The sequence below is a fragment of the Scyliorhinus canicula genome, chromosome 2, assembly GCF_902713615.1.
Source record: "Scyliorhinus canicula chromosome 2, sScyCan1.1, whole genome shotgun sequence".
Classification (NCBI taxonomy): domain Eukaryota; kingdom Metazoa; phylum Chordata; class Chondrichthyes; order Carcharhiniformes; family Scyliorhinidae; genus Scyliorhinus; species Scyliorhinus canicula.
Window position 1 is genome coordinate 42956694 of NC_052147.1, and position 72089 is coordinate 43028782.

Consider the following 72089-nt stretch of genomic DNA (forward strand, 5'->3'; position numbering starts at 1 on the left):
TTTAAGGTTTAGGTGTTGATTAGGGAGGAGGCAGACAGACCTAGTAAGGAATTAGTATCTAGTTCTCTACTTCACCACCTGGCTTCAGAATCAGAATTAATTGGCAACTGGAAGCCAATGTACGTCAGCAAGTTCGGCCACGGGCAGAGTTTTTAATGATTTCAAATTTAAATGGTAGGACATAGAGGGCAGCACGGTAGCACAAGTGGCTAGCACTGTTGCTTCACAGCACCAGGGTCCCAGGTTCGATTCCTTGCTGGGTCACTGTGCGGAGTTTGCATGTTCTCTCCGTGTCTGCGTGCAGTTCCTCCGGGTGCTCCGGTTTCCTCCCACAGTCCAAAGATGTGCAGGTTAGGTGGATTGGCCATGCTAAATTGCCCTTAGTGTCCAAAACGGTTCGGAGGGCTTATTGGGTTACGGGGATAGGGTGGATGTGAGGGCTTAAGTGGGTCGGTGCAGACTCGATGGGCTGGGTGGCCTCCTTCTGCACTGTATGTTCTATGTAACATGGAAGGTTGAACAAAATAAAGATACTGTGGAGGGCTTGAGGGTGGAAATAGGTGGACTTAGTAATATCATAGATATATGGCTGCAAGGTCAGCTTGGGATCAAATAGACACCCAAGGTCGTGCAATTTTAATCATCATTCTGTCTGCGCTACATTGGCAAGGTTACACACCTTGAGAACACCCTCTGCTTAGTCTGCAAGCATAATCTTGAGCTTCCTCATTCCTATTCTGACCTGTCCTCAGCCTATTGTAGCATTCCAATGAGGCTACAGTTGCCAGCTGTGACTAAATATATACCTGGAGGTTATTACATGACTCGTCCCCATGCTCCAGCCATTAGTCAGCCTGTTCTTAGCCTCTAGAACATAGAATTCTTACAGTGCAGGAGGTGGCCATTCGGCTCATTGAGTCTGCACCGATCCTCTGAAACAGCATCCTGACCTAGGCCCAATCTCCCCATCCTATCCCTGTAATCTTACCGAACGACGATTTAGGATATCCAATTCACATAACTTGCACATCTTTGGACTGTGGGAGGAAACCAGAGCACCCCGAGGAAACCCACGTAGACACGAGAAGAAAGTGCAAACTCCATACAGGTAGTTGCCAGAGGTCGGAATTGAACCCGGTCCTTGGTGCTGAGAGGCAGCAGTGCTCCAGCCATTGCTCAGCCAACACATCCATCCTTGTGACGCACTGCCTTCTTACACCAATTGGAAAGCAAAAAGACTCAATTTCCAATTAGATGACGTTCGACTGTCAGGCGAATAGCCTTACTCAATATGTTTATAGCTGGGAAAGAAAATGACAAAAAAAATGTTAATGGCCCAATGATATTTCTTGGGGATTGCACACATTATCCTGGAGATTGATCTTAAATTCTTGGAGACTCCAGGCCAATTCTGGAGAGTTAGTGGTGATGATCAGCATCTCATCTTTCAAATGGGCACTTTACAGCCTTCTGGACGAAACATGGAGTTCAACAATTACAGATTGCAACCTCTGCCTCCATTTCCTTTATTCTTTGTTGGTTTTGATGTTCTCTCGTCTTTCTCTTTTGCACGGCAGCTGTTCATCATTCAGACTGTTGTGTTATGTAATTTGGAATAACACAAGCTGCCACTTGATGCAGTGTTGAGTCAAAGATGCTCCAGACTTTGAAGTGAATTCAATGTGTTTTATTGAACTATTAGCACAGTTCTCAATGAGTTTGACTCTCTGCTAATCTAATTGTAGTAACTCAGTCTAACTAAACCAGTCTTGCTCTAAGCCACGTGCTGGGGTGTGATGCTGAGGATACACCCTGTCTCACTCTGTAGATATTAGTCTGTGGAAAGAGGTGGAGTGTGAGTGCCTCAGCCCTTTTATAGTGAGATAGCACCCCTGAGTGCCCTGACTGCTCATTGGACGTATCCTATTCTATGTGTTCATTAGCTGCATGTTTGCATATCATGACATCTCCCTTTTTTTAATGTTTTGTTGGCGTATGTGAATGTAGTTACATATGAATGAGTCTGTCAAATGTGACTGACGGAGGACAACAGAACAGAGCAAATGAAACAAACGTTCACAAGTCCAGTCTCTGAGGCTTGCGTCTGATCCTGGTCGACCGCCGGAGAGGTGGCGGAGGGGACGACGTCGACTTGACAGGCAGGATGGAAGCCTGACTGGTGGCCTCGTGGTGCGAGGCATTGGGAGGTGGCAATTTAACATATGGAAATGGAAGAGAAAGTGGTTGCGGGTAGGCAACCTTGCGCAGTGCCCGTCGATTCCTTCGCACGATGGAGCCATCAGCCATATGTACAACATAAGAGCGGGGTGCGGCCTGTCAAGCAACGACAACGACAACCGGGGAAGACCACCCACCATCCAGTATCTGGATCCTGACAGTGTCTGCCGGGTATAGCACGGCCAGATCGGTGGCATGGGCATCATAGCCTTGCTTTTGACGGTTTCCGAGCTGCTGCATCTTCTGCAGCACCGGGAGGTGATCCAGGTTGGGCAAGTGTATGGCTGGAAGTGTCGTCCGCAGGTCCCTGTTCATCAGGAGTTGAGCCGGCGACATGCCAGTGGACAATGGAGTCGCCCTGTACCTGAGCAGTGCAAGGTGTATGTCGGAAGCAGAGTCCGCGGCCTTGCAGATGAACTGTTTCACAATGTGCACCCCTATCTCGACTTTTCCATTGAACTGCGGATAGTGAGGACTGGAGGTGACATGTTGGAAATTGTATGACCTGGCAAACGTGGACCATTCTCAACTGTTAAAGCACAGGCCATTGTCGCTGATGACGGTGATTGGGATGCCATGCCTTGAGAACGTCTCCTTACAGGCTTTGATGACGGTCTGAGAGGAGAGGTCCGGGAGCTCAGCACCTCAGGGTAATTCGAGAAATAGTTGATGATCAATAAGTAGTCGCGACTATTCGCATGAAAGAGGTCGATGCTAACCTTGGACCACGGAGAGGTCACAATGTCATGCTGTTGGAGCGTCTCCTTGCTCTGCGCTGGCTGCAACCGCTGACAGGTAGCACAGTTGAGGACCATGTTCGTGATGTCCTGGCTGATGCCGGGCCAGTAGACAGCTTGCCGGGCTCTGTGTTTGCACTTCTCGATGCCCAGGTGTCTCTCATGAATCTAGGGCAGCACCAAGCTCTGGAGACTGAGCGGAATGACAATCCTGTCCAGCTTGAGGAGAATACCATCAATCACCGTCAGGTCGTCCTTCACATTGTAAAATTGTGGGCACTGCCCTTTCTGCCAGCCATTGGTGAGGTTGTGGATGACGCGCTGCAAGAGGGGGTCCTTGGCTGTCTCATCACGAATGAGAACTACCTTCTCATCTGTTGCCCGGAGAGTACTAGCACACAGCTGCACCTGCGATTCGATGTGTTGGATGATCTCCAGCGGCTCACTGGGAGAGGTGACAGAGTGGGACAATGCATCAGCGATGATGAGCTCCTTGCCAGGTGTGTACACAAAGCTGAACTCATTACTCCTAAGTCTAAGCAGGATTCTCTGCAACCGAGGCATCATGTCGTTCAGGTCCTTGTGGATGATGTGGAATATGGGCCTATAATCCGCCTCAACAGTGAATGTCAGCAGACCGTACATAATCATGAAATTTGAGGATGCCGGTGAGAAGACCCAAGCACTCCTTCTCAATCTGTGCGTATCTGGTTTCAGTGGGTGTCATCACCCTTGATGCATAGGCTACTGGTGCCCAGGATGATGTGTCATCGTGTTGAAGCAACATTGCACCAATGCCATCCTGACTCACATCTGTGGATATCTTTGTCTCCCGGTCTGGGTCGAAGAATGCCAGGACTGGCACAGTGGTGAGCAGTGGTCATTGTTTGGAATTAATTTGCCCAGAAAATTGACCATACCCAAGAAGCGCAGCACTGCCTTTTTGTCCTCAGGGACCTTCACCGCCTCGATAGCTTTGATTTTGTCTGTGTCCGGGCGCACACCATGCTGTGAGATTTGGTCACCTAGAAACTGGAGCGTTGATGTGCCAAAACAACATTTGGACCCGTTTAACTTTAGGCTGTTGACATGTACACGGTGGAATACCTTCTGGAGACGGGACACATGTTCTTCAGGGGTCGTGCACCAGATGGTGATGTTGTCCACGTACACACTAACCCCTTCAATGCCTATCATCTGCTCCATGATGAGATGGAATATCTCTGATGCCGAGATGATGCCAAATGGCATGTGTTTGTAGCAGTATCTGCCAAAAGGTGTGTTGAAGGAGCAGAGCCTTCTACTGGACTCTTCCAGTGGATTTGCCAAAATCCCTGTGATACATCCAATTTAGTGAAGAAGCGCACGTGTGCCATCTCACTGGTGAGTTCCTCCCACTTCAGGATGGGGTAGTGTTCCCGCATGATATTCTTATTGAGATCCTTGGGATCAATGCAAATGCGCAGGTCCCCCGAACACACACCATTGAGCTGACCCAGTCAGTCGGTTTGGTGACCTTGGACATGATGCCTTTTTGCTGAAGATCCTTGAGCTGTGCCTTCAGGCATTCTCTCAGTGGAGCAGGGACTCATTGTGGTGCGTGGACCAATGGCCGTAGCAGAATTTTGTATCGATATGGCAGCGTGCCCATCCCGTCGAACACATCTGGATACTGGGCGAGGATGTCGTTGATACCGGCCTGAAGATCCACATGGGAGGAAGTCATGGTGTAAACCCTTTGAATGAGGTTCAGCTGCTTGCAGGTGTGGGCACCTAGTAGGGATGTCCTGTCCGGCTTAACAATTTCAAAGCATAACCGTGCTTGTGTGTGTCGATTGGATACGTGCAGATGGCAGGATCCCAATGCTGTGATGGCATTTCCGTTGTAATCCAGGAGGTTGAGTCTGAAGCCCGCCTGTGAGAGGAGGTTGGCAGAGGCACCCGTGTCCAGCTTGAACTGGATGGGGCAGTGGTTGACCTTCATCACTGCTCGCCATTTTGTTTAGCATACTGGGCTAAATCGCTGGCTTTGAAAGCAGGCCAGCAGCACGGTTCGATTCCCGTAACAGCCTCCCCGGACAGGCGCCGGAATGTGGCGACTAGGGGCTTTTCACAGTAACTTCATTGAAGTCTACTCGTGACAATAAGCAATTTTCATTTCATTTCATTCGTCCTCGGAATCCACAGCTAGGATCAATTGGACTTGCGATGTGTCTGATGTGGCATATTCACACTTTGCAATAATGCCCACACGGTAGGCGTTGTCCAGACATTCAGCATCTGGATCCGTTGCACTGCCGGGATCAGAATCCTGTTGCCATTGTTGCACACTCCGGATGCGCTATCGTCGGAATTGGGAGCGCTGGCTCCTGACTGGTGGTGCAGATCTGCACAGGGTTGCATAGTGGCCTGGCTTCCCGCAGTTTAAACAGCGTCTGCCTGTGGCAGGGCAGTGGTTTCTTTAAATGGGCGGTACCACAGTTCGAACACGTCAGAACATCGGCGTCCTGACCCTCCGTGCGTCGTTGCACATGTGGTGCGGTTCTCCAGACATCTGCACCTGCACAGTGCGGGTTTTGGCCGCTTCGTTATCCCGTTCACATTGCGCATGGGTGGGGCCCTGGGAAGAGCGCGCAAAATGGCCGCTTTCGTCAATTGTGAGGTGCTGCATCCGGGAGATGACCTGTACACTCTGCCTTGTGGGAGGCTAGTTTATCATTTTCTGCCGTTTTGAACTGAGACTAGCGATTTTTAAAGTGCTCATGCACTGTGCATGTTTCAATCGCGACTGGCAAGGTCATATGCTTGATCTTCTGTAACTGCTCTCTCAGAGGATCAGAGTGAACTCCAAAAACAATTTGGTCTCTAATCATGGAGCCAGTGACATCACTGAAGTTGCAGGATTGCGCTAGCAGTCTAAGGTTAGTTAATACGAGTTGAAGGATTCGTCTTTACCTTGCAATCACTGCTTGAATATGAAGCGCTCGAAGATTTTGTTGGTGCCCACCTCACAGTGGCTGTCAAACTTGTCCAAGATGGTCTGAAACTTTGTCTTGGCCTGGTCTTCGGCGAAGTGAAAGGAGTTGAGCATTTCCAAGGCGTGATCACCCACTGTGGTGAGGAGAAGAGCTATCTTCCGTGCATCAGACGCACCATTGAGGTTTGATGCTGCGACGTAAATCTGAAATGTCTGCTTGAATGTCCGCGAGTTGGCACTGAGATTTCCAGAGGTCCTGAGCTGTTGAGGAGCCTGAAGCTTTTCCATTGTGCCTGTATACATGCGCTGGTCACGAATCTGGCTGAGCTGAACTAACTAGATTGAACAGACTCCTAGTATCATGTTGTGTTATGTAATTTGGAATAACACAAGCTACCACTTGATGCAGTTTTGAGTAAAAGATGCTCCAGACTTTGAAGTGAGTTCAATGTGTTTTATTGAACTATTAACAGAGTTCTCAATGAGTTTGACTCTCTGCTAATCTAAATGTAGTAACTCAGTCTAACTTAACCGGCCTGACTCTAAGCCACGTGGGGTAAGATGCTGAGGATACACCCTGCATCACTCTGTAGGATGTGGAAAGAGCCAGGGTCTGAGTGCCTCATCCCTGAGTGTCCTGACTGCTCATTGGTTGTGTCCTATTCTATGCGTTCATTAGCTGCATGTTTGCCTATCATGACACAGACCTCCTCTAAACCAGTCATTTTCAAAGTTGGGATCCATCAGTGTTCCCGATTGCGGGAATTAAAGCTCAACGGCCGCAGCAGCCAGCTTTTAAAATGGCCGGCTTTGACCGGCTTTCAGAATGCGGATGTGCTGTGCATGGATGCCCGCTCATCAGTGCGCATGCCCTTCTCCCAGTGTTTGCGTGGCTTTCGCCCCCACAACCCAAAAGATGTGCCGGATAGGTGGATTGATCACACTAAATTGCCCCTTATTTGGAAAAAATGAATTGGGTACTCTAAACTTTAAAATAAATAAATAAAATAAATCAGTGCGCATGCCTGGAGTCCAGCAACAAACACCGCCTCCTCCTGACGACAGCACGTTGACCCAGGAGAAGATTTTTTTAAAATTCAATGCAGTCTTCCTGCCTGAAGCGCTGGCAGAGAACCGGTCACACTGACATCACGTGTTCTGGGCGTGATTGCGATTCTTCCATTTTGTCAGCAGCAAACAAGCAACAGGACTGTAAAATTTAAAATGGATCATTTTGTAATAAGAAAGAGAGTCAGAGACATAAACAGGCCAGGATCTCTCAACTAAACTTGCTGGAGAGAGTGGCTCAGGAGAATCCACAGCAGGACAAAGCAGTGGTGATGTGAGCTGTTCGGGAGAGTCCACAACAGGGCAAAGCAGTGGTAGGTGTGGGCTGTTCAGGACAGTCCACAGCAGGACAAAGCAGTGGTGGTGTGAGATGTTTGGGAGAGTCCACAACAGGACAAAGCAGCGGTGGTGTGGGCTGTTCAGGACAGTCCACAGCAGGACAAAGCAGTGGTGGTGTGAGATGTTCGGGAGAGTCCACAACAGGACAAAGCAGTGGTGGTGTGGGCTGTTCAGGAGAGTCCACAACAGGACAAAGCAGCGGTGGTGTGGGCTGATCAGGAGAATCCACAGCAGGACAAACAGTGCTGGTGTGAGCTCCAGGGCCTCTGATGAACAACCCATACAGAAATGTAACATTAAATGACAAAGGAAGTGAGATCGTGAGGACCAAGCAGCCTCACCTGTCGCATTAAAGGTAAGCGATAATGGTGGGTCGCGACAGTCGGCCGGCGTGGGCCATGGCAGTTGGCTGGTTGATAAAAATGGGTCCCCTGAAAAAATGTTTGAAAAATCACTGCTCTAAACACATTTTGTTCTTTACTTGTCCCATTACCACTCTCGTTAGCCTTGTGCCACCACCCTTTGTCATTTAATCTCTCCTGCTTCCACCCGATAACAGATCTTCCCTTTTTCTCTCCCCCCCCCGCCTAAAAAAAAGTCACATCTCTATTTTTCTGAGGAAAATTCTGTTGGAACTTTTAACCCTAATTCTTTCTACAGTTGCTGCCAGACCTGAGTATTTCCAACATGTTTTGCTTTTATTCAGAAAATTGTTCCATTGTGCTCTATTAGTTAAAAGATCCAGGCAATGGGCAGCACGGTGGCGCAATGGTTAGCATTGCTGCCTCACAGCACCGAGGTCTCAGGTTCGATCCTGGCTCTGGGTCACTGTCCGTGTGGAGTTTGCACATTCTCCCCGTGTTTGCGTGGGTTTCGCCCCCACAACCCAAAGATGTGCAGGATAGGTGGATTGGCCACGCTAAATTGCCCCTTAATTGGAAAAAATGAATTTGGTACTCTTAAAAAAAAAGATCCAGGCAGTGAACATTTGCAGAACACATTCCCAATAGGATTGTGCATGCTGGTACAGTGCTGACCAGACCAGACATGTTAGGCTCTGTAGGACAGCATCTCTCAAACATGGAATTGGCAGGTGCTAACATAATTGTAGATTCATTTATGACATCTCACTATCATACTCAACCAAAATGTCCACTGTCTTCCTACTTTTAATGTGGAGATGCCGGCGTTGGACTGGGGTGAGCACAGTAAGAAGTCTTACAACACCAGGTTAAAGTCCAACAGGTTTGTTTCAAACACGAGCTTTCGGAGCACGGCTCCTTCTTCAGGTGAATGGAAAGGCTTGTTCCAGAAATGTTTATATAGACACAGTCAGAGATGCCCCGGAATGCGAGCACCTGCAGGCAATCAAATCATCAAAGATGCAGAGAGAGAGGTAACTCCAGGTTAAAGAGGTGTGAATTGTCCCAAGCCAGTTCAGTCGGTAGGCCTCTGCAAGTCCAGGCTTGTTGGTGGGGGCCGAATGTAATGCGACATGAATCCCAGATCCCGGTTGAGTCCGCATTCATGCGTGCGGAACTTAGCTATAAGTTTTTGCTCAGCAATTTTGCGTTGTCGCGTCTCCTGAAGGCCTCCTTGTAGAATGCTGACCCGGAGATCAGAGGCTGAATGTCCTTGACTGCTGAAGTGTTCCCCAACTGGAAGGGAACAGTCCTGCCTGTTGATAGTCGCACGATGCCCGTTTATTCGTTGTCGCAGTGTCTGCATGGTCTCGCCAATGTACCACGCTTCGGGACATCCTTTCCTGCAGCGTATGAGGTAGACTACATTGGTCGAGTCGCACGAGTATGCGCCGCGTACCTGGTGGGTGGTGTTTCCACGTGTAATGGTGGTGTCCATGTCGATGATCTGGCATGTCTTGCAGAGATTACCCTGGCAGGGTTTTGTGGTGTTGTGGTTGCTGTTCTGAAGGCTGGGTAATTTGCTGCAAACAATGGTTTGTATGAGGTTGCGCGGTTGTTTGAAGGCCAGTAGTGGGGGTGTGGGGATGACCTTGGCAAGATGTCCATCCTCGCTGATGATGTGTTGGAGGCTGCGAAGAAGATGTCGTAGTTTCTCCGCCCCAGGAAAGTACTGGACGACGAAGGGTACTCTGTCAGTGGTGTCCCGTGTTTGTCTTCTGAGGAGGTCGGTGCGGTTTTTTGCTGTGGCGCGGTGGAACTGTCGATCAATGAGTCGAGCGCCATATCCCGTTCGTACGAGGGCATCTTTCAGCATCTGTAGGTGTCTGTTGCGCTCCTCCTTGTCTGAGCAGATCCTGTGTATACGGAGGGCTTGTCCATAGGGGATGGCTTCTTTAATGTGTTTCGGGTGAAAGCTGGAGAAGTGGAGCATCGTGAGATTATCTGTGGGCTTGCGGTAAAGCGAGGTGCTGAGGTGACCGTCCTTGATGGAGACGAGTGTGTCCAAGAATGGAACTGAATTTGGAGAATAGTCCATGGTGAGTTTGATGGTGGGATGGAACTTATTGATGTCATCGTGTAGTCGTTTCAGTGATGTCTCGCCGTGGGTCCAAAGGAAAAAAATGTCATCGATGTATCTGGTGTATAGCATCGGTTGAAAGTCCTGTGTGGTGAGGAAGTCTTGTTCAAACTTGTCCATGAAGATGTTGGCATATTGAGGTGCAAATTTGGTCCCCATGGCTGTTCCGTGCGTCTGGATGAAGAATTTGTTGTCGAAGGTGAAGACGTTGTGGTCTAGAATGAAACGGATGAGTTGCAGAATTGCGTCTGGAGATTGGCAGTTGTCGGTGTTGAGGACTGAGGCTGTTGCAGCAATGCCGTCGTCATGGGGGATGCTGGTGTAGAGTGCCGAGACATCCATTGTGGCTTGGGACAATTCACACCTCTTTAACCTGGAGTTACCTCTCTCTCTGCATCTTTGATGATTTGATTGCCTGCAGGTGCTCGCATTCCGGGGCATCTCTGACTGTGTCTATATAAACATTTCTGGAACAAGCCTTTCCATTCACCTGAAGAAGGAGCCGTGCTCCGAAAGCTCGTGTTTGAAACAAACCTGTTGGACTTTAACCTGGTGTTGTAAGAGTTCCTACTTTTAGGGGAGGGTTGCCGGGTCATCCCATCCTCAAGCTAACCCAATTGTGCTCCAACCCAGGCACTTCTCTGGACAAGGCAAAAACTACTGAACATCACTTTGATGAAGATAGTTCTTATGTAGCTACTTTCTTGGGCTCAGCAGCATTAGTCACTTTGAGAATCTTATTTCTGTGTGGGAAAATTGTTTTTTGCTGCACTGTATGATCTTACATGACAGCATAATCCAGGGATGTGACAAAAGCAATTTGGTGATCTGAATTGATTAGGTATACCTTTCACAAGTATTTGTTCAATCTTTCAAAAAGATGAATCAAAGCTGGATATGAATTATTGAAGTGGTTTAGTTTATATGATAATATTCATTTATTTTAATCACAACTGGCCTCTGTAATTATGCAAAATAATGAATACATTACGATTCCCTACAGAATTTTACAGTCTTTCTGAACCTAAGCTTTGCTGCATCCTATTACCAAAAGTCCATCTGTCACTCTTTTCATCTCACTTCACAGTCAAAAATCAAAGGGTTTTCCTGCACAAGGAGTAGGAGATTTTTTTTTTTTTTTAATAGCTGACAAATTTTTGATCATTTAGTCTTTAGGAGAAAGCAGCTTCAAGTTAACATACCAATATTATTCAGTGTTAACATATTCAAATTTCTTGTTTGAAAAAAAAGGTTGAAACATCTGAAATGGGATGACCATAGTTTGAAATAGTATTTGGAAAGCCAACATCGGCTACCAGAAGTGCATCAGCTGATCGACTAAATAAAAATCAAGCGCAGGGTTAAATCATCATCTCCAAGCATCGAGAAACCAGATTTATCAGTTTCAACTGTCTCCACTAACAAACAGAAAATGTTGTGCCCATCTGCTGACTGTATTGACTACAATTAACTACAGTAAACTATTAATATTGTCAATTATGGGTGGCACGATGGCACAGTGGTTAACACTGTTGCCTCAGGGTGCCAAGGACCCAGGTTCGATCCTGGCCCCCTGTCCATGTGGAGTTAACACATTCTCCCCATGTCTGCATGGGTCTCACCCCCACAACCCAAAAGATGTGCAAAGTAGGTGGATTGGCTCCTCTAAATTGCCCGTTAATTGGGAAAAAAAAGAATTGGGTACTTTAAATTTTTTAAAAAACGTCAATTATATCACTTGGAAATTATAGTGAATATTTTCCATGTTATTTGCCAGACTATTAACCATAACAGAAATAAATGTTATCCCTGACCAACGTAATTAGAGCCTTTATATGAAATGCTGAAAATAACTAGGATTTGATCTTGTGACTAATTGAATAAGCAGTTATAAAGTATATACAGTATTATTTCATCATGCAGAACACTGGCCTTTCATAACTTTTGAGACCAGTCAAGAGGAATTTAGACTGCTAGTCACAAAGTGTTTAATTACCAATCTGAAAAAGGGAAATGAACCCATTATTTATTTGTTTTATTATTGCACCCAGCCACAAAACAGAATTAGTTACAATTATCATCAGCTCATAAGAGCCAAAGCTAATTTCTTGAACAAAGCTTCTCAGGATATAGGCTATTTCTCCACTGTGGGGGAACATTGTGGCTTTGCTAGTCAGGTTGTGGATAAACTAATTTCTCAGTTTCGCGATGGCCCAAAGTTGGGCAGATCTGGTTGGCACATGGCATACCATATGCAAAACACTTCATGTATAGCTAATCTCTTCTTCCACCAATAATTTATGAAATGCATCTCAGAAATCTCCCATGCCATGGCATGAACCAGAGTTAATACAGCCTCAGCAAAACATTCTCTTTCAGCACAGGATCTTAGCAATATATCTCATTGTTGCCCTTTCAATCCTCATCATAGTACCATTGCATTCTTGGCCTTTTCAAGAATCTTGTGGTCCCTTCTCTAAAATTCTTGACACCACTTCCATTGCATACCTTTCACGATCATAACCAATGGCTTTGCATTCAGTAACATCTATAGATGTAACAGCTTTAGAAGATGTATTTTGTGTCTGTGGAATATCATGCATACAAGAATTGTATTGTCCAGAGACCATAAATTCCAATCCACTCAAATGTAAGCTAGGTAAAACCACCATAGTCCCAGATGACCATGGGCTGCTTTCCTGGTGGAGAGCTGACTGATGGTTGGTTTAACCTGAAGATCGCCACACCTCAAAAAAGGGGAAAGGTTGAGAAAGCGGGCCTTCTGAATTGAACCTCAGCTGGCACGGGAATTGAACCTGCACTACTGGCCTTGCTCTGTACCACAAACCAGCTGTCTAGCCAAGTGACCTAAGCCAGCCCCCATTGTATCCTGTCCTTGACAAGTTTTGTTTGCACATCATTCATTGTGGACCGTTTTGGCTTCTTGTTCCCACTACACAAAGCTTAACAATACCTGCTGTTATCTCAGAACTCATAAGACACAAAGACAGAACTCACAGGCCACTCCGGCCGAGGCTCAAAACGGGGGAGCAGACCCGGGCCATCGTTGCGAAGCTGCACCGGTACCAAGTTAGAGAGAAGATCTTGAACTGGGCAAGGAACACACGGTCCTGCAAGTGGGAAGGACACTCGATCAGTGTGTATCAGGACATCAGGGCAGACCTGGCCAAGTGCCGGGCTGAATTCAGAAGAGCAAGGTGCGTTTGGGATGTTGTACCTTGCCAAGCTCTGGGTAACCTTCCAAGAAAGGAGCATTACTTCACTGCGCCAGCTATGCGCAGACAGGGGCCAGGAAACAGAGGCACTGAATGCAAACTTTTTCTTAAAAGACAATTGCGCGGGATAAAACTGCCCTGTTTTCATTCTGAGAGTCCCAGGAAGGAGGGGGAAAAAACGCTGAGGTACAGAAATGGGTGGGGTGGTGGGGGGGGGGGGGGGGGGGGGGGGAGATGTAATGCAGCGGGTAGGGGAAGGTAAAGATAGCTGGGGGGGGGGGGACCACACTAGCTAGCGCAGGGAAGTACGGGAGAAAGGGGGGGCCGCGGCACAGCTCCTGAGGTGGAGAGGGAGTGCCTAGCAGAAGTGGGGGGGGGGGGGGGGGGGGGGGGCGTGGAGCTGTTGGCTGTAACAGAGCACACATGACAACAACATAAACAAGTACATCAAGAATGGCCATCATGGATGGCCTCACAAAAAGGGAAACCCCAGAGTGCAGGGCTCATCCACATGATGAACATGGTGACAACAGCCATCTAGGATGGCCCCTGGACAAAGGGAAACCTCAGAGTGCAGGAGCGCATCCACAAGGTAATTATAGTTGAGCCTGCGGGGGTGGGGGAAGAGACAGAAACTCCTCCATCAGGATAGTCACCTGGAATGTCAGGGAACTTAAAGGCCCAGTGAAAAGATCCAGAGTCTTCGCTCATCTGAAATATCTGAGGGCGATGTCTTCTTCCTCCAAGAGATGTACCAGAGGGAGAAGGACCGATTGCGGGTAAGAAACAGCTGGGTAGGCCAGACTTAACCATCGTGCTCCGGGATGAGTTAGGGGGGTGGCCATACTGCTCAACAAGAGGGCAGCTTTCACGGTGACAAAGATGCTCATGGACCCAGGGGGATGATATTTCATTGTTAGTGGTGTCCTGGAAGGGGTAACAGTGGTCTTTGATAATAATGATGATAATGATAATAATCTTTATTGTCACAACCAGACTTACATTAACACTGCAATGAAGTTACTGTGAAAATCCCCTCGTCGCCACACCCCGGCGCCTGTTCGGGTACACGGATGAAGAATTCAGAATATCCAATTCACCTAACAAGCACGTCTTTCAGGAATTGTGGGAGGAAACCAGAGCACCCGGAGGAAACCCATGCAGACACAGGGAGAACGTGCAGACTCTGCGCAGAGAGTGACCCAAGCCAGGAATTGAACCTTGGACTCTGGAGCTGTGAAGCAACTGCGCTAACCACTGTGCTACCGTGCTGCCAACATGTATGCTCCCAACTGGGACAACGCAGAGTGCATAAAGAAAACCATGACAGAAGTTTCCGACAGACTAACACCAGGTACTTCCGACTGCACAGAAGCACAAGGCAGCGATGACCATTATCCCCACAACTGTTTGTCCTGGAGATCGGGCCACTTGATCGAGCCCCTTAGAGCTGCGAAGGGGTGGAGAGATATCCAAAGGGGAAACAGAGAGCATTGAATCTAACTCTATGCAGGTGACCTGCTCCTCTTCATCTCAAATCTCCTGGCTAGGATGGAAGGAATAATGAAACTCCTGAAAGTGTTTGGAGCCTTCTCCTAACCTGCGTAAGAGCGAAATGGTCCCTGTGAACCTGCAAATGTGGTGGTGGTGGTGTGGGAGGGTGTGGGACTGCTGTTCAAACTGGCCCAGACCAAATTCCACTACCTGGGGATCCAAATAGACCATGACTGGACATGGATCCACAAGTGACTAGGCTGGTGGAAGAAGTTAAAAAGGACCTGCAGGGGTGGGCCTTATTCCCACTCTCCCTTGCAGGGAGAGTGCAGCTGATCACAATGAACATACTGCCCAGGTTTCTCTTTCTGTTCAGATCCCTCCTGATCTACATTCCCAAGGCCTTTTTCAACACAGTTGATAAGTTAATCATGGCATTTGTGTGGGGAGAGGTGGAGAACTGAGGATTAGGAAGAAGGTCCTGCAAAGGAGGAGGAATGTAGGAGGTCCGGCCCTCCCGATCCTACAGTTCTATCACTGGGTGGCCACCGCAGAAAGAGTACGGGGATGGGTCAAGGAACCGGGCTTGGAGTGGGGAAGGATGGAGGAAAGTTCCTGTGTAGGAACATCCTCCGAGCACTAGCCACAATCGCGCTCCTGTCTCATCTGGCCAGATATTCGAAAAGCCCAGTGGTAGCAACCACGCTCCGAACGTGGAATCAAATGAGGCAGCATTTTGGAAATGCCCACCATGGCGCCCATCTGCAATAATCACAGGTTGACTCCCGCAACAATGGATGCATCCTTCAAGAGGTGGATACAGGACGAGGGGATACTGATGCTTTGGGACATGTACACAAATGGTAGAGTAGCAACCCTGTGGGAACTCACGGAGACGTTTCAGCTCCAGATAGGGAACAATCTGAGATATATACCGGTTAAAAGCTTCCTCCACAAGGAAACAATAAAGTAACCCCAGATACCAGGACATTCACCATCAGAAAAGAGTACTGAACGTGGGAGACCTAGGGGAGAGGATCTGTGCGGACATATATGGATAACCTTTAGAAGAGGTACGCTCACCCCTGGATGAGACAAAGAAAAAGTGTGAGGAAGAACTAGGCAGGAAAATAGGACGACTCTGGATCAAAGTACCACCCAGGGCAAACTTCACTTTCACATGCGCAGGGCTGAGCCTAAAACAACTAAAGGTGGTGCACAGGGCACAATTAGCAAGAACATGGATGAGTAGGTTCTTTCCAGAAGTAGACGACAAATGTGAATCGTGCCATGGAAGCCCAGCCAGCCATCCCCACATATTCTGGGCATGCCCCAGACTTTGGTTTTTCTTTTTAAAAATAAATTTAGAGTACCCAATTCACTTTTTTCCCAATTTAGCATGGCCAATCCAACTTCCCTGGACACCTTTGTGTTGTGGGGGCGAAACCCACGCAGACACGGGGAGAATGTGTAAACTCCACGTGGACAGTGATCCACAGCCGGGATCGAACCTGGGACCTCGGCGCCGTGAGGCAGCAGTGCTCACCACTGCACCACCGTGCTTCCCCCGGCGTGCCCCAGACTTGTCGGGTACTGGATTACCTTCTTTGAGGCCGTGTCCAGGATTGTGAGAATGAGGATGGAGCCATCTCTACTGATGGAGGTCTTTGGGGTTTCAAAACAGCCAAGGTTCGCCTAGCCTTTGTCTCCCTGATCGGTGACTCCTGCTCGGCTAGCGATCTGCAGTATCACCCAAGTCTGCAGATTGGCTGTCCGACCTGGCTAATTTCTCAGACTGGAGAAGGTAAAGTTTTCCATCCGTGTGTCAGAAGGTGGCTTTCACAGGACATGGAAGCCGTTCACCAACTTGTTTCAAGAACTGTTTGTGGCCAGCAACCAATAAAGTAGGGGGGTGTCACAGAGCAAGGAAGAGAAAGAAGGGAGGCGCGGGAAGAGAAAGAGGGACGAATGCACCCAAAAGAAACACGGGAATCTCTTGGAGGGAATCTCCAAGAGATCGGTTAGTTGGCAAATTAATGGCTGAACAACAATGTACATAAATTACTGTAAATGTGTGTTTTGGCCATCTCTAGCAATGTAAAGTCTGCAAGAGAAATATTTTCATTTGCTGATACAATTGCCAGTTGGAACTACTTCTTTTGCAGATATCAGTGTTAGTATTGTTTGGTCCTGTGAATTTGTAATATAAAATGTTAAAAGTTCAATAAGAATATTGTCAAAAAAATTATTACTGTAGGTGGTCATATTGTGTGATGCCAACGATAAAGCTAGGATGGTTGACAAACTTTCCTAGAAGCGCTGAACCTCAATGTAATGAGGTTTCAAAACGTGTCCATCTTCGTTCCTGGTATGTATTGTAGTTTGACACAAGCTGCGTTCAGTCTAAGGTAAGGAAACAGGTCATTTGTTCCAACCTGTGTGCTTGCATTTATGCACTGCATGAGCCCCCTTTCACCCCTCTTCATCTTTTTCTTTCCCATGTGCTTACCTAGCTTCCCCCCAGTGCATCCATGGCATTTGTCTCATTTTTTTACAATAATGCTTTTATTCAAGTACATGGCAAACCATGGAGTTGAAAATTAAAGCAAGTGCAATAAATTTCAATGCAGCTAAAAGCAAATTACTGCAGATGCTGCAATCTGAAACCAAAAGAAAAAATGCTGGAAAATCTCAGCAGGTCTGGCAGCATCTGGAGGGAGAGAAAAGAACTAACGTTTCGAGTCCAGATGACCCTTTGTCAAAGCATTTTCTCTTTAAATTTCCATGCAGGATGTCCCACTCTGATGTGCCTCAATACAATTATAATATTCTTGATGTTCACAATGTATATCCCATGTCAGGCATACAACCCGAAGAGTTCAATACAGTTTCCAGCCCCTCTTGTGCAATGCAGCTGAAAGGCCTTAGCTAATGACCTTTCCCCATTGCGCCTCTATTGTGACTGCCCCAAACTTTGGTATGTCCCTTAGCACATAGTCCTGGATATTGCACTGTGCCAGTTTGAAAAATTCAGGTCAAGAACATTTTGCACTGAAACATCAGCAGTTTCAGGCAGACCCATAAAAAGTGTCTTTCACCAAGTTGATGACCCTCCAACCACAGAGTTTCGGCGTCTGTCCCTGAAAACAGCGTGTAGAGCATAGTCCTGTCCATGGGATGAACCTAGACAAAGGCTACTGCATCTCCAGATGTTCTTTGCAAAGGCACATTCCTGAAGGTTGCCAACAGTCTCTTCCTCACCACAGCCACCTGGTGTGCAACGTGTGGAGGTGGTAAGACTCTGTAGGAAAGATCGGACAGGAGGGCCTCTCTCTTCACCAGCCAAGCTATGTTTTGGTGCTTGTTTGAAAGTTCTGGTGATGAGCACTCTGGCAAATGAGCCTGTTCAGCGAACCATCTGTCAGGTTGACCACCTTTTTCTGCATTGCCACTAGGATATTATGTGTTGATCACTGTCTGATAGACGTGATCACAAGTTTTTTTTTGCATAAATCTTCGATGAGTGATAGGTGGTATGGCATGGTCCAAATACTTGGACCATTCTGTGGCAACGTTGTCAGACCCATTCCTTAGCAACACCTCAGCATGTACTGAAGCATGTTTGTACGCAGGATGTCAATGCACAGCATGATGCAAACACGCTCAAAGGTGGCCATCAGGGCCAGGGTGATGATTATCTCGGTGTTCATAGCATCTGGAGAACATGGGCCATTTTTAACTTCCAGATGAAAGCAGAAGATGGCTCAGGTGATCGCAGAAAAGGCAGAGTCACGCCATCTAGCAACAATGAGAATTCTTTGCACAAGATGACCAGGTTCTTGCCTGCAATGGAGAGGGAACATCACTCCCACGTGTCAGTTTCGGTTTTAACATAACTGCTCATCAAATACATCCATGTGGGAGTGCATCCCACATAATTAACTACTTATTGAATGGTAAGTAAATTGACTTAGGATCAGAGAGGGCCACAATTTCATTACTGCAGCTATCCAATTAAATGAAAATGCCAGAGAAAAGCTAGAACTATATTAACTGATTGAAACAGTTCTAGTTGTGGTTATATATGCTATACAGAGACCTTGAAATTCAAAATTTCAAAAGAAACGAATAAGGAAAAGTATTACATTTGCAATTTTGTAGATGTAGGTATAAAGACCATGGGATGGATTCTCCATTTGGGAGACTAAGTGTTGATGCCAGCGGAGCATGTGTGGACTGTCACGACCGAAAAATTGGTGCGAAACCCTCACCGATTCCAGCACCGGCGAGGGGCTAGCACTGGCGCTGAGTGAATCTCCCAGGAACCATACTGAACACGGCCAGAGAATGGCCAGGTCCAGACTGCACATGTGCATGTCTGACGACCTGCACCGGTCGTGCCATACAACAGGATGCTGGCCGTGTGCGAACCCAACTCACCAAATGCGACCCCAAAGCCCACCCCCCACCAATTCCCCCAGCCCTAGCACATGCCCCCCCCCCCACCCCGGTCAGCGGCATGGATCCCGGCCGAGTGTGGTGACGTTGGACACTGTCCGCAGCCTACACGCCGGGTTCCCGCACGCTCGGGACCACATGTGGCCTGCGCTGTCGGGAACGTGGCCATCGGGGGTGGAGCATTGTGGATGGGCTGGTCGATGACACGCCAATGGCGTTAAAACGGTGTATGTGTGTGTCACGATGATGCCGGTTTGGAGGCGGCGAAGCATGGAGGACCGGCGTCAAACCAGAGCCGGCCCAGATTCCGGTGTCCGAATCCATTCTCTTCCTGATCACCTATCACGATTTTGGCATCGGGCTACGTAGAATCCAGCCCCATAGTTTTATAGAATCGTCTATTTCATATTTGATGTATTAATTAATAGCTTGATAGCCGTTTCCAACTGAAAAATGACAGAAAGCAGAGGAAGTTAATGGTTAAATCTAGCTAAGCTATGAATGAAGGTATTTGGCTCGCAGAGTTCATTAGACTGTTTCAACTCAGGTTGATGGGACTGAAGCCTTATTTGTATTGAAAGTGTTCTTTCTGTTGGCAGGAACAACTTCATTCTTAGTAAATACAAGTTGACAGCAGAAAATTTCTCAATTTGGTTCAAATGACAATGAATTAACTTCTATGGCGGAGAAAAATGTATTCAGTGCAAATGGTGGAGGGGTGAGCAGGTGAACATGTCAACCTGAAGACCTTTCTAGTCCAAGACAAAATAATGCAAACGCTAGAAATCTGAAAAAACAGAAAAAGCTTAAATATTCAGCAGGTCAGACAGCATCTGCAGAGAGAGAAACAAAGTATACCATAGAGTTCACCTGACCCACAACTTTTAATCGGTTTTGGTTATGGGGAGCACAAGAGCCCACTTTACAGGTGTGATGCAACAGAGATCCAAGGTTTTTTTTTAAAGCAAAACAATGTTTATTCTATGAATCCAGTTAACGTTTTATAAACACACAGTAAACAGTTTATCAACTATCAACCCTGACCACCCCCAAAAAGATACAGTACACTATCGATAACCCTTAATAACTTCCCAAACAACATCCATAAGTTAAACCCTTTTTAAATAAAGACAGCAGGTTTAAATTCTCTACAGAAACAGGTATTACTTTGAAATCATCAAGTGATTTGGAGACATCTAGATTGCAGAGAGAGATCATAACAGCTTCTTGCTGTGAATGCAGCTCTCCAAATCTGAAAACAAAACTAAACACACTGCAGCTTCCAGCTCAAAATGAAAGTAAAGGCAGAGATAGAGCTCAGCTCCACCCACACAATGACATCACTGCAACTATTTGATAAACACCCATTTCAGGTACATCCACCTGACAATACATAATGTTATCCACAACCTCTGACGACTAGATGGCAGTGTAAACCCATCACGTGACCATGTGGTCTGGGAGTTGGGAATAGGTCATGCTGGAGGATAGATGTATTTGCAGTAGTTACACAACAGTTAATTGTTTATTATTTTATTTATTCCAGTTATCTTATCACGCAGTTGTTCTACAATAAATTATTTCAACTACATGTTCTGTCGTTTATCATTCACTTCGGCCAGTCTACAGAACATGACATGGTACCAGGGTTGATGATTTAACAAGAACTCAAAGATTCTGTGCGAAAAAAATCCGAAACACTAAAGATTACTTTGCAGGATAAGGAAGGAAATGTATCTTTGCTACTAACCTTGCAAGCTACTGGTATCTGATGCCTAATGCGTGGTAAAACTTCGAAGCCTGGAATGGAAGGCATCAAGGCATCTCAACAGCTTTGGCTTACCGGTAATGTAGATGAGAGTTGGAGGGTGTTTTAGCAAAGTTTAAACTTTATGCTGCAGCCCTTGATCTGCATGCACAGCCCTGAGAGGCATATCATGTTGCTTCTCATTGCAGCAAGTCCCCAAGCAATTAAGATCTTCAACACTTTTGCATTTGAAAATGAGATTGACGGCAAAAGCTTCGAAGAAGTGCTTGAACAATTCTATCAGTAATGCTCCCCTAGAAAAAAAGGAAACTTTTGAGCGCTATATATTTTGTACGCACACCCAAAACGCAGGAGAAGCATTCAATAGCTTCCTCACTGACTTGCGATTGAAAGCGTAATCGCGCATCGTCCGCACACTCCAGTCGTCAATGATACGAGACCAGATAGCTTTTAGAATGTCCAATAATAAAGTGTGCGAGCGGCTTCTGCGGGAACAGACTTGCAACTTGAAAGTGCAATCCAAATATGTCACGCCGGTGAGTTTGCTGTAAAGCAGCTCAACATGTTGAATCACTGTAATTTTGGCGTGAAGGCAGAAGAGGTAGCAGATGCCATTAGTGTGGTGACGGAGCTGAATAAGAAATGAGCTCCCAGTGCAGGTGGCCATTTTGAGCGGCCGACCCAATCCTCCATTTTGTGTCAGTGATGTGGCAAACGGCATATGCCATGGCAATGCCCTGCTTATGGAAAGACGTGTGCCATCTGTAATGGCAGGAATCATTTTGCAACCCAATATTATATAAGGAAAAGGCCTGAACAAATAAAAGAGTATTAGCGCTATTGATGAGGTGTGCCAAGAGGACACATTCTTTGTAAATGTGATCTCCAGCAAAGACAACTCGAGTCAGACCAAATACTACTGTATTTGTTAGATTCTGCAGCAGTAGTAAATTGAAGGCAGATAATCATAAAAGATAAACGGACAGTGCCATTAAAGATAAATGGCACAGTGATAACAGTCAAGCTTGACATTGGTGCGAGGGCCAACCTCATCAGCCTGTCTGATGTAAAAGAGCTGCAAATTCAACCAAAAATAGTTACTAGAATGGTATTGTTAAGAGATCATAATGGTAACAAAATCTTGTCATTTAGAGTATGTGAGCTTGATGTCGATGTCAAAAACAAAATATACAAGTTGAAATTTTCTGTGGTGGCGGCGGACCGTGAGTCTTTAATTGGAGTGGAGGAGCGTGAGGAGCTACAGGTCCGAAGGGTCTATAGTCATCCCTCAGGAGACTCCATATTGAATGATCTCCCTGAAATTTTCCACGGTTTTGATACGTTACCATATATGTACAAGGTTCAATTGAAGGAAGATGCAAAGCCTGTGATTCATACGTGAGACATGTGCCGCTGCCATTAAGGGGTAAACTAAAGGCAGAGCTATAGAGAGAATGACTGCATTGGGTGCCATTAAGCGTATTGAAGCCCTTACAGACTGGGCTAATTTCATGGTCTGTTTAAAGAAGCGTAATGGGGACCCAAGAATCTGCATGGATCTGAAAGAATTGAATCTTAATATATTTTTAAAAAATAACCATTTAATAGAGGTATTTTTTTGGTTTTACAACAACAAAATAAACAATGTACATGAAACTATAAACATAGTGCAAACGCCGTCATCCTCCCTTACAGGTCCCACCTTTATTAACCCCCTACTCAAAGCTAAACTAAACCGCACCCCCCTCCCTTCCGCTGACGATTAATTTTCCGCAAAGAAGTCGACGAACGTTTGCCACCTCCAGGCGAACCCTAACACTGACCCTCTCAAAGCGAACTTGATTTTCTCCAAACAAAGAAAGCTGGCTATGTCAGATAGCCAGGTCTCCGTCTTCGGGGGCTTTGAGTCCCTCCAAACTAATAATATCCGTCTCCGGGCTACCAGGGAAGCAAAGGCCAGAACGTCTGCCTCTTTCTCCTCCTGGATTCCCGGATCTTCCGACACCCCGAAAATCGCCACCTTTGGACTCGGTGCCACCCTTGTTTTTAACACCATGGACATGGGGCGAGATTCTCCGCACTCCCGACGGTGCGGAGAATAGCGTGGCTCGTAAAATTTTACGGCCACGCTGTTCCGACGCCCTCCCGCTATTCTCCCCCCCCCCCCCACGCCCGACTCCCGATACGAATCGCTGCCGCCGTTTTTTTATGGCCGGCAGCGATTCTCAGCTGATCAATGGGCCGAGTTCCCAGCCCTTTACGGCTGTTTTTACGAATGGCAAACACACCTGGTCTGGCCGTTCGTAAAAACGGCCGTAAACTCTCGATTTTTAAAACCATGGCACCGATTGGCACGGCAGTACCACGGCCGTGCCAAGGGTGCCATGGGCCCGCGATCGGTGGGCACCAATCGTGGGCAGCGGGCCCGATGCCCGCGCACTCTTTGTCCCTCCGCCGCCCTGCTGTATCACTTCGCGGGGCAGCTGAGGGGCATCCCGGCCCGCGCATGCGCGGGTTTCGCGCAAATGCGCGATGATGTCATCCGCGTATGCACGGGTTGGAGTCTTCCAATCCGCGCATGCGTGGCTGACGTCATATGACGCGTCAGCCGGCGCTAACTCTGGCAAGCGGGCTTAACGAAATTCGTTAAGCCCGCGATGTCGGAGTTTACGGCGTCGGCATGCTAGCCCCGACCGGGGACCAGAATCGGTTCCCGGTCGGGAAGGGGGGGGGGGCTGGCGTCAAATCCGGGCGGGTTTGACGCCAGCCTTACGATTTCTCCCCATATGGGAGAATCACACCCATGATGTCTGCAAACCCCTGCCAAGAATCCGCTAAACTTTGGACATGTCCAGAACATGTGGACATGGTTTGCTGGCCCTCCCGCACACTTTTCACACCTATCTTCTACCCCAAAGAATCTGCTCATCCGGCCACTGTCATGACAGCCCGGTGAACGACCTTGAATTGTATCAGGCTGAGCCTGGCACATGTTGAGGATGCGTTGACTCTACTCAACGCCTCCGCCCAAGACCATCCTCTATCTCTCCTCCCAACTCCTCTTCCCACTTGCGCTTCAGCTCCTCAGTCTGCGTCTCCTCTGACCCCATAAGTTCCTTGTAAATGTCAGAGACCCTCCCACCCTCTGGAAACTACCCTGTCCTGTATCCCCCTTGGTGGCAGGAGCGGGAAGGTTGAAACCAGCCTGCGTAGGAAGTCTCGCACCTGCGGGTACCTGAATTTGTTTCCCCTTGTTTCTCCTCCAGCTCCCTCAAGCTAGGAAAGCTCTCCTCTATAAACATATACCCCATCCTCTCAATCCCTGTTTTCTGCCATCTCCGAAACCCCCCATCCATCCTTCCCAGGGCAAACCGGTGGTTATTGCAGATTGGAGACCAAATCGATGCTCTCTCTGCTCCCACGTGCCTCCTCCATTGCCCCCAGACTCTCAGGACCGCCACCACCACGGGGCTGCTGGAGTGCCATGCCGGCAGGAACGCCGTTATCAATGCCCCTAAGCTGGTGCCCTGACATGAAGCGTCTCCATACGCTCCCATACCGACCCTCCCCCACCACCCACTTCCTGATCATGGCTATGTTCGCAGCCCAATAGTTGTTACTGAAGTTTGGCAGCGCCATCCCGCCCTCTCCCCGGCTCCGCTGAAGCATCCCAGGGTCTTGCCCGCCCATACAAAGTCAGTGATCACTTTGTTGACCTGTTTAAAAAATGACCGTGGAATAAAGATGGGGAGACACTGAAACACAAACAGGAATCTCGGGAGGACCGTCATTTTCACCGTCTGCACCCTCCCAGGTAGTGACAATGGGAGCACGTCCCACCTCCGAAAATCATCCTTCATTTGGTCTACTAGTCGGGCCAGATTTAGTTTGTGCAGCCGTTCCCATTCCCGTGTCACTTGGATGCCTAGATACCTAAAACTTCCCCCTACCACTCGGCAGCTCCCCCAATCGCCTCTCCTGTCCCCTCGCCTGGACCGCAAACATCTCACTTTTCCCCAGATTTAGTTTATACCCCGAGAACCGGCCAAATTTCCCCAGAATCCTCATGATTTCTTCCATTCCCTCTGCTGGGTCCGTTGCATACAGGATCAGGTCCTCTGCATAAAGCAAGACTCTTCCACGCCCCCGGACCAGCCCCTTGAGACTCTCAACGCAATTGCCAGTGGCTCTATGGCTAACGCGAACAACAGTGGGGTGAGGGGGCATCCCTGTCTCGTCCCCCGATGCAGCCTGAAGTAGTCCGATGTTGTCCTTTTCGTTCGTACGCTCGCCACAGGTGCCTGATACAGCAACCTGACCCAGTCAATAAAGCCCCGCCCAAATCCGAACCGTCCCAGCACCTCCCACAGATATTCCCATTCTACTCAATCAAAGACCTACTTTGCGTCCATTGCAACCACTCCCTCCACCTCCCTACCTTCCGGGGGCATCATGATCACGTTTAATAGCTTTCTTACATTGGCCAGCAACTGCCTTCCCTGGACAAACCCAGTCTGGTCCTCCCCAATAACATCCGGAACACAATCCTCAATCCTAGAGGACAAGATTTTGGCCAGCAGTTTGGCATCCACACTCAACAGGGATATCAGCCTGTAGGACCCACACAGCTCCAGGTTCTTGTCCCGCTTTAGGATCAGGGAAATCATGGCTTGTGACATCGTCGGGGTAAACACCCTCTCTCCCTTGCCTCATTGAATTTCCTCATCAACAACGGTCCCAGTATCCCAAATAACTTTTTAATAGAACTCCACTGGGTACCTGTCCGGCCCTGGGGCTTTATCCGACTCCATGGCCTTCAGACCCTCCGCTATCTGTTCCAACCCGATCGGGGCCCCCGGCCCTTCTACCAGCTCCCTGTCCACCTTCGGGAAATTCAGCCCCCGAGGAAGTGCCTCAACCCTTCCGGCCCCGTTGGGGGTTCCGACCCATACACCCGACTATAAAACTCCTTAAATGCCTTATTTACCCCTGCTGAGTCTCCAACCAGGTTCCTATCTGCATCCTTTACTTTCCGTATCTCCCTGGCTGCCTCCCTCTTTCTGAGCTGCTGTGCAAGCATTCTGCTGACCTTCTCTCCATGCTCATAAATCGCCCTCCTCACCTTTCTCAGCTGCTCCATCACCCTGCGGTTAACAAGCCGAACTCCGTCTGTAGCCTCCGCCGTTCCCTTAAAAGCCCTGCCTCTGGGGTCTCCGCATGCCTCCTGTTGACCTGTAGTATCTCCTTTACCAGCCGGTCCATCTCTGCCCTGTCTACATTAGCCCTTTTGAGCCCGGATCGAGATCAACTCCCCTCTAACCACCACCTTCAATGCTTCTCAGACCACCGCTGCCGAAATTTCCCCCACATCGTTGACTTCTGGATACATTTCCTCAGCCACTCGCACACCTCTTCGTCAGCTAAAAGACCCATGTCTAACCTCCAGTGCGGGCACTGGTTACTGTCTTTACTAACATATAGGTCAACCCAGTGCGGGCATGGTCTGAGATTGTGATCACCGAGTACCCAGTGTCCACCATTCCCGTCAGTAAAGCCCTGCTCAGAATAAAGAAATCAATCCGGGAGTACACTTTACGCACGTGTGAGTAGAAGGAGAACTCCTTCACCCTCGGCTGCCCAAATCGCCATGGATCCAACCCCCCCCCCCCCCCCCCCCCCCATCTGCTCCATGAACCCTTTTAGTTCCTTTGCCATTGCTGGCACCCTGCCCGTTTTTGAGCTTGACCAGTCTAAAGCAGGGTCAATAACTGTTGAAGTCCCCTCCCATGACCAACTTATGTGAATCCAGGTCCTGTATCTTCCCCAGCATCCTCTTTATAAACTCCACATCGTCCCAATTTGGCTCATACAATTTACTAGTACCACCTGCACCCGCTCCAATTTCCCACTGACCATAATGTACCGGCCTCCCCCATCCAAAACTATTCTTCCCGCCTCAAACACCACCCACTTGTTGATCAGGATCGCGACCACTGTAGTCTTCGAGTCCAGTCTTGAGTCCAGTCCCGAGTGAAAAACCTGTCCGAGCCAACCTTTCCTTTGTCTAATCTGGTCAGCTACTCTAAGGTGCATCTCCTGCAGCATTACCACGTTCGCCTTCAGTCCTCTCAAATGCGCGAACACGCGTGCCCTCTTGACTAGCCCATTTAGCCCTTGTACATTGTGATCAGCCTCATTGGGGGGCTCCTCACCCCCGCCCCTCGCCAATCAGCCATCCCCTTTCTTGGGCCAGTCTCCAGCCCGCGCCCCACGCCTCCTCTGGCCCGCCCCCAGGCAGCCTCCGCTCCCGATCTCCTTTCCTTCCCTCAGCAACAGTCCCTCCCTCATCAGCAGAACATTTCACCCCTCTTTCCCCCCCCCCAAGTAACAGCACAATGTAAATCGAACCCTTTGATAAGCCTAACATCTGCTCACCCCCACTATGCTTCCGTGACCTAGCCCGCCCAGCTAGCTTGGTGGCCCCCACCCCTGGTGCCAGACATTCTCCCACCTATTGTTCCATCCTCCTCCATACACACATATTCAAATGACAAACAATCCCAACACAAAAAGAAACGCAAAACAAGGAAAAGATCAAGCTAGAGATCCAGTGTCTAAACAAACACACCTCCATCCCCCAACAGTGCAACTCTAAACATTAACTCATTCAGCTCTGCAACTGGCCCCAAATCAATACTGAAGGCATTACAAATAGCATCCACAAAACGAAAAACGAGAAACTTTTTAAAAACATGAACGTTGCAGCAAAGTTCAAAAGTTCTCAGTCCGCCTCCAGTCCTTTCCTTTACGTGAAGTCCAGCGCTTCCTCAGGCGACTTGAAATAAAAATGTTGCTCCGCGTACGTGACCCAGAGACGGGCTGGGTACAGCAGCCCGAACTTCATCTTTTTCTTAAAAAGGGTCGGCCTGATCTGGTTAATCCCCGCTCTTCTCCTGGCCACCTTCTCACTCAGGTCCTGTTAGATCCGCAGGATACTGTTCTCCCAATTTCAGCTCCATGTCTGTTTGGCCCACTGTAAAATACGCTCCTTGTACAAATATCTGTGGAATCTCATCATCATTGCTCTCGGGAGGGGGAGTCTCACATTCGTGGCTTCCTCGTGAGCGCTCCGTGAGCCCTGTCCACCTCTAAGGGCCGGAAGAATGCACCAACCCCCAGCAGCTTCTCGAACATGTCCGCTATGTATGCCCCAGCGTCCGTTCCTTCGGACCCCTCCGGGAGCCTAAGAATTCTCAAGTTCTGCCGGTGGGACCTATTCTCTAGGTCCTGCACCTTCTCCAGGAGCATTTTCTGCCGGTCTCTCAGCATCCCCACCTCCAACTCCACCACAGTTTGATGTTCTTCCTGATCAGCCAGTGCCTTCTCTACTTCCTGGATCGCCTGATCTTAGGCATCCAATCTCAGCTCCAGCCGCACAATTGACTCCTTAAATCGGGTCCAAGCAATCCCGCTTCTGCTTGGCAAAGCCCTGTTGGATAATTTGCATCAACTGCTCCATTGATCGCTGGGTCGACAAGCCAGAGGTCCGGTCATCCGCCATGCTTTCTCCCACTGCAGCTTCAGCCCAAGCCTTCTCTGTCTGTCTATTTCTGCCTTTGCGAGCACTTCTCGTCCTCCTCTCCATGCACCAATGTGGGAATCCAATACACAATTGTCTCCATCATCAATTTTTCAAATCAAGTCCAAGAAAAGGTCCAAAAGTCCGACCCGAGCGGGAGCCACCAAATGTGCGACTTACTCCTTCATAGCGTCACTGCAAGTCCTGAATTTTAATATTAAAGGGAACACTGCCCTCTACAAAAAAGGGAGGAGATAACATGGGAGATGGCAGGAGCAACCTGTTTCAGAAAATTGAACGCGTCACAAGGCTTGTGGCAATTGAAACTAGGCAAAGAAAGCACAAAAATGTGCAAAATCAACATTCAGGAGGTATTGTTTTTTACGAATGCCATTTGGCATCATTTTGACTTCAGAGATATTTCATCATGCCATGGAGCATATAGTTGAAGGAATTCCGGGGGTCCATGTGTATGTGGATGATATTATTATTTGGGGGTTGACTTAGGAAGAGCATGATAGGCAATTGCTAAGGGTCCTGAAGAGTATCAACAAAAACGGTCTGAAATTGAACACGGCGAAATGTCAAGTCGGGGTGCATAGCATCATCTTCCTGGGAGACAAGCTGTCCGCACAACGGGTTCAGCCCGATCAAGTCAAGAGAAGGCCGATTCTTTGCCCGGGAGTGGGGAATGGGCTCCGCGGGTACAACATTTCTAGTTTGGTGGGGAGAATGAAAGTGGATCTGGCAAGGTGGATGGTCTCCCTCGGTCACTGGTGGGGCGTGTACAGGCGGGTAAAATGAACGTGTTGCCACGATTTCTCTTTATTTTTCAATGCCTGCCAATTTTCCTGCCAAAGGCTTTTTTCAGAGAGATTGAGGGAAGGATTACGTCGTTCATATGGGGAGGGAAGGTGGCCAGAGTTAGAAAGGTGCTACTACAGAGGGGAAGGCAGGCAGAGGGTTTGGGTCTTCCGAACCTGATGTATTACTATTGGGCAGCGAATGTGGAGAAGGTGCGGAGCTGGGTAAGAGGGGTTGATTCCCAGTGTGTCAGAATGGAGGAGAGTTTGTGCAGGGCGTCAGGATTGAAAGCACTAGCAACAGCGCTGCTCCCGATAGCCCCAGGAAAGTACTCGGAGTCCGGCAATAATAGCTTCATTGAAAATTTGGAGGCAGTTCCGCCAACACCGGGTTGGGGGCAGGGTCAAGGGAAATGCTGATTCGGGGGTACCACAGATTTGAGCCAGGGAGGTGGGAAGGAAATTTTCGGAAATGGGAGGAGAAGGGGATTAATACACTAAAGGATTTGTTTCTTAGGGGTCGGTTTGCACCATTGAAGGAGCTGGAAGTGAAGTATAGGCTGGTGCAGGGGGAAATGTTTAGATATATGCAGGTTCGAGATTTTGCTAGAAAGGAGATACAGAACATCCCGGAGGAGCCGGCCTCCACATTGCTGGAGGAGGTGCTGACGACAGGGGGTCTGGAGAAGGGGTTGTGTCAGCGATCTACGGAGCTATTTTGGAGGAGGAGAGGGCACCGCTGGATGGGATCTAAAGCAAAGTGGGAGGAAGAGTTGGGAGAGGATATGGAGGAGAGGTTCCGGTGTGAGGTGCTCCGGAGAGTGAATGTCTCCACCTCGTGCGCGAGGTTGGGGCTGATACAGCTGAAGGTGGTTTACAGAGCACACCTCACGAGGGTGAGGATAAGCCGATTCTTTGAAGGAGTAGAAGATGTGTGAACATTGCGGGGGTGGGGGAGGGGGCCCTAACCACGTTCATATGTTTTGGTACTGTCCCAAGCTAGAGGACTACTGGAAGGAGGTTTTTTGGATAATTTCTAAAGTGGTGTATGTGAAACTGGACCCAGGCCCCCGGGAGGCCATATTCGGGGTGTCGGACCAGCCAGGGTTGGAAACGGGTGCGGAGGCAGATGTTGTAGCCTTCGCCTCATTGATCGCCCGAAAGCGGATCCTCATGGGTTGGAGAGCAGCCTCTGCACCCTGTGCCCTGGCGTGGCGGGGGGACCCGTTGGAATTCTTGATTCTTGAGAAGGTTAAGTTTGAACTGAGGGGAAGGACGGAGGAGTTCTACAAGTCATGGGCATTATTCATTATGCACTTTCAAGAACTGGATAACATCGAACATTAGTTGGGGGGGGGGGGGGATGGGTGGGAGGGGGGGCGATGGGGGATTCCTGATTCCTTTTTGTCAGTTGTTTATGTGAACATGTGGGTGAATGTTTTGGGTTTGGTGGGAGGATGGGTTCGTTGTTATTGATATGGGGATTGGCATATTTGTTACTGATTGGGCAGCACGGTGGTGCAGTGGGTTAGCACTGTGGCCTCACGGTGCTGAGGTCCCAGGTTCGATCCCGGCTCTGGGTCACTGTGGAGTTTGCATATTCTCCCCGTGTTTGCGTGGGTTTCGCCCCCACAACCCAAAAATGTGCAAGCTAGGTGGATTGGCCATGCTAAATTGCCCATTAATTGGAAAAAAATAATTGGGTACTCTAAAATTTAAAAAATATATATTTGTTACTGATTATTGTTTATTGTTGGTGGGTGTAAATTGGGCAGAGCTAGAGAACAAGAAAGGAATGTTGGGAACTTCTAAGGTGAGGTGAACAACATGGGTGTGGCAAAATGTTCCTGGATATGGTGTCAAGATAGGTCTAGTAGCACTGTAGTATATCCTAATAGCACTGTAGTATATCCTAATAGCACTGTAGTATATCCTAATACAGGGGTGGGCAAACTACGGCCCGCGGGCCGCATGCGGCACGCCAAATGTCTTCATGTGGCCAACCAAGATCAGGTTACTTACTGGTATAGGGTGGATACGTTGACTTGAGTAGGGTGATCATTGCTCGGCACAACATCGAGGGCCGAAGGGCCTGTTCTGTGCTGTACTGTTCTATGTTCTATGTTCTATATGAGGCGCCCAGAATCATAACCGGGTGAAGTAATTATTTTTCTTAATATACTATGCGGCCCTTTAAAATTGTGAATTTCTGAATGTGGCCCTTGCACGGAAAAGTTTGCCCACCCCTGTCCTAATAGCACTGTAGTGCATCCTAATAGCACTGTAGTATATCCTAATAGCACTGTAGTGTATCCTAATAGCACTGTAGTGTATCCTAATAGCACTGTAGTATATCCTAATAGCACTGTAGTGTATCCTAATATTGCATCTGATCCCACTTTGCCTTCCCAAACGTTAAGAAATTATTTATTTTTGAAGAATTCTTTTTGAATTACCAGACACAGTAGTTTCTCTTCTCCCACTGGAAAAACGTCCCTAGAAACATCACTGTCTCCTGGTTCAAGCTTCCGTGCTCACATTCAGGATTTTGTCTTGTACCCTCTTATCTGTACAAGTGTCCAGTAAAGGCTAATAAATGGTTCCCAGTGCAAGCTAAACCAACCCCTAGAAATAAAGTCGGACACTCAGAATATGGCCCCCAGGGGGCCAAGCTCCATTTCTACATGCAAGACCACTTACATGGTGCTAAAAATGACTGCCAAAACCTTTCCAGCTTCGGGCAACACAAGCACATATGTACATGGTTAGCAGGGCCCCTCCCACACCGCTCACAGACATCCTCAATCCCCTCAAATATCTGGCTCAACGTTGATTTTATCAGATGCGCTCAGCCCAGCTTCACACACGAGCTTGAGGCATTCACCCATCGCAGCACCTTACGCTGCACTTCCCCCTCTAAAACCGTCCCAATGCCATCCCACTTGCCCCTCCATGGACATTTTATCTTCCTCCAGAAAACCCCCTGCCAGACCCCCCATTGACAGGAGATCCTCCAACGAGGCGGCAGGCACTATCGGAAAGGTCGGAAAGACCTTCTTCGCAAAGTCCCGTACCTGCATGTACCAAAAGCTCGCCTCCCATGCTAGTCCAAATGTCTCATCCAACTCCTCCCAAGCTCGCAAACCACCCCTCCAGAAACAGATCCTTCATCTCCCTTTATGTTAACATGCAGGATGTTAAGGGTAAAGTAGTAGCATGGGTAGAGGATTGGTTAATTAATAGAAAGCAAAGAGTGGGGATTAATGGGTGTTTCTCTAGTTGGCAATCAGTAGCTAGTGGTGTCCCTCAGGGATCAGTGTTGGGCCCACAATTGTTCATAATTTACATAGATGATTTGGAGTTGGGGACCAAGTGCGGTGTGTCCAAGTTTGCAGACGACACTAAGATGAGTGGTAAAGCAAAAAGTGCAGAGGATACTGGAAGTCTGCAGAGGATTTGGATATGTTAAGTGAATGGACTAGGGTGTGGCAGATGGAATACAATGTTGACAAATGTAAGGTTATCCATTTTGGTAGGAATAACATCAAAAGGGATTATTATCTAAATGATAAAATATTAAAACATGCTGCTGTGCAGAGGGACCTGGTGTCCTAGTGCAAGAGTCGCAAAAAGCTGGTTTACAGGTGACTAAGAAGGTGAATGGAGTTTTGTCCTTGATTGTTAGAGGTATGGAGTTTAAGACTAGGGAGGTTATGCTGCAACTGTATAAGACGTTAGTGAGGCCACACCTGGAGTGTTGTGTTCAGTTTTGGTCTCCTTAGCCGAGAAAGGATGTACTGGCACTGGAGGGTGTGCAGAGGAGATTCACTAGGTTAATCCCAGAGTTGAGGGGGTTGGGTTAAGAGGAGAGGTTAAGTAGACTGGGACTGTACTCGTTGGAATTTAGAAGGATCTCATAGAAACATATAAAATTATGAAGGGAATAGATAGGATAGATGCGGGGAGGTTGTTTCCACTGGCGGGTGAAAGCAGAACTAGGGGGCAAAACCTCAAAATAAGGGGAAGCAGATTTAGGGCTGAGCTCAGGAGGAACGTCTTCACCCAAAGGGTTGTGAATCTATGGAATTCTCTGGCCAGTGAAGCAGTTGAGGCTGCTTCATTGAATGTTTTCAAGATAAACAGAGATAGTTTGGGTTATGGTGTTCGGGCGGGAAAATGGAGCTGAGTCCACAAAAGGTCAGCCATGATCTCATTAAATGGCGGAGCAGGCTTGAAGGGCCAGATGGCCTACTCATGCTCCTAGTTTTTATGTTATTATTCTGTTTGGGAGTTTGGTGGGAGGATGGGATTGTTGTTATTGATATGGTGATTGACATTGCATTCATTACTGATTATTGATAATTGTTGATGGGTGTAAATTTGGGAGAAAATGTGAAAAAGGAGAAGAATAAAAATATATTTTTAAAAAGGTGAAAGTCGAAGTATTACTGACTTCCCCATGTACTATAAATTGCAGCATTTAAGCAAGCAGCCTCTCACACCACTCATTTTCTCCTGTTGACTTTTTCTTTACTAATGCGCCTTACCTTTTTTCTTTACTGGTGCGCCTGACCCAAGTATTTTCAGTATTTCCTTTTTTAAAGAAAATCAGCAAGGAAACAATTAATTTGAATCCAATCTTGTTAAAATACTAATTCTAGCACATGAAGGAAATAAATGCAAATTTTAGGGCAAGACTAAATTCCACCCATTTGCACAGACTCAAAATCAGGCCCAAATTGTCAATTAGTAATTGAAACTAATTATTCTCTTCTAGTAAACAGACAAAATGGCCACAGGGCATGTGAGTATTACTGAAGTTAGTGAAGCGTTTGCATCACTATCAGAAGAGGTATCTGAGACGTACGAGGAGATGAAAAAATCCAACTTCAGTGCATATGAACTAGTGCCTGAAGCCTACAAACGTTTAGAAATTTAATGAAAGAACCTGGTCAAACAGACAAAGTTTGAAAGGATCAAACAGAGTAATTTTGCTAGGTGGATAAGGGCTTGAAATGGTAATTTTAGAGGAGTTTAAAAATTCAATTCCTGATGTAGTGAGAACTCATGTGGAAGAGCAGAGGGTCAAAACTGCAAGATTAGCAGCAGAAATGGCAGATGATTATAAATTAGTTCATAAATAAAGGTTGGTTTCCGACATCAGTTTCAGCCTGTGAAGGATAGAAACTGGGGAAACGTGACATACTCAGGTGGCAAGGGTGAAGGAGATCTAATGGAAGATAATAAGGTTAGTGTACCTCAGATTAAAAAAAGAAATCCAGGAAGGTGTAAGAGGAATGAAAGGTTTCAGATGTTTTTACTATTATTAACTAGGCCATGTAAAGTCACAGTGTTGGGGGTTTAAGAAAAGGACTGGGAAGGCTGATGTCATAAAACAGGATAAGCTAGTGGGGTTTGTTAAAGTGGGAAAGGAAAGCCCAATTGAAGTGCAGGAGGTGCAAAAGAATGTACAGCCTGACCAAGAGGTGATTGATAAGAAGGTGGCAGAAGAATTTACTTGTGTTGGAAAGTTTACTCATGTGTACCAGGAGGAATAGGTAAGGAAGTCAACATTTTAAAAGATATGGGAGCTAGTCAATCTTTGATGGTAAGAGTTGAGGAGTTATGTAGTTTGGGAGGAATATTGCCAGAAAAGGTGGTAATATATGGAATTGAGGGTGAGAAGAGTAGTGTTCCATTATACAAGGTGAGGTTGGAGAGTCCAGTGAAGAGTGGTGAAGTGGTAGTAGGAGTAATAGAGAAACTATCTTGTCAAGGAATACAGTTTATCTTGGGTAATGATATAGTTGAATTGCAGGTGGGAGTGATGCCTGTGGTTGATAAGCCAGTTGAAAATTAAATGATCAAGTTGTTGAAGGACAAATATCCTGGGATTTTTCCTGATTGTGTGGTAACAAGGTCGCAAAGTCACAGGTTAAAACAAGAGGAGAAATCAAAGAAGGTAAAGTTGAAGTTTAATTATCAGAAATGATTTTTGATCAGATCGTTGGAAAATAACAAGAACAGGTGGAGGATGAAGCGGATATTTTTAGTTCAGGAAAGTTGGCAGAGTTGCAACAGAAATATATAAATAAAACGGATGTATCAGATAGCATACACGGAAGAGGAATCTCGGTGTGTACCAGAATGTTATTACCTTAATGTTTTAATGAGAAAATGGAGACCTTTATACATGCAGGTGGATGAAAAGTGGGCAGAATTTCATCAAGTTGTATTACCGGTGGAGTACAGGAAGGAGGTGTTGCGAATAGCATATGAGGTACCAGTAGAAGGTTATTTGGGAGAAAGGAAAACTCAAGCTAAAATACCAATTTTTTTTATTGTCCTGGACTACAGAAAAGTGTTGTTCAATTTTGTCAATCATGTCACACATGTCAAGTGAAAGGGAAAGCTCAAGTGGTGATAAAACCAGTGCCCTTAAGACTCATTCCAGCATTTGAGGAATCTTTTACAAGGGTCTTAATTGATTGCGTCGGACCACTTCCAAAAATGAAAAGTGGGAATCAATATCTTTTGACTATAATCGATATGTCATTCCATTACGCAATATACAGCTAAAATGATTGTGGAGGAGTTACTTAAATTTTTTAACCCACAAAAATACAATCGGATCAAGGATCAAATTTTACCTTGAGGTTATTCAAGGAAGTTATGGATAGATTAGGAGTAAAACAATTTAAATTAACTGCGTACCATTCAGAATTACAGGGAGCATTAGAATGGTGGCATCAAACGTTAAAGGCTGTTGAGGGTTTCTTGTCAAGATTATCCAGAGGATTGGGATAAAGGAATTGCATTCCTGCTGTATGCAATTATGGATGCACCTAATGAATCAACCAAATTGATTCCCTTTGAACTATTTTTATGGTCATGAGGTAAGAGGACCACTTAAATTGATTAAGGAGAAATTGGTGAGTGAGCATTCTGAAACTACATTATTGGATTACGTGTCAAATTTAATGGAACGGTTAAATAGAGCAGGTGAATTGGCTAGACAACATTTAAAAGATGAAACAGGAAGTGGACAAGAAAGCAAAAGTTTGCCATTTTGCCAGTGGAAATAAAGTTTTAGTATTGTTACCAGTGGTAGGCGAACCTTTAAAAGCAAAGTTTTGTGGAACTTATCAGATTGAAGGGAAATTGAGCGAGGCGAAATATTGGATAAGAAAGCCAGAAAGAAGGAAAACTCACCGAGTGTGTTACGTGAACATGCTTTAAAGGTATTTCGAAAGAAGAGAGCAAAAGGAGGAGGTTTTAGTGATTCAAACTCTAAGTGAAGAACCAAATCCAGATGACTCTGAATTTGACATTCCTCAAATTAAATTGGATAATGAGGATGTTCTTAAAAGTTGGGATAATTTATTGAGTTACCTTCCAGAGGAAAAATTAACTGACCTGAAAAAGTTATTAATATCACTTGTGCACATTTGTGGAAATAAGTTGGGAAGGCCTAAAATGGTTATACATGATGTAGATGTGGGAAATGCTGTTCCAATTAAACAACATCCATATGGACGTACCCCTCTAAAATTGGCACAGGTTCAAAAAGAAATTGAAAGTATGCTTGAAAATGGCATAATTGAAGTGGGTTGCAGCGAGTGGAGCTCACCCATAGTAAATGGTACCAAAACTGGACCATACCCAACGATTGTGTGTGGACTATAGAAAGGTTAATGTAGTTGCAAAAACAGACTCTTATCCTTACTCACCCGAGAAGGTGGGACAATCAGCTTTTATCTCCAAACTGGATTTACTCAAATGTTACTGGCAGGTACCTTTATCCGAAAGGGTGAAAGAGATTTCAGCTTTTGTGACTCTAAATGGTATATACCAATTCAAAGTTATGCCATTTGGCATTAAAACACCCCAGCTACATTTCAACGGTTAACTAACAAAGTCATTTCAGCATTACTGAATTGTGCGGTGTACATAGACAATCTGGTGATTTTTAGCCAGACATGGAAAAAACATTTGAAGCATCTGAATGAGTTATTCGATCGACTTCAGGTGTTGAATTTGGTGGTAAACCTAGCCAAAAGTGAGTTTGGAAAAGCCCAAGTCACATTCCTTGGCCACATAATTGGACATGGACAAATGGTCCCATGCGATATGAAAACAAAAGTTATTTGGGAATTCCCAATACCCTTGACACGAAGGGAAATAATGAGATTTCAGTGGTTTTTACCGTAAATTTGTACAGATTTTAGCAACGTGGTTGCGCCACTCACAGACTTTCTAAAGACTTGCACATTTCAGTGGACGGCAGCCATTTGACAGCCTGAAGGCTATGTTAACCATTGCTCCTGTGTTGGCCACCCCAAATTACACAAAACCATTCAAGGCGGCTATCTATGCGAGTGGGCGTAGGTGCTGTGCTCTTGCAAGAAGACAAAGGAATAGAGCGGCCTTTTGGGTATTTTTCCAAAAAATTAAATGATCACCAGAGAAAGTATGCAACAATTGAAAAGGCTTTGAGCTTGGTACAGGCTCTGCAACATTTTAACATTTATGTTACCAGCAATTTGTCGGAAACAATTATATATACTGATCGTAATCCATTGACGTTTTTGGAGAAATTTAAGAACACAAATACCAGACTATTTTGATGGAGTTTATTATTACAGCCATTTAATTTAAAACTTATATGTGGCAGGATGAGAAAACGTGATAGCCGATGCTTTGTCACTAATGTGATGAAGAGAAGCAGGTTCGATAGTGGAAGACAAAGAACTAAAATGGGCTGCAAATGTTTGCCTGTTTTGGTGTTTTAAAATGTTTGTATGTTTATTGTCAAGTGTTAGGAATGGGCAAATGAAAAGATCTTTGAAGTTGATGGTTTATTTTTTTTCTTGGAGGAGGCGTCATGCGAGTGTCCCTTTTAGACTCTTATCATGTGACTTGTAGCACATTGGGCTGTGGCTGTCAGGAGAGAGTTTTTTTTTTAAGGTTTCAGTTTGACAGCTTTGCACTGCAGAAGGAGAAAGAAGTGTTTTCCCTGTTTTCATTTTAAAAGCTGTTCCATTAAAAATCACATTGGTTGTGGCTAACTGCCGTGGCAACTTTAAAGATATGGTGATTTTCAAAAGGAGTTCGAATCTGTTGGTTGGAACTGGATCAGAATTTCAGGAAAAGGACCAGTCCCATTCAAGTGAGAATACAGTGTGTTGGGCTACGCCCTCGAAAAGGGGTTTTAGTTTAAAAGGGAGGTGTAGAGGGAAGTAAAGTGGCATACCATTTGTTATGTCACACTGATCATTATTGCTGAGCAAGTTTTGTCTCCCAGATCATAAACCTTTTTTTTAAATTGTGAAAATGAGGAAGGGCTACTGACCTCAAAAGCATAAAACTTGAGTAACAGCTTAAGAACGTAAAAACATTATGCTAAGTTAAAATGTAAATACACCCCCCCAAAAAAATCATGGTTGGTTAAAAGCACACAATTAAATGATATTTTTGGCAATATGCCCTTATAAAATTTTTTTTAAAATCAACATTTTATTGAGGTAACTTTTGGTTTTACAACAACAACAAAATAAATAATGTACATGAGTCTATAGACATAGTGCAAATGCCTACTTCCTCCCTCACAGGTCCCACCTTTATTAACCCCCTACTCTAAGCTAAACTAACCCCCCCCCTCTCCCCTTCTGCTGACAATTAGTTTTCCGCAAAGAAGTCGACAAACGGTTGCCACCTCCGGGTGAACCCTAACATTGACCCTCTCAAGGCGAACTTGATTTTCTCCAAACAGAGAAAGCTAGCCATGTCAGATAGCCAGGTCTTCGTCTTCGGGGACTTTGAGTCCCCCCCCAAGCTACCAGGGAAGCAAAGGCCCGAACGTCTGCCTCTTTCTCCTCCTGGATACCCGGATCTTTCGACAGCCCAAACATCGCCACCTCCGGACTCGGTGCCACCCTTGTTTTTAACACCGTGGACATGACATCTGCAAACCCCTGCCAGAATCCCCTAAGCATTGGGCATGTCCAGAACATGTGGACATGGATCGCTGGCCCCCCTGCACACCTTGCGCACCTACCTTCTACCCTAAAGAACCTGCTCATCCGGGCCACTGTCATGTGAGCCCGCTGAATGACCTTAAACTGTATCATGCTGAGCCTGGCACATGTTCTCTCTACTCAACGCATCCGGCCAGAGACCATCCTCCATCTCTCCTCCTAACTCCTCTTCCCACTTGCGCTTCAGCTCCTAAGTCTGCGTATCCTTTGACCCCATGAGTTCCTTATAGATGTCAGAGACCTTCTCTTCTCCCACTCCCACTCTGGAAACTACCCTATCCTGTATCCCCTTTGGTGGTAGGAGCAGTAAGATTGAGACCTTCCTACGTAGGAAGTCCTGCACCTGCAGCTACCTAAATTCATTTCCCCTTGCCAATCCAAAATAACTCCTCCAGCTCCCTCAGGCTAGGAAAGCTCACCTCTATAAACATATTCCCCAATCCTCTCAATCCCTGCCCTCTGCCATCTCCGAAATCCCCTGTCCATCCTTCCCAGGGCAAACCGGTGATTATTACAAATTGGAGACCAGACCGATGCTTGCTCACGCTCCCACATGTTTCCTCCATTGCCCCCAGATACTCAGGGACGCCGCCACCACGGGACTGGTGGAGTACCATGCTGGCGGGAACGGCAGATGCGCCGTTATCAACACCCCCAAGCTGTGCCCTTACATGAAGCCGCCTCCATATGTACCCATGCTGACCCTCCCCCCACCACCCACTTCCTATTCATGGCTATATTCGCCAGCCAATAGTAGTTACTGAAGTTTGGCACCGCCAGTATGCCCTCTCCCCGGCTCCGCTCAAGCATCCCCTTTTTTACTCGTGGGGTTTTGCCAGCCCATACAAAGCCAGTGATCGCTTTGTTAACCCGTTTAAAAAAGGACCGTGGAATAAAGATGGGGAGACACTGGAACACAAACAGGAATCTCAGAAGGACCATCATCTTCACCATCTGGACCATCCCAGCTAATGACAATGGGAGTGCGTCCCACCTTCGGAAATCATCCTTCATTTGGTCAACTAATCGGGCCAGATTAAATTTGTGCAACCGTTTCCATTCCTGCGTCGCGTGGAAGCCTAGATACCTAAAGTTTCCCCCTACCACTCTAAAGGGCAGTTCCCCCAGTCGCCTCTCCTATCCCCTTGCCTGGATCGCAAACATCTCACTTTTCCCCATATTTAGTTTGTACCCCGAAAATCGACCAAATTCCCCCAGCATACTTATGATTTCTTCCATCCCCTCTGCTGGGTCCATTACATACAGGAGCAGGCCGTCTGCGTAAAGCGAGACTCTTCCACCCCACCCGGACCAGCCCCTTGAGGCTCTCAGTGCAATTGCCAACGGCTTTATAGCTAATGCGAACAACAGTGGGGAGATGGGGCATCCCTGTCTCGCCCCCCGATGCAGCCTAAAATACTCCGCTGTTGTCCTATTCATCCGTACGCTCGGGACAGGAGCCTGATACAATAACCTGACCCAGTCAATAAAGCCCCGCCCAAATCCGAACCGTCCCAGTACCTCCCACAGATATTCCCATTCTACTTGATCAAGAGCTTCTCTGCATCCATTGCTACCACTATCTCCACACCTTTGGGGGGCATCATGATCACATTTAACACCCTTCTTACATTAGCCACCAACTGCCTTCCCTTAACAAACCCCGTCTGGTCCTCCCCAATCACGTCAGGAACAGTCTTCAATCCTAGAGGACAACATTTGGCCAGCAGTTTGGCATCCACGTTCATTAGAAATATCGGCCTGTAGGACCCACACAGCTCTGGATCCTTGTCCGCTTCAGGATCAGCGAGATAGTGGCCTGTAACATTGTCGGGAGATGCACCCCCTCTCTCCCTTGCCTCATTGAATGTCCTCATCAACAGCGCCCCCAATATCCCAGAGAACTTTTTATAGAACTTCACTGGGTACCCATCCGGCCCTGGGGCTTTACCCAACTTCATGACCTTCAGCCCCTCCGCTTTCCCGTATAAATTCTTAACGATAAAGTCCAGTAAATGCTACTCAAGTCAAGGAATTTAATTTAAATGTCATTTTAATAAAAAGGTTCACCTCATGACTTCTCAGACGATATTTCCAATCTGATGTGGAATTCAAAAAGACTCAGGAACAAACTGCTTCCTAAAAAAGAGACTCTGCTTCCCAAAACAAAGATTCTCCTGGCTTAACACTGAGTGGCTGCCTCCAATTTAAAATTGTCACAACTTCTCAGTGTCCCACTTCTTCAGGCTTTCCCTCACAACAACTCCACTAACGACTTTCCCTCTTTCATCACAGCCTTCATTGTCTTTAAACACATCTTGTGAACTAAACTTCTCCTCCAAAAATGTAAGAAATCTTTATGGTTTCTTTGTGCCTTTACTTTTGGATCAACAAAATTTGTCTTCCCCAGTAAGATGCAACGTCTCTAGATACCTCTGAACTTTTGGAATTCAACAGCTAATGACCAAATTTCCCTACTTATCTTATAGAACAGTACAGCACAGAACAGGCCCTTCGGCCCTCGATGTTGTGCCGAGCAATGATCACCCTACTTAAACCCACGTAACCCGAATACCCGTAACCCAACAATCCCCCCATTACCTTACACTACGGGCAATTTAGCATGGCCAATTCACCTATCCCGCACATCTTTGGACTGTGGGAGGAAACCGGAGCACCCGGAGGAAACCCACGCACACACGGGGAGGACGTGCAGACTCCACACAGACAGTGACCCAGCCGGGTCACAACGCAACTTTCAATTCCAACTTATTTACTTCTTACTCAAACCCACAATAACTGCTCATTACAAATGCACAAACATATTAGAACCCTTCATCTGACCTCACAGAAAACCTGTCTTTTGTAACCTTATTATTAACCCTGGTCATCACAAAGCATAAAATCACAAACAGCTACACAATCACAAGAGTGGAGGGAGAAAATTCTAGAGCACAAGATATTGACAGTTGAAAGCATGCCCGTCAATAGTAGGGAAAAACAGGATCCAATAAAGCCAGAAATATACATACACAATCAAGTTTGTATGTTTTTTTTCCCGGGGGGGCACAATTGAGTTGAAGGGGGGTGCATATTTTTAGTTTTAAATGTAGATTGATCCAATCCAACAATTTTCATAATCAAGGTCTGTAATTAAAATTAAGCTATTTTTCTCTTTATAAATGCTGATCTTATTGTAGATTTTGCATCTTTCTCCATCTATTTTAACAAACACAACATATGAAGATAATGGAGCACTCAATTGTGCCAATTTCTCAATTGACCATTTCTGGGTAGGAGAAAAAGCACAAATACCAAAACATAGTTGAGGTCATCATTTTCTTGCTCGACACAAACAACGGACAGATTATTTGTTAAATACAATCCTTGAAATGGAGGTGTAGAAAAATAACATTAACTCCCAAAACTTTGTGACATTATATACAAGAATGTCAGCACTATATTCTGCTAAGAGGTGGCAGTTTGTTCAAGCGAATAGCAGGGGCATAAGCCATCTCAATGTACATAAGCCTATTTAGTCTTATTCTGGAAATGAGAGTAGGAACCAATGTTGTGGGAAACCCGAGTGAATTATCGATCTCCCCACGTTTAAAAAAAAATACGGGATGTTTGATGTGGGTGTCGCTGGTTAGGCCAACATTTATTGCCCATCCCTAGTTGCCCTTCAGAAGGAGGTGGTGAGTTGCCTTCATGAACTGCTGCAGATCCGACAGTGCATTTTGTACATGGTACACATGGATGCCACTGTTAGTGGTGGAGGGATTGCACGTTTGTGGAAGGGGTAGCAATCAAACAGGCTGTTTTGCCCTGGATGGTGTTGAGCTTCTTCAGTATTGTTGGAGTTGCACTCTTCCAGGCAAAGTGGAGAGTATTCAATTTAACTGACTTGTGCATTGTAGATGGTGGACAGGCTTTGGCCTGGTCAGGAGGTGAGTTATTCACCCCAGCATTCCTAGCCTTTGACCCCCTGGGTAGTATGTCATGCATTGTGATGTTGTGATTTTTTTGTGATGTGGAGATGCCGGCGTTGGACTGGGGTGAGCACAGTAAGAAATCTTACAACACCAGGTTAAAGTCCAACAGGTTAGTTTCAAACACTAGTTTTCGGAGCACTGCTACTTCCTCACCTGAGTTTGAAACAAACTTGTTGGACTTTAACCTGGTGTTGTAAGACTTCTTACTTGACTTTTTCAGCTGAGAAAGCAAGACCTGTTAAATATTAACCAGATAGTCCACCTAGCCATTCATAAAAAGATTAAGAAAAAAAAACTTGCTAGCAGATTCTGTCCCTTACTGACACGACTCCTTATGGTTCAACTCGTATGGGAAATGTGCAGTGCAGAGAATCATAAGCATGAACCCATGTTTTAACATGATGCCATTTTGGAGAGTGAATTTGCCCATTCAATTCTTTTACTTCCTTTCCCTCCACTCAGACGGAGCATTTTTTCTGTCATTGGGAAACAAAGCCAATCATCATGACCCAGTTGCTCCCAGAATTATTGTCTTATTGTATCTAAAATGCACATTGCTGTTGAAGCTTTATTATTCAACGATTCAGAATCACAAGAAATATCTGTACTACACATAATACAACACCACCAGCTATCAATTGGTACACTTCCAGTCACAGTATGGGCTGAACAAAGTGTACCATTTGTATATGGCTTCTCTTTCCAAAATGTGTTCTCTGCTTGTGACCCATTTCACACGTAGAACAAGGAGACATCCAACTCAAATTATCACAACAGCTGAACTGAAGGTTGGCGCTAAATCCTCAACACCTTCCTGTCATCTAATTTGTGCCCTGCAGAGAGGTTCACTATTATTAAAATTTGTCTTTATATTTTAAAGTGCATGCTTTTGACCAAAACAGTTTGAAATAATTGTTATATGTAGCTGACTTTTTTGGCAAATAGATTTTGTTTGGAGGTGATGGAAATTCTCGAGATTGCTTAAAGACCACATGGATAATAACAATGTCTTTATAGACAAGACTTGGCTCACGTGCTCTCCTGGGATTAGTGATTGCCCGAGGGCGGGGAGGGAATTGCAGTGTATTTGCCCCGGGGTGTTTTCCTTTGCCTCTCGAGAGATGATATGGCGCGGGAAGATGTAAAGATGTAGGGATGGACTTCGATCACCTGATCTTTTCATGTCGGTCATTTTCACACGTTCGCGTCCAATGGCTCGTTATATGCAAATAAAGGGATAATGAAAGATTCCACAGGGGCAGAGATGTTCTGCTCTCGGAACATTAATTCGGAATAAATAAATCGAGATTTATCCTCCCAAAACTAAAAATCAACTCTATGCAGTTGTAGCTGGCAGAGTAACGAAACAATGGCACAGGTTTTTGAATATTTATTATAAAATGTAATAAAAGTGCTTGATCTCAAAACAAAAAGTGAAAACACGAGCTGCAAAGTCCGAGATTTCGAAACATTTGTTTTCATCACTCAACACTGTGCTGACCTCACACAAAGTTCATTATATCTCCAACACTTGTCACATCAAGCACGGTTTCCTGGCACTGGAGCCATTTAAAAACCGGCTTTCACAAATAAGTGTCAAGAATATCCGCGACTTCCATCTTTTGCTTTAACTCAAACTTTTCAAGTCAGGTAGAACATAACAAATAAACAAAATATAGAATTTCAAGTCTATTTACAAATATACACGGAGAATAAGGTCACATTAACCTTAAGTTACAAGTCACTACGTCTTTCACGAGTTCGTTCAATAATAGACATTGCGGTAAACAGAACCGAGCAAGAGCCGTGTTCAAAATATATATTAACATTTCGACAATGTTCAGTGCATTTTGTTCATTCACACTTCAATCAGGACAGTGCTGGTATCGTGGCTCTGGTTCTTGTACTGCTCAAGCCACAGTCTGAGTTCCGAAATCTTGTATCCCTCTGGTCCTCTCCCTCCCTGATACACCACCTTCCGATTCCGCAGGACATACAGCCTTTCAAAGTAAGCACCGTAGGCAGAGTTGGAAGAGTTGTCCATGGCGTCGGCGACCACGAGGCAGCCGGGGTTCTCCTTGTCGATCAGACTAGCTGCTTTCAGTCGGTCTGCCAGAGAGCGGTGCCTTGGGATATCATAGGGGGCATCGGTGCTGACCCAGCCGTCAGAAGGGTGGGCTTCCTCGATGTAGACCAGGAGAAAGTCCGCAATGTCGGCATATTGGGTGACGACCCGTTGGAAGGACTTGAGGCGCGCCATGAATGGAGGTCAGGTGCAGCTGCCGAAGTTAAGAATCAGTGGCCTCGCCCCTCGGCTGTAATCGAGCAGCCGGACCTTCCTCTGCTTCTGCAGTTCCACCACTTCGGTGTTTGGAGCCGGCGAGCCCACGTGGGCAGATTTGAAGAAGTCCAGTTTCTGGCCGTACCAGATGGCTTTGAGAGACTGGAGAGTAAACATTCGGTTGGTGTCCGAGATACACAGGGGAGGGTCATCAGCGCTTCCTTTAGCCTCTTCCCTGGACTTGGACAAGAGCCGCTTTCGAATGCACAGGATATCGAGTAGCCACAGCAGGAGAGCCGTGATGAGGAAGCGGGGCAGTAGGATAAGGACAGCCACTATCTCTTTCAGGAGATTCATGCTTGGGTTGGAGTGGGTTAGTAGCCCCAAACCCAGCAGCGTCTCCCTGCTGCTCTGATCGGAAAACCACGACTCGCCCCCCTTTTAAAACTGCCGTGTTGAATGAAGACAGCCCCCGCCTCCCTGTGGACCCGCCCCGGGGATTACCCAGCTACTAAACACCTCGCAGATGGGGCGGAAAACATCGGCAGCGACAGAGTAGATGCGAAGACCATGTATCTGAGTAAATAGCCATCGGTAACTTCTCCTGGATACTCCTGAAAGGGCAACTCGCAAACAAATGAAACGTAAACAGCTGAAATAGAGCGAAAACGTGAGCACATGCTAAGGTATGCCACCATGAAAAGGAGTTTAGTTTCGAGTTATACAACAAAAATCTTACCTGATCTAACAGCGAATGAGTGACCAGGTACAGAACTGACAACACCCACGTTGTATGAAAAAATAAAAAAAGACGCACATTGGCTGATAACAAAAGCGATCAAACTCCTTTTAAAATGATAGGGCAAGGTAATTATTTACCTAATTACATTACCCCGTAATTCTCTAATGAAAGGTTCTCAGCTGAAGAAAAAGCGTGTGGGTTTAGTTTGAAATCGAATACTGTAAAAGTCAAAGTCAATTGGCTATATTGATGAGTTAGTAGTTCTTTGATCCGCATTTAACAGTTAACTTTTCAGAGGCATTAAACATTAGCTAATGAGAGTTTCATTGTGCATGTAACCATCAGCTCGAAGTGCACCAAACCACTGCATTTTCATTATAATTGTGTAATCTTTTGGGTTGTTGAGCTCACGGAAATATTCACAGTTGCAATCAGCTGTTTAGTTTACTGGATAGCTCGTTCGAACTGGATCGTTCGGCAAGCAACTTTGTTTCCGAAACTCCTCATTTAAGCGGTGTCCCTAGTTTGAAATACGCGCAAGTCCCTGTACAGATAGTTTTACTTCATTTTAAAATCTCGAAAGAAGCGAACTAAAAATAGTTTAGTTTTTGGTATCTGAGTGTAGTGTTGACATGTTTTCCTGTACAAAACTCGAGTATCATTAGAGGGCGCTATTGGCTGGTTGCTGTTTCACATCCGACAACAATTTGAATTTCCTTCCCCCATAATCAGTGAGATTCTGCTACACATAGTGGGAGAATATAAATACATGGATCCCCCCCCCCCAACCAGATCAAACTCCAAGGGATGCTTCGTAATTTAGCTTTAGCATTTTACTCCTAGATATAATTTAAGAGTTTCCAAAACAGGAACACGTCTTTTCAGGAGCACATACCATTTACGCCCACAAATATTTTATTATAGGGGAAATCAGATGTTTTGTGCCCGCAGTCAACTGGGGAACGTAGGGGGCGAGAAACACCAGTAATAATCGAGTTGAAATGCGTTTTGATATAATCCAAACGGATTTACATAGAATTTACAGTGCAGAAGGAGGCCATTCGGCCCATCGTGCCTGCACCAGCTCTTGGAAAGAGCACCCTACCCAAGGTCAACACCTCCACCCTATCCCCATAACTCAGTAACCCCACCCAACACTAAGGGCAATTTATCATGGCCAATCCACCTAACCTGCACATCTTTGGACTGTGGGAGGAAACCGGAGCACCCGGAGGAAACCCACGCACAGACGGGGAGGATGTGCAGACTCCGCACAGACTGTGACCCAAGCCAGAATCGAACCTGGGACCCAGGAGCTGTGAAGCGATTGTGCTATCCACAATGCTACCATGCTGCCCCAAATATTAGTTGAAATATCACAGACAACTATTTAATAATTAAGTATTTGCAAATTTAATTAAATGACAGTTTTAGTGAAACCATATTTGGTTGGCTACAGTCCATTAAAGGATGTAGAACTCGATTTTAATTTGGAGAACGTTGAGATTTAGTAATAAAGACTGCTTAATACCCGGTTGATTAGGTTTAAATGACCCTATCGTGTGTATTTAACTAACTTCTGACGTTTCCTATAATATAAAGGTATGTTGTCAAAGTGTAAAGATCCAAGAAGATAATATTTTCACGTCTACATTGTGTTACAAAACAGTTACTCATAATTTGCAATGTTGTTTGGGGGTCCGTTTAGCTCACTCGGCTAAAGCTGGTTCCTGGTGCAGAGCAAGGCCAGTAACTCAGGAAGGCCCGCCTTCTCAGCTGGTGGTGATTTAACCTGAGGATCACCACCAGTCACTCTCCCCCTCAAAGGGGAAAACGGTCTGTGGACATCTGGCGACTTTATCTTAATTGCATCGCAAAGTATATAATATATTATTATATATTATATACTTTGTTACCTACATTATGCCAACTAATTAAAGAGTCCCATCTGCAAATTCATCTCTGTTCAGAAAGGACTGAAGTTGCAAAGTAACTGTGGTGAACATATTGTATTTTTTTTTTTTTAATTTAGATTACCCAATTATTTTTTCCATTAAGGGGCAATTTAGCATGGCCAATCCACATACTCTGCACATTTTTGGGTTGTGGGGGCGAAACCCACGCAGACACGGGGAGAATGTGCAAACTCCACACAGACAGTGACCCAGAGCCGGGATCGAACCTGGGACCTCAGCGCCGTGAGGCGGTTATGCTAACCACTAGGCCACCGTGCTGCCCCTGAACATATTGTATTAACCATTCACTATGTATGTTATTGTATCATGCTGTTGCCCATGTGGGTTCCACCTATGGACCATTGTACGATATTACATGGAATGTATCAGGTTGGTGCCTTTGTGGGCTCCGCCCCGGCTCCACCCCTTGAGGGGAGGTATAAAGAGCAGTAGCCCTGTAGGCAGCTCTCAGTAGCAGAGCAGTCACAGGCAGGCACTGTTCTAGTTGATTAAAGCCACAGTTTACATCTACTCTCTGTTTCGCGTGAATTGATGGTCGCATCAATTTAATCGACTGCAACACCACAATGGAATCGGCCCGCAAACCTGACTGACTGGAACTTGACCCACAAGTCGTGGAGGCCAAAGGGATTTTTTCCCACTCATTCCGCTGTTTCGAGGCCTACCTCGCCGCCTCCTCCTCGCATTCCGTCTCCGACGATCAGAAGCTGAGCCTCCTCCACGCCCGGGTGAGCCATCGAATCTTTGTACAACTCGAGGAAGCCTCCACTTACGCAGATGCCCTCGCGATACTGAAGCACCTATATGTAAGGCCAGTAAACTAGGTGTACGTTCAGCACCTCCTTAATACTCGCCGCCAATGCCCCGGGGAATCGCTGGAGGATTACCACATAACCTCAAAGTCCTTGCGCGAAGTTGCAACTACCAAGCCGTTATGGCCACTCAACATATGGACCTCGCTGTCCGGGACGCCTACGTATCTGGAGTCAGGTCCGACTATGTGAGACAGCGCCTACTCGAGAAAGATGCCCTCAACCTGGAAGAGACGGTAAAGCTAGCCTCCTCCCTAGAAGTAGCGTTCCAAAGTCTCAACGCGTTCCCGTCTGATCATGTGACCCCCTCGTGGACCCCCGACCAGAGAGTACCCCAGGCTTGTGCCGAACGGCTGCCCACCCAACATTGGGGGCTACCCTGCTATTTCTGTGGCCAGCATCAGCACCCCAGGCAGCGCTGTCCGGCTCGGAACGCGAACTGCAGCGACTGCGGTAAAAAGGGACATTTCACTAAAGTTTGCCTGACCAGGTCCAAATCGTCAAAATCACAGGCCCGACTCTCAGACTCAAAGGCCCGCAGACCCCGCAGTTTGGCAGCTTGCCTGCCGGCTCCGCCCTCCCCGGACGCATCATCGGCCTCGTGTTGTCCGTGGGGACAGCCAACTTCAAGCCCACACAACATGTGCGACTCACGGGGGCCGCCATCTTGGTCATCGCCACCCACGCGGCACACCACGTGCGACTCATGCGGGGCGCCATTTTGGACGCCATCTTCCTTGCCGCCGACACGTGCAACTGACGGGGGCCGCTATCTTGGCCGCCATCTGCAGCGAAGCCTGACACGTGCGACTAACGTGGGCAGCCATCTTGAGACCACCCCAGCACCTCCAACCACGCCGGCTACCCGCAACTCAGTGCAGTCACCCTTGACCAGTCGCGACCCAAAGATCTCTGAAGCTCCATGATGACCGTCCGGGTCAATGGACATGAAACGCCTTGCCTGTTCAACTCTGGGAGAACGGAGAGCTTTATTCATCCAGACATGGTAAGGCGCTGCTTTCTCCCAATCTTCCCGGCACATCAAACCATCTCCCTCGCTTCTGGGTCGCACTCTGTGCAGATCCAGGGGTGCACTACCGCAACCCTTGCAATACAGGGCACCGAGTGCGCCGATTTTAAGTTATGTGTACTCCCCGACCTCTGCGCTCCTCTCCTGTTGGGACTGGACTTCCAGTGCAACCTCAGGAGCCTAACTCTGAAGTTCAGAGGGGCTCCTAGCCCCACTCACCGTATGTAGACTCGCACCCCTGAAGGTCGACTCTCCCCCGCTCTTCGCAAATCTCACCACCGACTGTAAGCCAGTCGCCCCCAGAAGCAGGCGGTGCAGCATCCAGGACAGGACTTTCATCCGGTCCGAGGTCCAGCGACTCTTGTGGGAGGGGACCATCGAGGCCAGCAATAACCCCTGGAGAGCTCAGATGGTGGTCGTCAGGACCGGGAAAAAGACCTGGATGGTTGTAGACTACAGCCAAACCATAAACCAGTACACGCACCTCGATGCGTACCCCCTTCCCCGGATCGCAGACATGGTTAATCAGATCGCACACTACCGTGTGTTCTCCACGGTGGATCTGAAGTCTGCATACAACCAGCTCCCAATCCGCCTGGAGGACCGCCACTACACGGCCTTTGAGGCAGACGGCCGCCTCTTCCAATTCCTCCCGGTCCCCTTTGGCGTCATAAACGGGGTCTCGGTCTTCCAAAGAACGATGGACCGAATGGTGGACCAGTACGGGCTGCGGGCCACATTTCCGTACTTGGACAACATCACCATCTGCGGCCACGGCCAGCAGGACCACGACACCAACCTCCAGAGATTTCTCTAAACTGCCCAAGCCCTTAACCTCACTTATAACAAGGAGAAATGCGTTTTCCGTACAACCAGACTAGCCATCCTCGGCTACGTCGTGGAAAACGGAGTTCTAGGACCTGACCCCGAATCTATGCGCGCCCTCCTGCAACTCCCCCTTCCCCACTGCCCCAAAGCCCTGAAAAGGTGCCTCGGGTTCTTTTCCTATTACGCCCAGTGGGTCCCCAACTATGCTGACAAAGCCCGCCCACTAATCAAGGCCACCATCTTCCCACTGGCGGCCGAGGCCCGCCAGGCCTTCAGCCACAACAAGGCAGATATTGCCAAAGCCGTGATGCGTGCGGTGGACAAGTCCGTCCCCTTCCAGGTGGAGAGCGACGCGCCAGAGGTTGCCCTCGCCGCCACCCTTAACCAGGCGGGCAGGACAGTAGCATTTTTTTCATGTACCCTCAACGCCTCCGAAATCCGACACTCCTCGGTCGAAAAAGAAGCCCAAGCTGTGCGGCACTGGAGGCACATCCTCGCTGGTAGGTGGTTTACCCTCGTCACCGACCAACGATCGGTAGCCTTCATGTTTGATAATAAGCAGCGGGGCAAGATCAAGAATGATAAGATCTTGAGGTGGAGCATCGAACTCTCCACCGATAATTACTGTATAGTGTATTGTCCTGGGAAGCTCAACGAGCCCCCAGATGCCCTGTCCCGCCAGCGCGCAAGATGACCGACTCCGGGCTATCCACGATGACCTCTGCCACCCGGGGGTCACCTGACTTCTCCACTACATCAAGGCCCGCAACCTGCCCTACTCCACCGAGGAGGTCAGAGCCATGACCAGGGACTGCCAAATCTGCGCGGAGTGTAAGCCGCACTTCTATCGATCAGATAAGGCCCACCTGGTAAAGGCATCCCGGCCCTTTGAGCACCTCAGTATTGACTTCAAAGGGCCCCTCCCCTCTACCAACCGCAACACGTATTTCCTCAACGTCGTTGACGAGTTCTCCCACTTCCCCTTTGCAATCCGCTGCCCTGACATGACAGCGGCCAGCATCATTAAAGCCCTGCATAGTGTCTTCACCCTGTTCGGCTTCCCCACGTACGTCCACAGTGACCGGGGTTCGTTGTTCATGAACGACGAACTGCGTCAGTACCTGATCGGTAAGGGCATTGCCTCGAGCAGGACTACCAGTTATAACCCCCGGGAAAACGGGCAGGTGGAGAGGGAGAACGCGACGGTCTGGAAGGCCATCCTCCTGGCCCTACAGTCTAGAAATCTCCCAGTTTCCCACTGGCAGGAGGTCCTCCCCGACATGCTCCACTCCATTAGGTCCCTCCTTTGCACGGCCACAAACGAGACCCCTCATGACCGCTTGTTTGTTTTCCCCACGAAATCCACCTCCGGGGTCTCGCTTCTGTCCTGGCTGAAGACACCGGGGCCCGTTCTACTCCACAAACACATCAGGAGCCATAAGTCCGACCCTCTGGTAGAGAGGGTCCAGCTCCTTCACACCAACCCCCAGTATGCATACATAGAACACCCCGACGGCCGACAGGATACAGTTTCCCTCCGGGACCTGGCACCCGCAGGCTCCACTATCACTGCCACCCCAAATTACCCCGCCCAACCTACACTGACCAGTGCCCCCGCCTCTACATGGCACCCACACCCCCTCCTGTCCCCTCTCCCCCCTTCACCGACCCACAGGAACGAAGCTCCAGAAGAGATGCTCCCAGGAGTCCACGTCTGTCCCCACACCGGCGGATTCACCACTCATGCCTGCACGAATGAGTTCGACACCCGGGTCAGCTGCAATACCAGAGCTTCGGTGATCACAGCGCATGATACGGCCGCCGGACAGACTGAACCTGTGAACCCTTCACCCCCGCTGAACTTCAATTTTTTAACAGGGGGTGAATGTGGTGAACGTATTGTATTAACCATTCACCATGTATGTTACTGTATCACGCTGTTGCCCATGTGGGCTCCACCTATGGACCATTGTATGATATTACATGGAATGTATCAGGTTGGTGCCCTTGTGGGCTCCGTCCCTTGAGGGGAGGTATAAAGAACAGCAGCCTTGTAGGCGGTTCTCACTAGCAGAGCAGTCGCAGGCAGGCACTGTTCTAGTTGATTAAAACCACAGTTTACGTCTACTCTGTTTCGAGTGAATTGATGGTCGCATCAGTAACTTCTGAAAGTCCTGGGAGGACATGTTGCTTCGCATTGGAGTGCAACTCCATTCACTACTGTCCTAAGTCCTTTGATACTCTTACCGAATAAAAATTTCCATGTAAAATTGAAGAACGGATTAAAGATGTGGGGCGGTATTCTCTCCCCCCCCCCACACGGCAGGTGGGAGAATCGCCGGGATGCCACGCGAATCGCGCCATGCCGCCCCGACCCCCGCACACGATTCTCCCACCCCCCCGAAACCAGCGCCGCGCGAATCATGCCGGGCTGTTCGGAGAATCGCCGCAAATGGCGAGCGGCGATTCCCTGGCCCGGATGGGCTGAGCGGCCGCTCCGCCACGACAGGTTCCCGCTGGCGCGTCCACTCCTGGTCGCTGACGGCGTGAACTGTGCGGGAACGCTGGAGGGTCAGCCTGTATGGGGGGGGGGTGTGGCTCCTTCATCGGGGGGGCCTCTGATGGGGTCTGGCCCACGATCGGGGCCCACCGAACGGCGGGCCGGCCTCTCCCCCCGGGCCTACCTCCTTCTGCGGCTGGCCCCAGAACACCGGCGCCATGTTGGTGAGGGACTGGCGTGCGTCAGAACATTCCTGCGCATGCGCAGGATGCCGCGGCCCAACTGCGCATGCGCAGGATTGAGTTGCCCCAACTGCGCATACGTGGGTTGGCGCGGCACCCATTTGGCGCCGTGTAGGGACGCTGGAGTGGTGCCTAGCGTCCCTAGGTCGTGCCCGGGGCCTGTTCGCGCCGTCGTGAAACGCGACGGTGATAACGATGGCCCGGGCACTTAGTCCCGGGAATGGAGAATACCGCCCGACATACTGGAAATGTATAGAAGGATAGTATTACAATGGATCATGTTAATCTAGCTTCCTGGTGTCCTAGGACCGAATATGGTCAGCTGCTTTATCAGTGACCTTCCCTCCAACATAAGTTCAGAAGTGGCATGTTTGTTGGTGATTTTCACTTCAGTTCCACTTGTAACTGTTCAGATATGGAAGCATTCCATGCAGCAATATCTAGAGAAGAAAGAATGTGACCACCTCTCCTTGACATTCAAGAACATTAACATTGCAGAATCCCCCACCACAAAAAACTGGGCATTATCATTGACCAGAAACTTAACTGGACCAGCCATATAAATACTGTGGCGACAAGAGTAGGTTAGAGGCTGGGAACTCTGTAACCAGTAATTTGCCTCCTGACCCACCAAAGCCTGTCCACCATCTACAAGGCACAAATCAGGAATGTGATGCAATACTCTCCACTGTCTTTGATGAAAGCACACTCAAGAAGCTCGATACCAAGACAAACCAGCCCACTTGATCAGTGTGCCATCCATCATCAAACATTCACTCCTTCCACCAGAGGCACACTGTGGCAGCAGTCACCATCCACAAGATGCATTGCAGCAACACATCAAGGCTCCTGCAGACTTACCCGACCTCGAACATCTATCAGAAAAATGGCAGTAGATCCATTAGAACACCACCACCAGCAAGTTCCCCTCCAAGTCATATAACATCTTGACTTGGAACTATTTCACCATTAATTCACCTCTGCTGGGTCACACACCTGGAACTTCCCTCCCTAACAGCACTGTGAGTGGACCTTCAACAAATGAACCCAGTGATTCAAGAAGGTGGCTCATTACTACCTTCTGAAAGGTAATAAAAGATGGGCAATATTCCTGTCCATACCAGCAATGCTCATATCACAATTAATTAATCACAGATACTGGAGGAGGAGATGGAAATTAAGATAAGGGTGTCAAAAGGAATTTATGGAGTAAAACAATAAGGAAGAGAAGGACAGTGGATATTTGGATTTTCTTTTCCGTTTTGTTAGATTACTGTCTTCCTTGGTGATTCCTCCCAGTCAGGAAAAATACATATTGGCTTCATAGTTTATATCTGAGGATGCCAGCTTTCTAGAGGAGCCAGTAGCACCCTTTATGAGGATGGTTTGGAGGAACGTAACTTAGAAAAGTTAGAAAGACGGGAAAGGTCAAGGAGAACCAAATTTGATAGTTCATGACAGTGATGGTGGTGTGTCCTTTTGCCCATCCCTAGTTGCCCTTCAGAAGGTGGGGTGAGTTGCCTTCTTGAACCGCTGCAGTCCTTGAATTGTAGGTACACCGACAGTGCTGTTAGGGAGGGAGTTCCAGGATTTTGACCCAGCTGCAGTGAATGAATGGTGATATATTTCCAAGTCAGGTTGGTGAATTACTTGAAGGGTTTTGTGAGGGCCACGAAGAATCCAGCATGAGTTGTAGAACAGAAAGAAAACTTTATTTACCTATACATACATTCATACACACACACCAGCAGCAGTAATTCCCTTGCTGCTCACTCCTCTCTCGCTGGTTCCATACTGGTCAGCTTTTTTTATGCAGGGACCTGCTAATGATTTCAATGCCCCCCCCCCTCCCCCCACCTCATTAGGGAAGCTCATATTCCCCAAGGATTGTGGGATTGCCATTAGTCCCCAGCCAGTGGTAGGCAGGCAGGTTATAACATCCCCCCCCTCCAAAGTCCAAGGAATCCACCGAAGACCCTGGCGAAGGAGGGCGCCTGTGGGCGGCGCTCATTGTTACAGCAGTCACAGGTAGGCAAGTTCTTGGATAATAAAGCCTATGTTCACTCGTTCTCATCGCCCCTGGAGAGCACAAGTGGTGGTGGTCAGGACCGGGGGAAAAGAATTAGATGGTTGTGGACTACAGCCAGGCCATAAACTGGTTCATGCAACCTGATGCATACCCCCTCCCCTGCATAGCGGAGATGGTCAACCAGATCGCACAGTACCGGGTGTTCTCCACGGTAGATCTGAAGTCTGCCTACTACCAGCTCCCGATCTGCCTGGAAGATTGCCACTACACTGCTTTTGAAGCAGTTGGACTCGTTTTGCCGCAGGCCGGACACCATTTGCACGAGGCGCTGGATTGGGCGGCGTGTAACGAGACGGAGAACGGCGCTTCCGTGATGAACGGCTTAACGGTGTAACGGTTGTACATCCACGGCCTGTGGGACCTAGGACTCCCCTTCTGAGGCCTGTGTCTTTATCTCGGAGTCGGAGTCCAAAGCCTCTGTCATCTCGCCATCCCTATCTCCACGTGGTTCTGCAATGACCTGTACAGGCTTTGAGTACGGCACCAGAGGAAGATCGTGAGGAATACTTTCCACTGTGTCTGGTCTCTGCGACTGCAGAAGTGAGCTCCAGGGGCAGGGAATCTTTGGAAGAGGCGGCCTTCTGGACTGAACCTGGTCTACATGCTTGCGCTGGAGACGAACCTGGGCTAGCACCTGGTAAGAGATCAGGCCCGTTCATCGAAAGAAACGCCAGGGAACCACTGGGTGCCACCAGCAAAATTTTGAATGAACACCGGGTCACCAAGCGCAAACTGCTGAATTGGCCGATTCCGAGAACGGCCACGTCCCTGCCATGCATGTGTGTGGCATACGTTTGCGCCAATATCCGGGAAAACCATGCTAAGGCGGGTTCGAAGTCACCGGCCCATTAGGTGTTCCACGGGAGCTACCCCAGTCACCGCATGTGGCGTGGTCCTATATGAAAACAAAAAACAAGCCAGTGTTGTGTCCATAGACCCGGAAAACTACTTCTTTAGGCCCTGTTTGAATGTCTGCACTGCGCGGTCCGCCAACCCATTGGAAGCTGGGTGGTATGGAGCGGTGCGGATATGGCGTATGCCGTTTATCTTCATGAACCTCGCAAACTCCTCACTTGTGAAAGGAGTTCCATTGTCTGTGACGAGCACCTTGGGGAGGCCATGCGTACTGAAAGATAAACGCATCTTCTCGATCGTTGCGCAGGACATTGTGCCTACCATCTTATTCACTTCTAGCCATTTAGAAGGGGCATCGATTAATAGAAGGAACATGGATCCCTGAAAAGGGCCGGCGAAATCCGCATGCAAGCGCGCCCAAGGCCGCCCTAGCCATTCCCAGTGATGTAGGGGCACGGCCGGCGGAAGCTTCTGATGCTCCTGGCAAATGGAGCAGTTTTGGGCCACCTTCTCAATGTCGGTGTCGAGGCCTGGCCACCAGACATAACTCCGGGCCAACATTTTCATTTCGGTCATACCCGGATACCCATTGTGCAAGTCCTGTCGTATCAGGCCCTGTCCTTTTTTCCGGGATGACCACATGCCTCCCCCACAAGAGGACACCGTCTTCCACGCTAAATTCTGACAGCTTGAAGGAAAATGCCCGCAACTCACCTGGGAGCTGTCTATGCTGCCTACCATACAGTATTATATGCCGAACGTTTGACAGGACTTGCTCCAACTGGGTCCACTCACGGATCTGTGATGCCGTGATAGGCAAGGCGTCCATAGAATTTAGGGTTGCAACCACCTCACCTGTCATGGGGGTCGACATGGGGCCAGTTGACAAAGGCAATCGGCTCAGTGCATCGGCATTCGCTATCTGGGTTCCTGCTTTGTGCTCCAGAGAATACCAGCGCTGGATCCGTGCGGAAGCAATGGGCGGTACTGGCTTATCCTCTTGGAAAAGTCCCAGCAGAGGCTTATGATCAGTCACGATAGTGAAATGGCGGCCATACACATACTGGTGGAAGTGTTTCAGCCAGGGACCCACTGCGAACTGTGGCATCTGGCTTCATTACAGGTACAATTGGTGCTGCCCGCGGGAGGCGAAAGCTATCGGTCGCTCGGCCCCGTTCTCCATCTTGTGGGACAGGACAGCCCCAATACCATACGGGGATGCATCACACATGATGAGCAAAGGCTTTCCAGGATCGTAGTGGGTTAGTAACCCTGACGACAACAATTGCTGATTTACCCGCCGGAAAGCAGTTTCTTGCGGCTGACCCCAAACCCAGGTGTGATTCTTCTTTAGCAGAAGGTGTGATGGGGCCAGCGTAGTTGCCAGATTGGGGAGGAACTTCCCGTAATAGTTTACGAGGCCGAGAAAAGAACGAAGATGCAAAGTGTCAGTCGGGGCGGGGGCCTGTTGAAATGCGCGCACATTCTCTGCGACGGGGTGCAAACCTTCGCGGTCCACCCGATAACCCAGGTAGACTACTTTCTTCGCCTGAAAGTCGCACTTTGTACAACGTAAACGGACTCCAGCCTCTGAGAAGCGTCTTAAGGACAGCCTCCAAATTTTCCAAATGTTCCTGCTCCAACGTCCCTGTAATCAAAACGTCATCTAAGACAGCGATACGCGGTAAACTTCTCAAGATGCCCTCTATGACGCTGAAAGATAGCGCAGGCAGAGGATACCCCAAAGGGCAACCGTGTATATTCATACAGGCCCCTGTGTGTATTAATAGTTACATATAGCTGGGAGGCAGGGTCCAGCTCCCAACTGCAGGCAGGCGTGACTCGTATCTAATTTCGTGAACGAGAGTCCGCCTGCAAGCATCGCGTAGAGATCTTCTATGCGGGCATTGGATATCGGTCGAGCTGGGAAGCCGTATTCACTGCAAGTTTATAGTCGCCACACAAGCGAACTGTGGCATCTGGCTTCATTACAGGAACAATTGGCGCTGCCCAGTCAGCGAAACAGACGGGCCTGATAATACCCAAGGACTCCAAATGAGTGAGCCCCCTTTCTACCTTCTCGAGCAAGGCGTAGGGCACCAGGGGTGCTCAGAAATAGCGCGGCGTGGCTCCTGGTTCGACCTGGATACGGGCTACTGCCAAACTGTGCTGGAATACATCTTAGTACCTCCATCAAACCTCCAGAACCTGTTTGAAGGATGTGCTGCCACTGCAGCCGCAAATGGAGCAACCAGTCCCGACCCAACAGGCTGGGCCCATGGCTGCACCCTACGATAAGTGGGAAACGCCCCTCCTGGCGTCCATGAACAACAGGGGTCATCGTAGTTCCAGCGATATCCAATGGTTCCCCCGTGTCGGTGGCCAACCTGGCCTGTGTATCGGTTAATGTAAGGGTCTGTATATCCTGCATGATGTAGTTAAATGTCCTCTGGGCGATCACGGACACCGCTGCGCGGGTTTCCAACTCCATCTCAAGCGGGTGACCATTGCCCCGTACTGTCACCTTAATAGGGGCCACACGGGGAGCTGCCACACAATGCACAAGGCCATCGTCCTCTATCGCCACGTCCTCGGGAGTAGGCCCTGCAGGTTCATCCAAATGGAAGGTATGGCCCCTGGGCTGGCCCCAGTTTCTGTCGGAACGGGGGCGCCTCTGGTGCCCCCAGATCCGGCGTCCATGACAGGGTCGGTGTGCACAATCCGACACTGACATGGCTCCTCATCCATCGGTTCTGGAGAAGGCTCCCTTCGGGGAGGAACGTCCGACGGCCACTGGCGTCGATCCGGACACCATCCTGCCCAAGGTACGGCAGGGGTGCGGAGAGACACTTTTGGACGGAAGGGATTTAGCCCCAAGGCGTGCACCTCTATTCCCTGTAGCCCCTGCACTCCTCGTTCTGCGCTCTCTCGGGACAATAGTATCTGAATGGCCTGTTGAAAAGTCAATGATGGCTCAGCTAACAACTTTCTCTGGGTGGCCGCATGGTTAATACCGCAAACCAAACGGTTGCGTAACATTTCTGACAATGTGTCACCATAGTCACAGTACTCTGCCATCCTACGTAGCCTGGATAGAAACTCTGCAAGGGATTCTCCAGGAGTCCTCTCAGCGGTACTAAACCGGTAATGCTGGACTATCGTGGACAGGATTGGGTTAAAATGTTGCCCCATTAAGTTCACAAGTTCATCAAACGCCTTGGTGTCCAGCGCAGCTGGGTACGTAAGGCTCCTTATCACTCCAAACGTTTGTGGGCCGCAGGCGGTGAGCTAAATGACCACCTGGCATTCGTTTTTGGTGGTGTTGTTTGCCCGTAAATAGTAACGCATCCGTTGTGCGTACTGGTTCCAACTCTCCAGCGCAGCATCAAAGACATCCAAACGTCCATAAAGAGGCATGGTGGAACAGTAAAAAAAAATTCCAACCTGTATCCAACAAAAATCCAGGGAGGTGGCTTCAGCAGCGTAGATAGCTATCCACTTTAACCCTCGCCGCCAGTTTTGTGAGGGCTACGAAGAATCCAGCACGATATATATAAATACAACAGCATCAGCAACTTCCTTGCTGCTCACTCCTCTCTAGCTGGTTCCATACTGGCCAGCTTTATTTATGCAGGGACCTGCTCATGATTTCTCTGCCCCCCATTGGGGAAGCTCATACTTCCTAAGGGTTGTGGGATTGCCATTAGTCCCCAGCCAGTGGTAAACAGGCAGGTTATAACAGAGGGGAACCTTCGGATGGTGGATTTCACAGGTATCTGCTGCTCTTGTCCTTCTAGATGGTAGCAGTTGTGGGTTTGGAAGGTGCTGCCTAAGGAACCTTGGTGAGTTACTGCAGTGCATCTTGTAGCTGTTACACATGGCTGCCACTGTTCGTCAGTGATGGAGGGTTGAATGTTTGTGGAAGGGTAGCAATCAAGTGGGCTGCTTTGTCCTGGAGGATGTCGAGCTTCTTGAATGTTGTTGGAGCTGCACGCATCAAGGCAAGTGGAGAGTATTCCATTACACTCCTGACTTGTGCCTTGTAGATGGTGGACAGGCTTTGGGGGGTCAGGACGCGAGTTACTTGCCATAGGATTTAGCCGTTGATCTGCCTGGTAGCCACAGTACTAATATGGCTAGTCCAGTTCAGGTTTTGACCAATGGTAAACCCAATATGTTGATTGTGGAGGATTTAGCGATGGTAATGCCATTGAATGTCAAAGAGCAGTGGTTAGATTCTCTCTTGTAGGAGATGGTCATTTCCCGATACTTGTTTGGCCCAAATGTAACTAATTGCTGGTGAAGGCAGCATTTGTTGTTCATCCCCAATTGCCTGTGAGAAGGTGGTGGTGAGCCACCACCTTAAACTGCTGCAGACCATGTGGGTGTAGGTACATCCATAGTGTTGTTACGGAACTCCCTTCCTACAGTCCATTATAGCAGCCCATGTTAGAGTGGATAGGAAACAAATGGAATTGTTTATGCCAACATTGGGCTGAGACACTGCCTGATTTATTTAATTTAATACAGGAAGCAGTAATTAATCTTGCACTAAATATGATATTGGAGGAGTCTGCTTATCTGGCATGATAAAAAATAATCTCAGATTTGTTAATAATACTCATCGTGCATGAAAGTTTAAAACAGATTTGCAGAAATTAATTTATAAAGTGGAAGTGGAAAGTAGAAAATTTGAATTACACACTAACAGAAGTCAAAGGTTATGTCATTTGTGAGGCATCAGGAAGATGTATGTATTAACCTTGTGCAGCGGGTTCACACCATGTCGTCCGCAGAGGCAACGGCTTCGCCAGATGTTAACTTCCAAGCCCAACTCGATGACATCATAGCACAATACCACAGCGTGTTCGAAGGTATGGGCACACTCCCTTACCGACACAAAATACTGTTGAAGCCAAATGCCACCCCTGTGGTCCACGCACCGCGTCGGGTGCCGGCACCCCTTAAGGACCGCCTCAAGCAGCAGCTGCAAGACCTCCAGGACCAGGGCGTCATTTCTAAGGTCATGGAACCCACGGACTGGGTTAACTCCATGGTTTGTGTCAAAAAGCCATCGGGGAACTTCGAATCTGTATCGACCCCAAAGATTTGAACCGTAACATCATGAGGGAACACTACCCAATACCTAAACGAGAAGAGCTAACCAGCGAGATGGCTCATGCCAAGTTCTTCACGAAGCTGGATGCCTCCAAGGGGTTTTGGCAAATACAGCTGGACGCGTCCAGTCGAAAGCTGTGCACATTTAACACCCCGTTCGGCCGCTACTGCTACAACCGAATGCCCTTTGGCATCATCTCCGCCTCAGAGGTGTTCCACCACATAATGGAGCAAATGATGGAGGGCATCGAGGAGGTGCGAGTGTACGTCGATGATATCATTATCTGGTCCACAACTCCTCAGGAGCACATCAATCGCCTCAAGCGGGTGTTCCACAGGATCCACGAGCATGGCCTCCAACTCAACAGAGCCAAATACTCGTTTGGTCAATCAGAAATCAAATTCCTTGGCGACCACATTTCGCAGTTCGGCGTGCAGCCGAATGCTGACAAGGTTTCGCCGATCAACGCCATGAAGACCCCGGAGGACAAGAAGGCGGTCCTCTGCTTCCTAGGGATGGTCAACTTCCTTGGGAAGTTTATCCCCAACCTTGCATCACACACCACAGCTCTCCGCCATCCAGTTAAAAAACTACGGACTTCCAGTGGCTACCCGCTCAGGAGCAAGAGTGGCGTGAGCTCAGGGCTAAACTCACCAAGGCCCCGGTGCTGGCGTTTTTCGATCCCGCCAAGGAGACGAAAATATCCACCAACGCGAGCTAGGCTGGCATTGGGGCAGTACTCCTCCAGCGGGACGAATCCTCCTCCTGGGCCCCAATTGCATATGCCTCTAGAGCCATGACACCCACTGACCAACAAAAGGCTCAGATTGAAAAAGAATGCCTGGGCCTCCTCACAGGGACCGACAAGTTCCATGATTATGTGTATGGCCTCCCCAAATTCACGGTCGAGACGGACCACAGGCCATTGGTTCACATCATCCAAAAAGACCTCAATGACATGACGCCACGGCTGCAACGTATCCTCCTCAAACTCCGCCGCTACAATTTCGACCTGGTCTACACCCTGGGCAAAGAGCTCATTGTGGCCGATGCACTCTCCAGATCTATCACCACACTGTGTGAGCAGACTGACTTTGTCTGTCAAATAGATGCGCAGGTGCAATTCTGTGCCTCCAACTTTCTGGCCACTGATGAAAGGGTTGTGCAAATTTGTCAGGAGATGGCCACTAATCTTTTCCTCCAGCGGGTCATGCGACATCTCACGGATGGTTGGCAAAAGGCGCAGTGTCCCCAGTTTTATAATGTAAAGGACGATCTGGCGGTGGTAGATGGCATACTAATGAAGCTGGACAGAATTGCGATCCCACAGAGCATGAGAGAGTTGGTCCTCGGCCAAATCCACGAGGGTCACCTGGGGGTCGAAAAGTGTCGCCGTCGAGCCCGAGAGGCAGTATATTGGCCAGGCATCAGCCAAGATATCGCCAACATGGTCCTCAATTTCCCAATGTGTCAAAGGTTCCAGCCGGCTCAGCCTAAAGAGACTCTACAGCCACATTGAATGGTGACCTCCCCATGGTCAAAAGTTGGTGTTGACCTGTTCAATGCCAAAGGCCGAGACTATGTCCTCCTAGTGGACTACTTTTCCAACTACCCCGAGGTGGTCAAACTTACTGACCTCACCTCAGCACAGTAATCAAGGCATGCAAGGAGACTTTTGCCCGGCATGGCATCCCACTCACAGTTATGAGTGACAACGGCCCCTGCTTCTTCAGCCAGGAGTGGACAGATTTTGCCCGGCTGTACAATTTTCGGCATGTCACATCAAGCCCCCACTACCCCCAGTCGAATGGCAAAGCTGAAAAAGGGGTAGACATCGTTAAAAAATTGTTGTGCAAAGCTGCTGTCTCGGGTTCTGATTTCAACCTGGCGCTGTTAGCCTACAGGCCGACCCCTTTGTCCACTGGGCTGTCCCCAGCACAGCTCCTAATGAACCACACACTGCGAACGACGGTGTCGGCTATCTACATTCTGGACCTTGACAACTTCCCGGTCCTACAGAGGATGCAAGTCTCGGGTCCAATGCAAGTCGGCGTACGACGTCCACGCCACAGATCTTGACCTGGTCCCTGCTGACTGAGTTTGTGTTCAGTTACCTGATGGTGGCTGGTCTGCCACAGCTGTGGCGGTCAAGCAAGTGGCCCCGAGATTGTTCCTCGCTCGCATGCCTGATGGCTCCTTTTTTCGGCGTAATAGGTGGGCACTGTGTCATCTTCCGCGCCTGCCACCTAACTGTGATGTCCCGCCTCGCACGCTGGTTCCTCAGGACGCGCCCTTCCACGAGGCCACCGATCTGCCAGTGATTCTACCGACCTCTGCATTGGTGGCAGTTCCGCCCATTCAAGCGCAGGCGGCCCCTGACCCACCCTTGAGTCGGTCAACCAGAATTTGTCGCCTGCCACAGAGACTGAATTTATAGACTGAACGGACCATTGAGGACCATGCTGTAGATATTGTTTTTTCTCATGTTTTATCTCCTCTCTATCTGCACGAGACACCTTCCCATGTAAATACGTTAGCATATTTTGTACATAGTCAGGCTCCTGTACACACACTCACTATTTATTGACCTGAACACATTTTAAACAAAAGCAAAAAAGGGGGGGAGATGTCATAATATACATCCAGGTATATGATGGTGTGCAGACAGGCAGTGATTGACACACAGGATGACCAGTGAACACACAGAACACAGCAGCCAATCACCAGACAGGACAGGACCACTATAAAGCCAGAGGGCACTAGTTTTCCCGCTCTCTCGGGATCCAGCCTCTGAGACAGTCTGAGCTCGTGAGCAGCAACTAGAACAAACACCATGTGGTAGTAAGATAGTCTGGTCAGGTTAGCCTCAGGTCTCCAGTCAAGTCAGCATAGTGTCAACCCACAGTTAAAGCATGGATTATAGTTAAGTGTTCAATAAAATCAAGTTGCATTTCTTCAAGTGTTGGAAGCCTGTCTCTCTCACCACTGCAGTAAACGCAGTCCTCGTAGACCCAGCTTACCCAACATATCAATTATTTGGGCATATCTCATAAATAGAAACAGCTAGAATGCCTTTCATGGCCAGGATATGGTGGTTTATGAAACAGGCAGTCAAGGAAAACCAAAGAAACACAGAATAAACAATGTTAAGAGTGACTAGCGACGGAGAGAGTTATGGGTGATTAATGTGGTCAGGCTACTTTTGAAAATTCATAAACCAACAGCTCCCCCCTCCCCACCCCACAGCATTACAGGCTGTGAAGACCATACAAAGTGCAAGCAAAGGATTGGAGTTAATTTCTAGAGGAATAGTACATCAAAGTAGGGCAGCAGTATTAAATTCATATAGAACCTCGGTTAGACCACTTCAACTCCGTTCTCCATTCTATAATAACGGTCATGACGCAGTGGCAAAGGGAATAAATTATTTACAAGGATGTTACAAGAATTGAGAGAATGCAGCAGTCAGGAAAATATTAAATAGGCTGAGGCCTTGCTTTCTTGGAAAGGAATAAAAAATCTAAAAGCACACTTAAGCCCTTAACATGATAAAAGTAGGATCACAGCTACAACAAGCGTTTATAAAGCACCTTTCACATAAAATTTCACATAATATTGACACATTGAGTGAGTGGGCAAAGGTCTGGCAGATGGAGTATAATGTCAATAAGTGTGAAGTCATTCATTTTGGTAGGAGTAACAATAGAACGGATTATTACTTAAATGGTAAAAAGCTGCAGCATGCTGCTATGCAGAGAAACCTGGGTGTACTTGTGCATGAGTCACAGAAGGTTGGTCTGCAGGTGCAACAAGTAATTAGGAAGGCAAATGGAATTTTGTCCTTCATTGCGAAGGGGATTGAGTTTAAAAGTAGAGAGGTAATGTTGCAGTTGTACAAGGTGCTGGTGAGGCCACATCTGGAGTACTGTGTGCAGTTTTGGTCTCCACACTTCAGAAAGGATGTGCTAGCACTAGAGGGGGTGCAGAGGAGGTTCACTAGGCTGATTCTGGAGTTGAGGGGGTTATCGTATGAGGAGAGGCTGAGTAGATTGGGATTATATTCACTGGAATTCAGAAGGTTGAGGGGGGATCTAATAGAAACATATAAAATTTTGAAGGGAATGGATAAGATAGAAGTAGAAAGGATGTTTCCACTGGTAGGTGAAAGTAGGACAAGAGGGCATAGCCTCAAGATTAGGGGGAGCAGATTTAGGACTGAATCAAGGAGGAACGTCTTCACTCAGAGGGTGGTTAAAGTATGGAATTCCCTACCGAAATGAGTAATAGATGCTACTTCATTGAATATATTTAAAGATAGGGTAGATGTTTTTTTTGAAAAATAAAGGAATTACGGGATATGGCGAGAATGCGGGTAAGTGGTTCTGAGACCACGAAAAGATCAGCCATGATCTTATAGAATGGCGGAGCAGGCTCGAAGGGCCGGACGGTCTACTTCTGCTCCTAGTTCTTATGTTCTTATGTACCAAGGTGCTTCACAGGAGCATTATCAAATAAAATTTGAGACTGAACCACAAAAAGAGATGTTAGGACAGATAACCAAACATTTAGTATAAGACTTAGGTTTTAAGGAATGTCTTAAAGGAGGAAAGAAAGGTAAAGAGGTTTAAGGAAGAATTCTAGACCTTAGAGTCTAGGCTCTTGAAGGCACAGCCACCAAAAAGGTAGCAGTTAAAATAGGGGATATGCAAAAGGCCAGAATTGGAGAAGCACAACTATCTCAGAGAGTTGTAGACCTGGAGGAGGTTACAGAAATATAAAGGTGCGATCATGGAGCAATTTGAAAACAAGTTTGAGAATTTTACAATCATGGTCTTGGTCAGTGTGGGGAGCACTGGGGTGATGGGTGAATGGGACATTGTGCAAGTTAGGCTAAGGGCAGCAGGGTTTTGGATGAGTTTAGGTTTATTGGGGTAGAAGATCGGAGATTGACCACGATAACATTGAAATAGTCAAATCTAGAAGTAACAAAGGAATTTGACGAGATGAAAGTAGCAAAAGTGTTTTCATTTTTGATGAGCGCAGAAGAAGTAAATATGAGATAGCCACTAATAAAACACTTGGAGGAGTTTTGTTATACTGAGAGTGGTGAGAATGTGAAATTTGTTGCCACATGGAGTGATTGAAGCAATAACACTAATCTATTTAAGGGAAGCCTTGATGTATATACGAGTTAGAATGCAAGGAGGCTCGTATATCATTGAGCCAAATGCCCTGTTTATTTACTGTAATTCAACGAATCTTAAAAGTGCATCAAAATTTGAGGATAACCCTGAAAGAATTAGATTAGCCTATTTTAAAATAAACTATAGTGGAAGTAAAACAACTTCCAGTTGATGCAGGCAGTGCCAAGGTGCCCAAATGGCATCATGCCCATGGCCGGGGATCGGCCCAGGTGTTCTCTTTATGAAGTGAGGTGCGGGGACTCGATCACCCCCTCTTTGGTGAGTTCGGGGTGTCCAGAGGCCGCGGTGTGAGATTTAAAAAAGGCGTCCCGACCTCTTCCTGCTCAGATAAGTAGAACTTGTTGGTGCAGGAAATGGGACTGTGTACGGCCTCGGCGGGGCGCTCCTCGCCGAGGCCCCAAAATGAAGCAGAATCCCATTTAATAACGGGGTGGTTCTCGGCGCTGGCATTGCCAGGAATCGGTTAAACATGCTCGACATGGTGCTATGTTTCATTTCGTTAAATTGCATCCCCTATTTTAAAAAATACTCATTGTGGTTTTATTTTGGTTTAGATCCTTCTTTATAAATTGTATCTCAATTTTTGTAGACTCATTATTACCTCAGCTCCATATATCAGACAGAAATTCATTGCTATTGGTGGAAAATATCCGAAAACAGGCTGGACAACTGTTAATGCATGTTCAGTTAATGGACTATCATAGTGGAATATACTGGCATACCACTGGATTAGTAATGAGATGGCAACTCTAGAAATATGGATTTTATTTCACACTTGCCAGACCACACAAATGTTTTAGAAATTATTTCATGTTTCATTGACTTTAAAATGCAATTTAATGCTTTGGACTGTTTTGGTTTAATGTGCAAAATTGATTTATACATGCCAATTTAAATAGAATAAATTGATCTGAATTATTTTCTGGTATTTTTAAAGTTGATGTGTAACCATAATATAATTGCTTTTTAAGGTATCTGTGGTATTGAACTTGAAAAAGATTTCTTGAAAATAATTTTGATTTTAATGATTATTTTAGAATTAATTTTGTACATGAGGCTTTTAAATTGATAGCCTATGTTAAAAAATGAGGTTTTACTTGAGGTATTGTTATTTCAACTTGTTCTATTTGATAAGTTATCATACACTGAATTTTTTCCTTCCTTTTTCATGTGGTGTGAATTGACGTAATATAAATATGCTTGTTTTCTAAGTTCCTGTGAAGTAATTGACAGTTTAATTTCCACAAACTCCAGACCACCTTTCCCCTATGACTGAATAATGACTAAGTCCTTGTTCCAATTACTGCATTTAAAAATAGTCATTAAAGTTTCTGGGGATATTGACCTACAAAATCAAAATGTTCAGCTTACTTTATGTCTTTAGAAACATTCAAAGATATTTCTCTCATATTTCATAATATTATTCAAAGTCTTGGGGCAGTGTACTGTTCCTGTCCACAGACTTTGCTTCCTGTTCTTCTGATTTGGCTCCCTTTCTTTCCAAAATTTCCACTTCAAATAAGAGACTCATTACTAAAGAAAATTGAAATGCATTCCAGTTGTTAATTATTTTAGGGCTGGTTATACGGGCTCAGAATCTCAGGAAAAGCCAGTCTTATTCAAGTGAGAATGCAGAGTGCTGGGCCACACCCTTGAAAAGGGGTTTTTGGTTTATGGGATTTTGTTTCTGAAGTGGAACAGTTAAAGGGGAATTCATTAAATGTTATACATAGATTACTGTTGCTGGATGGGGTCTTTACATTTGTAATTGATAAACATTCTTGCTGTGTGTTTATATAAATGTTAACTAAGTTCTTAGAATAAAGGTTGTTTGATTAAAGTGTCTGGGAAGACTGTTGAACCACACCTGAAGGGAAGACTCTTGTGCTCATTCTAGTCAAATTAAAAAAAAAATTATAAGTCAGGTGAACTCCATAATACACTTTGGAGTTTTTAAACCCTGCCCATAACAGTACTCTAAATTTATAAAAAAACATAGATTAAAGCTAATTTCAGGATTACATTGGCCCCAAAATTTGTGGCCTTTGGTCAACTATAGAAAATAATATAGGAACAACATAAAGCCATTCATCCTGTCGTGTCTCTACTGTCATTCAATTGGATCATGGTTGATTTGTATGTTCAATCTATTTACCCACCTTGGTTTCATATTGTTTAGCATTCTTATATGGATTGATGGTGATTTTTGCACCGAGCAGGGATCGTGGGGGGAAGACAGGAATTTGGGATAGGATTTTTGGATGTGCTGAATTTCTGTTCCATATACCAATATGAGAAAGGATGACGTTGAAGCCCCTATCAATATAAAGTGCAAGAACGTAAGTAATGGATTTAGGCAAGGATGACATTTGCTGCATCTTTCTGGATATTTCATTTACCCTTTTGTAAAATCTGAAGACTGGGAGGACAATCAACCAGATAATTTGTCGTATAATTTCAGCAGGCAGCAAAATGGGATTTCTGATAGGAATTCCATTATATTAATGAAGAAAGAGGAGGACCAAAGTCTGCATGGGAAGAGCTACAAATACAGCAGCACAAATGAAGATTAAATCCTCTCATATATACCCTGGCTGGAAGTTCAGATGGTATAAAAGTTCCTTTCTGAATCTCTCACTGGAAATATGCCAGGAGATAAACTTCAGTAGTTTATGTCCTGGGGCAGCTACACTCCCACTTTAACTAGAGATGCAGACCAGCTTCAGAGGTAGGACTTCAATTACTGTGACAGCCAGTTACCACTGCATTGAAGTGTGGCGACTAGGGGACTTACATGGCAGTGTTAATGCAAGCCTACTTGTGACAATAATAATCATTATTATTCAAAAAAAATTCTCACACCACTGGTGGAACCCAAATTGAGCATCTGTGAGCAGGTTTTTGCAGTGTATGTTCCGCTTGATAGCACTGTTGATGACTTCTTCCAACACTTTGCTGATGATTGAGAATAGACTGATGGGGTGGTAATTGGCGGGGTTGGATTGATCCTGGTTTTTGTTGACAGGATATATCTAGGCAATTTTCTAGGGTGGCACGATGGCGTGGTGGTTAGCACTGCTGTCTCACGGTGCCGAGGACCCGGGTTCAATCCTGGGTCACTGTCCATGTGGAGTTTGCACATTCTCCCTGTGTTTGCGTGGGTTTCACCCCTACAGCCCAAAAAGATGAGCAGGGTGGGTGGATGACCATGCTGAATTGCACCTTAATTGGAAAAAATAAAGAATTGTAGTCTAAATTTACTTTTAAAAACCGAGGCAATTTTCCACATTGTCGGGTAGGTTCCAGTATTGTAGCTGTACTGGAATATCTTGGCTCGGGACATGGCTAGCTCAGGATGTCATGTGAGAGTACCTTTAATAAAGGTACTTGGGGCCTCACGGTAGCATGGTGGTTAGCATCAATGCTTCACAGCTCCAGGGTCCCAGGTTCGATTCCCGGCTGGGTCACTGTCTGTGTGGAGTCTGCACGTCCTCCCCGTGTGTGCGTGTGTTTCCTCCGGGTGCTCCGGTTTCCTCCCACAGTCCAAAGATGTGCGGGTTAGGTGGATTGGCCATGCTAAATTGCCCGTAGTGTAAGGTTAATGGGGGGATTGTTGGGTTACGGGTATACGGGTTACGTGGGTTTAAGTAGGGTGATCATTGCTCGGCACAACATCGAGGGCCGAAGGGCCTGTTCTGTGCTGTACTGTTCTATGGTTCTAAATGGGTGTTTAAGAAATGTACCTTTAAGAAATGGAGCTGCTCATATTACTGGAGTGATCTCAGAGTGTGGGTGGAGCTGAGCTCTACTTCTGCTTTTTAGTATCAGTTTGAGAAAAAGTTTGGGTGTGTCTGTGTTTTTCAGAGAGCTGCATCTGAAGTTTAAACAAAGATATGTAATGTTGATCTCTGCCATCCAAAGACTATCTATGGATCATTTGGTGAACCCAGAATTGTAAAAGGTCTCAATATTGAATGTAAACCTAATGTGCTCCTGTTTGAAGGTTTGTTAAGTCTTTTGGATGTTAAAAGGACAGCTTACTTTGGGTTCTAGTCTTTGGGGTCGGATTTGAATTAATAGTTGCTTAGATGTTCACTGTTTGTTTTAAAAAAAGGTTAACTTGCGTTCATAGAATAACATTTTCTGCTTCAAAAAAATAACTTTTCCCTGTCTGAAGTACCACACTTGTAGAGTGGGCCGTGTGCTCCCCATACCACAATCTATTAAAAGTTGTGGGTCAGGTGAACTCCATGATACACTTTGGGGTTCTCTAATTCCTGACCCATAACAAGGAGCATAAATTTTCAGACTATTGATGGAATGCTGTTAAAGCCCATAGCCTCTGCAGTGTCCAGTGCTTTCAGCCATTTCTTGATATCATGCGGAGTGAATCAAATTTGCTGAAAACTGGCATCTATGATGCTGGGGACCTCAGAAGGAGGTTAAGATGGATCATCCATCGAGATGGATCATCTAGACACCAGTTTCTTCACATCAATAATAAGCAAGCAAGCAGCGCCATGATGCATTTCTACTACTTAAGGCAAGTATATATATCATGTTTCAGAATGAAGTATGTATCAGAATCATTCTCTAGAGAAAAAAAAACTCTTCCCATGATTAATAAAACAATTATGCAGGATCACTAATGCAGCTGAAGAGAGGCATGACAAGTCTCATGGGAGAACAAAATGTTTTATAGAACAAGCACCAGGAATATCAAAAGGATTGCTTCGATCCTTGGTTAAGATCAGGATGGGTACTTCAGTATTAAGAGAATGGACAAAAATGTGGCTAATGGAATTCATTGCATGCAAATATTGATGAAAAACTAGGAAGAAAGGATGTCCAGAGACTTCGGGGTCCAGGTACAAAGCAGTAGATTATTATGGACAGGAGGGAGGTTAATTTAAAAGCATTAATTTCCCCTTTCAGCACCCATCTGTAAACAGGGAGGTGTTTTAATTTGTTTCCCTCTTTGTAAGTGGTACTGTATTTTGCAACCCCGTCAGTTTTTGTATGATCTAATTTTCGAGTAATAACTCCACAGGAAACTTGAGATAGGATGAACTCAAAGGATTAATTTATTTGCACACACTCAAAATATGAAGAAAAGGTTCACTACGACCCTTCATATTCAGGTAGTAAAGTGAGATGGGGAAAATTAAGATTTACAGTGC

General features: G+C 47.1%; 1 protein-coding gene across 1 annotated transcript; it reads right to left on the reverse strand.

Moving 5' to 3' along the window:
- Positions 1–44605: 44605 nt before the first annotated feature.
- On the reverse strand, positions 44606–46204 carry dio3a (iodothyronine deiodinase 3a). The gene has a single exon (XM_038776800.1). The coding sequence runs from the start codon at positions 45867–45869 to the stop codon at positions 45090–45092; it is 780 nt and encodes a 259-aa protein (XP_038632728.1). The 5' UTR covers positions 45870–46204; the 3' UTR covers positions 44606–45089.
- Between the last annotated feature and the right edge of the window lie 25885 nt (positions 46205–72089).